Source organism: Ananas comosus, linkage group 17 (assembly GCF_001540865.1).
Source record: "Ananas comosus cultivar F153 linkage group 17, ASM154086v1, whole genome shotgun sequence".
Lineage (NCBI taxonomy): Eukaryota > Viridiplantae > Streptophyta > Magnoliopsida > Poales > Bromeliaceae > Ananas > Ananas comosus.
In genome coordinates this window covers 1,076,773-1,147,187 of record NC_033637.1, presented here as the reverse complement: position 1 = coordinate 1,147,187, position 70,415 = coordinate 1,076,773, and the positions used below count along the sequence as shown (strand labels likewise).

At 37.1% G+C, this 70,415-nt stretch overlaps 9 protein-coding genes and 1 long non-coding RNA gene across 15 annotated transcripts; 4 read left to right on the top strand and 6 right to left on the bottom strand.

The window, feature by feature from the left end:
• On the top strand, positions 4,273–9,036 carry LOC109723015 (auxin transporter-like protein 3). Its single transcript, XM_020251216.1, has 8 exons — positions 4,273–4,591; positions 4,763–4,948; positions 6,639–6,751; positions 6,892–7,075; positions 7,171–7,268; positions 7,791–7,998; positions 8,133–8,390; positions 8,665–9,036. Exons 1-8 carry the CDS (start codon positions 4,439–4,441, stop codon positions 8,854–8,856), a joined length of 1,392 nt encoding a protein of 463 aa, XP_020106805.1. The 5' UTR covers positions 4,273–4,438; the 3' UTR covers positions 8,857–9,036.
• On the bottom strand, positions 17,616–23,334 carry LOC109723016 (glycine-rich protein 2-like). 5 transcript variants are annotated; one of them, XM_020251221.1, is made up of 3 exons: positions 20,682–21,041; positions 17,982–18,601; positions 17,616–17,921 (listed from the first exon to the last, which is right to left on the bottom strand). In XM_020251221.1, exons 2-3 carry the CDS (start codon positions 18,472–18,474, stop codon positions 17,827–17,829), a joined length of 588 nt encoding a protein of 195 aa, XP_020106810.1. In that variant the 5' UTR covers positions 18,475–18,601; positions 20,682–21,041; the 3' UTR covers positions 17,616–17,826. The 5 variants fall into 5 exon arrangements, with proteins under 5 accessions (XP_020106810.1, XP_020106809.1, XP_020106806.1 ...); XM_020251217.1 differs by lacking the exon at positions 17,616–17,921 and adding an exon at positions 21,885–23,334 and having other exon boundaries at positions 18,466–18,601; positions 20,682–21,068; XM_020251218.1 differs by lacking the exon at positions 17,616–17,921 and adding an exon at positions 21,908–23,334 and having other exon boundaries at positions 18,466–18,601; positions 20,682–21,068.
• Positions 26,072–26,979, top strand: LOC109723018 (protein RALF-like 34). Its single transcript, XM_020251222.1, has one exon. The coding sequence runs from the start codon at positions 26,240–26,242 to the stop codon at positions 26,630–26,632; it is 393 nt and encodes a 130-aa protein (XP_020106811.1). The 5' UTR covers positions 26,072–26,239; the 3' UTR covers positions 26,633–26,979.
• Positions 30,506–32,895, bottom strand: LOC109722786. Its single transcript, XM_020250923.1, has 3 exons — positions 32,041–32,895; positions 31,727–31,912; positions 30,506–31,052 (listed from the first exon to the last, which is right to left on the bottom strand). Exons 1-3 carry the CDS (start codon positions 32,614–32,616, stop codon positions 30,735–30,737), a joined length of 1,080 nt encoding a protein of 359 aa, XP_020106512.1. The 5' UTR covers positions 32,617–32,895; the 3' UTR covers positions 30,506–30,734.
• LOC109722867 lies at positions 36,399–37,709 on the bottom strand. Its single transcript, XR_002219564.1, has 2 exons — positions 37,517–37,709; positions 36,399–36,981 (listed from the first exon to the last, which is right to left on the bottom strand). It is a non-coding gene; the product is annotated as an uncharacterized LOC109722867 (long non-coding RNA).
• On the bottom strand, positions 40,781–43,828 carry LOC109723558 (40S ribosomal protein S10-1). Its single transcript, XM_020251983.1, has 5 exons — positions 43,745–43,828; positions 43,611–43,659; positions 43,247–43,529; positions 43,017–43,152; positions 40,781–41,137 (listed from the first exon to the last, which is right to left on the bottom strand). The coding sequence occupies exons 1-5, from the start codon at positions 43,745–43,747 to the stop codon at positions 41,063–41,065; spliced, it is 546 nt and encodes a 181-aa protein (XP_020107572.1). The 5' UTR covers positions 43,748–43,828; the 3' UTR covers positions 40,781–41,062.
• On the top strand, positions 47,346–51,980 carry LOC109723490 (cellulose synthase-like protein H1). Of its 2 annotated transcripts, none has more exons than XM_020251872.1 (9): positions 47,346–47,809; positions 48,170–48,494; positions 48,572–48,697; positions 48,815–48,931; positions 49,155–49,367; positions 49,768–49,894; positions 50,258–50,358; positions 50,708–51,058; positions 51,314–51,980. In XM_020251872.1, exons 1-9 carry the CDS (start codon positions 47,547–47,549, stop codon positions 51,821–51,823), a joined length of 2,133 nt encoding a protein of 710 aa, XP_020107461.1. In that variant the 5' UTR covers positions 47,346–47,546; the 3' UTR covers positions 51,824–51,980. The 2 variants fall into 2 exon arrangements, with proteins under 2 accessions (XP_020107461.1, XP_020107460.1); XM_020251871.1 differs by having other exon boundaries at positions 47,364–47,809; positions 50,195–50,358.
• Positions 52,811–55,966, bottom strand: LOC109722677 (transcription factor bHLH95). Its single transcript, XM_020250787.1, has 3 exons — positions 55,623–55,966; positions 54,454–54,903; positions 52,811–52,919 (listed from the first exon to the last, which is right to left on the bottom strand). Exons 1-3 carry the CDS (start codon positions 55,962–55,964, stop codon positions 52,824–52,826), a joined length of 888 nt encoding a protein of 295 aa, XP_020106376.1. The 5' UTR covers positions 55,965–55,966; the 3' UTR covers positions 52,811–52,823.
• On the bottom strand, positions 60,602–62,147 carry LOC109723311 (probable serine/threonine-protein kinase At1g01540). The gene has a single exon (XM_020251641.1). It carries the CDS (start codon positions 62,145–62,147, stop codon positions 60,915–60,917), a length of 1,233 nt encoding a protein of 410 aa, XP_020107230.1. The 3' UTR covers positions 60,602–60,914.
• On the top strand, positions 62,500–65,260 carry LOC109723565 (RNA polymerase II subunit A C-terminal domain phosphatase SSU72). Its single transcript, XM_020251991.1, has 4 exons — positions 62,500–62,839; positions 62,955–63,100; positions 64,074–64,192; positions 64,924–65,260. The coding sequence occupies exons 1-4, from the start codon at positions 62,622–62,624 to the stop codon at positions 65,023–65,025; spliced, it is 585 nt and encodes a 194-aa protein (XP_020107580.1). The 5' UTR covers positions 62,500–62,621; the 3' UTR covers positions 65,026–65,260.

Below are 70,415 nucleotides of genomic sequence, written 5' to 3'. Positions count from 1 at the left end.
GAATAAATTATTTATTTCAATCAAAATTTGATTTAAACTCAACTCTCTAGTTAGTTCCTATCCCATACGTTGCACATGAACATCACTAAAACTAAGAATTACTTTATGAAGGTCTAAAAAAATAAAAACTAAGTATTTATAGAGACAATAATTTTAAAAAATAAAATAAGTATATTAAATATAGCTATAAATTAATATATTGATTGTATGCTCAAATTTCTTCTTATTTTTATATACTTTTTATATACTTTTTAATAATAATAATATTTGATATAACTATAAGGTGGAGATATACTAATCGCATACCCCAATCTTTCTCCAATTTTTATCTCTTTTCACAATAATTTAATTTTTTTTTAATTATTACAAATAATATTAATTATTATAACTAAGATTGCCATGTCACATTTGGTTATTTTTACTGAATTTTTAGAACTTCTAATTTATTCCGAGGGTATTGGGCAATATTTAAAGATACTAATAAGATGGGCCCGATGTGCTACGAGCCTCAAATTTATCATGGGCTAGATGTTATAAAAGCCCATTAATGCGTGTCCCGACGTTAAGTGTTTATGGGCCATAATTTTTATGGACCTATTTATATTTAGCCCATGAAGCTCGCGCCATGCACGAGACCATCAAAATTTTTTTTTTTCTTAAATTCACATAGGTTTTTTTTTTCTCTTTTCTCTTGTGATTCCTTTTTATTTTATATTTTTTTTTCTGCTTAATAAATCACTTTTTTGGCTATTATTGGAAGAGAACTTAGTTACAGAATTTTTTGAATTAAGCCCGAGTTAAAATGTCAACAAAAACTGGTTCCTATTTGGATTACATGTGGACTATATTTTTTTGGTAAAGATTTTTTCTTTTTAATTTCCCTGAAGATGATGTACCTATTCTTGTGACTACTCATTCACATTTTTTTTTTTTTGAGGAAAAGATAGCATGCTATCTGCTTTATTCATTAAAAATATGAATTAAGCAATACGAGGTGAGATAAAAAAAATCTTGGCAAAAAAGAAAAACAAAAAACGTTGGTTTTTAGATGATAGAATAATCTCCCATTGGATTCTCAATGTCCTGATTTTAGCTACCATCATCATAGAATCTTTATAAGCATTTATAAAAAAGTACTATTCCTTCAATCAAAGAGGACCTACCAGCAAGCTATCAGATTAGTCAATCTTATTCGAATAGGTTGCGAACATATTCCACGTGCATCTCACGTCGTTCTCCAAATTTCTAGACCGAACCTTCTCTAGGGTCATCGCAATCTAATTAGTGGTCAATATTTCCACCTGTCACATAATTAAAACTTGCGGAAGCTAAAGTGAGAATAAGGTGCTATGGCTCTTTCAACAATGGACATGCTAACTCTAATTGTGAAAACTTTTCATCTTTATGAGATCATAAAAATTAGCATCACAAACTTTTCATCTCTATAAGGATCAAATAAAAAAAAAATATATATCACCTAAAAGATGCATGGTCGGAAAGACCTAACCATGCATGCATGGTCCCAAAAGGATGCAAAACCCGCGGAGGCGAAAAAAAAAAAAAAAAAAAAACTGAAGTAAAAGGGGTATACACCAGTTTTATTAATACACCGACCCTATATATATACACNAAAAAAAAAAAAAAAAAAAAAAAAGGGAGAAGAAGAGTGGTCATGATAAAGAGATCGCAACTCCTCTTTTATAGATTAAAAATGATAAAATAATTATTTATATTGGGAGCTTTTTTAATTAAGGTGATGATAGCATCATCCAATATGTCTACTTTAATTCTGTACAACTTATGCTCAATAAATGCTAATACTTGCTTTTATATGTAATATTCGAATTTTGTTTAATATTTTAATGTATTTTTTAACGAGTAAAAATTATATATATATTATTTTGTTTATTAGATTGAAGATGTCACCTAATATAATTACCAAAAGAGGGTATAAATTTGTAGCTTCTAAAGGAAAGGTATATGTCCAGCACATAGTTTAATCTTACTTATTTTTTTCTTATGAGACATGCTTTCTATGAATAATTCATCATGCTACAAATGAACAATTAATTAGCAAAGTATCATAAATTTGATAGGGCCCCTACACTATTTACTGATCACTAAATTTATCCTTACTCTCTCTCTCTCTCTCTCTCTCTCTCTCTCTCTCTCTCTCTCTCTCTCTCTCTGTGTGAGAGAGAGAGAGAGAGAGAGAAAGAGAAGGGGCTCAATTAACTACCATAATCATCATCATCATCAACCTAACCACCCACCAAGTTTTAAGTTTAATTAGGGCCCTTATCCAAATGTAAGGTTACTAATTAATTAATTAAACTCACTCTTTATTCCATGAATACTTTATATAAGTATATAAAGTTGTGCATGTATTCTTATATACATAATATATATATTAAAAAAATGTTATTCTTAAAAAGAAAAACAAAAGAGGATGAGTTAATTGCTTCCTTGTAGACCCTCCCTAATCATAGCTTGACACTGCAAATCAACATGGAGAGAAGCACCCCTTGTTTCCCTCCACAGCTAATTAAATATTAATCTAATGGAAAAAGCCAGTTGTCACACGTGTGCCACAATCATGTGAAGCACCATCCCCCCATCTCCTTTGTAATCATTCACCCCCCATCTCTTTAATTATTTATTGTTTATTCAAAGGCATTCTCTCTCTCTCCCTCTGAATCCCTATAATAAGTTGCAAGGAGAGGAGGAGGGTTAATTATCACACCAGTTATTTAATGATTAAATTCTTGTTTGCTTGATCTCTCTGAATTAAAATTTTCCAAGTTAATTTTCTCAACTTCGAGTGGTCATAATCAATTCTTGTGTCTATAATTTCTTTTTATTATAGCATAATTAGTTTAATCTCTGTTATGTACGTACGCACGTAGCTAGGAAGAGATGTTAAAACTAGCCTGAATTATAACCTATATATATATATATATATATATATATATATATATATATATATATATATATTATCAAATGTTCTCTTTTTCTTTCTGTGGGGATAAAATGACCCACTTTTGATCACGCACCCTTGGCCGATGATCAGATGGTCAGCTATTGGTCACACACACCAGTCAGCAGCATTGTAGATGTGTCATGTAGATGCACACAGGGCACATGACATATAATATAGGTTGAGTTGTAATCAAATCCCATTCATATTTTCTCCTACAATATTGTAGAGAGACATGATGTGTATATTATATATACGTATCTAAAACTAAAAGAGTTCAATCCTATTGGCCCATATATCACTCTAACTATATATAAATAGAGAGAGAGAGAGATAGTCAGGCTATATAGCATTCTCAAAAGCACTAATTACTTGATGTTTAAAAGTTTTTCACTGTTATATCTATTCCTTTGACCAATTCCATCTTTTAGTTTATGTTATACCACTAATCATCTATTCAATTTTAGAAAATCGCTATCATTCTAATCTATAAATACTAATGACTTAATATTTTTAAAAGCATAAGAGCTCAATCATATATATATATAGAGTTGAGCTAGAATACTCTTGGTAGTAAACGAGCCGTTTTACTACCGATTTGTTTTCGATAATAGAGCTTCCAAATTGACGATCGGCTCCGTTAAATATGATCTAAACCATTTAAACTACCTAGAAATCAAATTTCACGCACTTTCGATATTGTTGTTTTATCCATCAAGTGAACAGAAAAATGAATGGCTGAAAATGAATACTCTTTAAAAAATGATGATAGGAGTCTTGTAATCAAGATCAAGAGTATAGATCTTGTTTTAAATAGTTTAAAGAATTTTCTAGACGATCGATAAACGAAAAATGCCTCCTTATACTGACCCTTCGCTAAATTACAAATTTTAAACCCTTTCATCATTAGACAAATTATGTCGAAAAGATTTGAAATTTGATTCAAACACTTCAAGTGGTATAGATCATGTTCAACGAAGCGGATCGTCAATTTGAAAGTTCATCATCGAAAATAAATCAGTAGTAAAATGGCTCGTTTACTACGATATATGTTCTATAAAATTATATATATATAAGTATACATACTACTATATATAACTATAACATATATATATATATATATATATATATATATATATATATATATATATATATATATATATATATGGGCTTCTTTCCGAAAAGCCAATGGTGGGCCAGGCCGCTCGTGTACTGCCTCTCTAATAGGCCTTGGTCCCAACCTCTACTTTCCTAAGAGATAGAGAGAGAGAGAGAGAGAGAGAGCGACTACAAAGAGAGAGAGAGAGAGAGTAGAACAGGAGTAGAAGAGAAGGATACATTGGGCACTGGGTTTCTTTATAACCACCGAAGTCCAAAGCTCTCCTACAAACTTAAGAGCACAACACATAAGATAGAGAGAGAGAGAGAGAGAGAGAGAGAGAGAGAGAGAGGAGGAGAGGGATGGCGTCGGAGAAGGTCGAGACGATCGTCGCGGGGAACTACATAGAGATGGAAAGGGAAGGAGAAGAAACAAGCTCAAAGAGCAAGATATCAAGGTACTTTTGGCATGGTGGCTCAGTTTATGATGCATGGTTCAGCTGTGCTTCTAACCAGGTATAAACATATATATATACACACACACTCACACACTAATTCACGCATTAATTAATAATTAGTGCTCGCTCTCTTCTTTTTTTTTCCCTATCTCTAGAATCATATGTATAGATTCATTGAGGTTTAAATAGTGGTGGTGGTGGTGGTGGTGGCGTGGTTTTGTACATGTAGGTGGCTCAAGTGCTTCTCACACTGCCATACTCATTCTCTCAGCTGGGGATGGTCTCAGGAGTGCTTTTTCAGCTGTTCTATGGGCTGATGGGGAGTTGGACTGCTTATCTTATCAGTGTGCTCTATGTGGAATACAGGACTAGAAAAGAGAGGGAGAAGGTGGATTTCAGAAACCATGTTATTCAGGTACACAAATAATTAAAAGCTTGCTTAGTTTTATATATATATATGATGGTTCTAATTCCTGTAGTTGTGCTGTTGCATTTTTTGCCTACAGTTAGTTACCTTATAATTAATGTTAAGTTTGATTTTACCAAAAGTAGTCTTTTAGTTATATGGTTCAGTTTTCAAAAAAGGCAATATTCTTTTATGGGTAAGAGATTGAAGATATATATATATATATATATATATATATATATATAGAGTTGATCTATGATACTTTTACAAGTATCACCTCCATAGTGCTATCAGGTTTTTAGCCATTGAATTTACTTTTTGATTATTAATGGCCCTTGGATCAAACACTATTCCACCTACCACCACATTCCACCATCATCTCAACCTCACATCTCTCCATCCAAGGGCTAAAAACACACAAGTATTATCCCCATGATACTTTTATAAGTATTCTAGCTCTACTATATATATATATATATATATAGGCTTCTATGTTTTTCAAAGTACGGAGGTCTCTCTACTTATAAATTATTTTTGATGATGGGACATCCGATTCAACGATTTGTTTTGTTAAACTTGATCTACACTATTGGAACTATCTAGAAACCAAATTTCATAATTTTGTTACTTCGTTTGTTTAGTGAACGAGTAGCCTCAAAATGAACGGCTGAAAATAAAAATCTCATAAAAAGTAGTGATAAAGGATTCAAATTTTAAATCGAAAGTATTGAACTTGCTACCGATGTTAAGTAAAATTTTTTATTAATTTTTTATGTAATTTAGATACTTATATGCCGTTGAACTTAAAAATATGCCGTATCGACCATTACAATAATTATTTTTAAGATCTTTTGATCGCTTGATAAATGATATCAAAAAATTATAAAATTTAGTTTCTAGATAGTTTCAATAGGGTAGATTATACTTAACGGAGCCAATGGTCGAATCGGATGTCCTATCATTAAAAATAACTTTTAAGTACGGAGGTCTCCATACTTTCGAAAGTATAGAAGACGTTATATATATATATATATATATATATATATATATATATATATATATATATGTATAGTTCAAGAATAGCAATATATATTCTCATCCATCTTTTGGGAGAAAGCCCCCTCCTCCATGTTCACTGTTTTAAATAATTTATAAGGAAAAGGCAAACGTATGAATAAAGGCAAATTAGGGGGTCAAAGGAAAAGTACCTCTTGGATAAAGGAATCATCATATGTACCATACACCATTAGACATATATAAATACATACATGAAAGTATGAAACCCATATATATATATATATATATATATATATATATATATATAGAGTCCGGCTACTATACTATCGATAGTAGCAAGTTCTTGGTACTATTGAGTTTTCTACCGTTAGATCTACCTTTTAATCATTTCCACCCGTTAGATTATATTATTAAACCAACCACCCACTCAACCCTAGGGGACCACTATCAATTTAACCGGGAACCACTATTATCCTAACCACACATCCTTTCATCCAACGGCCGAAAACTCAATAGTAACAAGGGCTTGGTACTATTGATAGTATAGTAACATAATTCTATATGAGTCCGGCTACTATACTATATATATATATAAATACAACACAATATTTTTCTGTTTCTTTTTAAATTTATACATTTTTCCTTTTTCTTTTTGGGTGACATTTTTTGTGGTCCTTCTCAGTGGTTTGAAGTTCTTGATGGGCTGCTGGGGAAGCACTGGAGGAACATTGGTCTATTCTTCAACTGCACTTTCCTTCTCTTTGGATCAGTAATCCAACTCATTGCATGCGCAAGGTGATCAATAACTAATTACTACAATTAAACTCTGTTCTCTTCACACTCTTTAAACCCTCGTGATCTTTATATATATATTCAATATAAAAATAAAAAAAGGAGCAAAAGAGAAATATTCAACTTGTCCCCTCTCTATGCAGCAATATCTATTACATAAATGATAACCTAGACAAGAGGACATGGACATACATCTTTGGGGCATGTTGTGCCACCACTGTTTTCATCCCCTCCTTCCACAACTACAGGATCTGGTCCTTCCTGGGCCTGTTAATGACTAGCTATACTGCATGGTATCTCACCATTGCAGCCTTACTTAATGGCCAGGTAAATTTTCAATAATAATAGTTTAACCTTAATTAATGAACAAAAAATAGCTTAATTAATTACTAATTAATGTTCTTATTTTTTTATACATGAAGGTGGAAGGTGTTAAGCACTCAGGTCCAGCCAAGATGGTCCTGTACTTCACTGGAGCTACAAACATACTCTACACCTTTGGAGGCCATGCTGTTACAGTGTAAGATACCCTGATATGTTTAATTTAATGATTAAATCAAACAATTATCAGGAAATATTCTGTCCACCTGCAGTGAACATCATGGTCTTGGCCCTCTGCTGCTTTTTGTCTAAACCTTAGCCTCTTTTGGTTTATGCAAGGATCCGACCTACTAGCAATAATAACTCGTTGGATCTTAACTACCAGTTCAAAATATTTAAGTATAGTTATTATACAGATTGTCCAAATTCATATAGATTAGAAATATCCGCGAAGAGGTGGCTCCCACCAAACCTATAGTCTAGCATTTTGTCCCGCATAAAACTTTCGGCTGATATTCGGCTCTGATACTAATTATTATAACGATTTGACCCGCTAGCAACAATAATTCATTGGGCCCAAAACACTGGTCCAAAATGCTTAAGCCTAGTTATTATTATAAGTATCCGAAGTCTGGTATATTCTAATAAGAATTATTTTTTTATCCAATATGAAACTATTGAGGCGTTACAGTCTACATTTCTAAAATTTTGTGGTTTGCAGAGAGATCATGCATGCGATGTGGAAGCCGCAGAAGTTCAAGCTTGTGTACCTCTTTGCAACTTCGTATGTGCTGACACTCACACTACCCTCAGCTGCTTCAATGTACTGGGCTTTTGGAGACATGCTTCTAAATCACTCAAATGCCTTCGCTTTACTCCCAAAATCTGGGTTCAGAGACACTGCAGTTATACTCATGCTCATTCATCAGGTAGTTTTAAGTAGTGCAACTTGCACACGTAACCCTCTTAATTCAAATTGTTATTTTTCCGTGCCGTAGAACTAACTACTTCATCCTGATTAATTCATGTGTGTGAATGTATATACATGTGTGTATGTTTGCAGTTCATAACATTTGGATTTGCGTGCACGCCGCTCTACTTTGTGTGGGAGAAGGTCATCGGCATGCACGAGACGAAGAGCATCGTCAAGAGGGCGATCGCGAGGCTGCCGGTGGTGATCCCGATTTGGTTCCTCGCGATCGTGTTCCCCTTCTTCGGCCCGATCAATTCGACCGTCGGATCGCTGCTTGTGAGCTTCACTGTGTACATAATTCCGTCCCTGGCGCACATGATAACCTTTGCTCCCGCTTCTGCTAGAGAGGTAAAGTATATAGATATATATATACATAAAACTTCTCATGATTTCACATTATTAATTAGTCCACAGTTGATATATACAACACTTAATTTATTGTCACAAAATTGTTGTGCTAAGTGCCCGTTAATACTGCTTGCTCTATATATATATTAAACCGCTTTGAAAGTGAAGTATGATAATTAAGAACATGTCTCATAAAAATATACCGTAATTAACGTTTTAAATATTTGCTTAGTCTTATATACATTCTTGTTTTTTTTAAAAAAAAAAATTGTAGAATGCTGTGGAGAGGCCACCAACATTCTTAGGAGGATGGGCGGGTCTATACTCGGTGAATTGCTTCGTGGTGGTGTGGGTTTTTGTGGTTGGGTTTGGGTTCGGTGGGTGGGCGAGCATGGTCAACTTCATTCGTCAAGTGGACACATTTGGGCTCTTCAACAAGTGTTACCAGTGTCCACCCAAGCACTAGGTTTGCCCCCACCTTTTGAGAGTGAGGGAAAAAAAAGAAAAAGAAAAGAGAGAGAGAGAGAGAGAGAGAGAGAGAGAGAGAGAGAGTTGTGTGTGTGTGAAAGTGCTTGTCTACTAATTAAGATTGTATGTATGTATGTTTTAATGAAATGCTACTTAGAAATCAGAGTACTCTCTCTCTCTCTCTCTCTCTCTCTCTCTCTCTCTCTCTCTCTCTCTCTCTCTCTCTCTCTCTCTCTCTCTCGTGCGCTCATATTTTCTCCTATAAAATTATTTATTTAGGTAAACAGTTTTGAGATCCATCTAAACTTTAGCGCAATAAAATTAAGAAAAGAGATAAAACTATGTTTTTCTTATACACAACCCTTATAGAAGATTCCGACCGTCCCTAGAACAAGTGGCAAAGGGCTTGATGGTTAGTACCCGAGATTCAAGTTCGAATCCTGGTTGATTCATATTTCCAGCTAAGTTTATTTTATTTATAAATAAACGAAGCGGGTAGTATGCTACCTATCTCTCTCTCAAAAAAAAAAAAAAAAAAAAAAACCTTATAGAAGAAGATGATCCTTCATCACTAAATTGTATTATCCAGAAAGTTTTATGTCATTTTCAAACTTCAAACTATGAATTGGAGTTGCTGCATCTAGAATATAACTTTTACTCCTAACATGAGTTTTCCTTCATACTACTGAACTTCAATGATTAAGAAAAGATGGATAAAAGGAGATCAGTAGTGTGTGGTGGTACAATAGGAGGAAAGTCAAGGGGCCATGGCCCATGGGACACCATTAAGTTTACTTTGAATTGCAGGAACGTTGCAACACTTACTTTATGTTTCTAGAAAAGAAAAAGTAGTTTTAATAATTGGATTGTGACCTCCCCATGACTAGTCCTTAAAAAGAGTTGGACCATAAATTTAATAGAAATACATCACATACCGACTGTTCCTAGTGCAAGTGATAAAGAAATTAATAATTGGTATCCAAAGTTCTAAGTGCGAATCCTAATTGATTCATATTTTTAGTTAAGTTTATTTCTAAAAAAAAATAAACGAAGTAAATAGTATGCTAACTTCTCTAAAAAAACAGAAATATATAACATGGCCAAGAAGTTAGAAAAAGGCAAATAATGGCCAAAAGATTAGAAAAAAGCAAACAAGAAAAGCTTACTTGATAAAAACCAAGAGTGAAATTTGAACTCATCGATGGATGACCAGAATCGACCCTTTTTTCGAACCTCAGAAAGATATAAAACAATGGTTGTTTTATCACAATTTTAACATTCGAAAATAATTTTGAATCCAACATAGCGGGGAAGAAGCTTTGTGATTCAAAATCACTATTATTTTATTTTTGGAGAAGAAATGAATAAGGCAAGTAATAAAAAAAAAAAAAAAAAACAAACAAACAAACATTTGTTCAATAATGAAATAACATTCTACAATAAAGAATAAAAATTCTTATAATTAGCATTCACTTGAATGCATGCACTTGAAGTGATAAGTGTATGCATTGTTTGGTGATGCCAAAATTCATTAAAAGTGTGAATGAGTACATGTGCGTCAGCATCTAAAGGACATCATTCAAAAAAAAGGAAAGGCAACATGCATGTTTCATTACATTGGCCTTAAAGGCTCAAACCCAGAAGAAATAAAGCCATGGCATACAACAAGGACATCCATATTTATTCAGGCCTAACACCACCCTTTTCATTCGGCACTTGTCCTGAATATGATATTATTTAGGAACAGTAGATTTGGGGAAAGTAGTAGCAGTACTGTGCACTGGAATAAGATAAACCATGTGGATAAAGTTGCACAAAGTGGAGTATTGTTCCCTTCAGTGGTCATTTGATTTCTCATTGTGTATCCATGGCTCATTCTTGGTGAAGGCACACTACAACAGAATTAGATTATAAGGACACATGTTTGGAACATTTTTGAGTAAGTGTCCCATTTATGCTAAAACTTAAAAACACATCTACTAATGCCTAAATATAAAGCCCAATCCAATCAAAAATAAAAGATTACTCTACTCAACCCACCACACCCAGTCCATTTGGCCTGATTACAAACAGAAAAGAAAAAAAAAAAATCAATTACCATCTTTTCTTCTCTCTTCACTTAATCCACTGAAATTCTAGACGAAGAGCCTTTACTGTCGTCCTCCTCTGCCACCACAGCCAACGAGATAGAGTTTTGGCGGTTGCTAAATGCTTAAATAAGTGTTGGTAAATTAGCAGCACTCTTTTAGATTATAGCGACACTCTTTAACTGTCACTATATACCCAGCGACCCCACATATAGCAACATTTTTTAAAAGTGTCGGTAATTTTAGCTAGCAGCATTTTTTTGACATGTATCTATATTTAAAAGTGTCGCCATAAACCGTTTTTGGTGTAGTGGCACAAGAAAGCATCATTCCTTGTGTATAGACGTATAATTCAGGTGTCACTAACTTTTCTAGAACATACAAATGAATCCATTCCAAAGGGAATATTTTACTATTGCTGCAGCTTTTTATTGATGTTTTCAGAACAGATATTTCTTATCTAGCTAGAATTGAATTTAATAAGACTTGGTCTTTCTTTTTTAAACTTTGACAATGAAAGGCGCATATTTTGATAAGGTGTTAATTCTCATTTTAAAACTAAACAGCTCACAAGTAAAAGAACCTAATATGATGCTCTCATCCACTCACCATTTTGCGCAAACAAATTTACATGCAAGAGTAAAAATTTGCATTTAGAGATAGACAGGAGCGAGGGAAAAAGAAAGCTACGTACCAAACATTTAATAGCATTAGCTTTCACCGCTTTTAGGACTAACGAGGCTATGAATGCTACATGGCATGTGAAATTACAGCACACTCCCTGCGTACCTCACTGTCCTTTCATTGTCGCTATTGAAAAATGGCAGCATTTAAGCTGTTATAATTTTTGAAACTAAATTTTTAATTTAAAATTTAGTAATCAACAATATATATATATATATATATATATATACACACACTGTTAGACTTGATTTAGAGTATTTAAAGTACCTAAAAAATAAATTTTGCGATTTTTCGATATTATTTGCCTAGTGATCGAAGGGGCTCAAAATCAACGGCTGAAAATAAAAATCTCACAAAATGTGATGATATGACATTAAAAATTTAGATCAAAAATATTGATCTTATTTTATATAGTATAAAGAATTTTTTATCAAAATTTCACGTGATTTGGATATTTCTACACCGTTAAACTTACAACCGGCTCATCACGGCTATTAAAATTATTGATTTTGAGCCCCTTTGATCATTAGGCAAATGATATCGAAAAATCGCAAAATTTATTTTCTAGGTACTTCAAATACTCTAGATCAACTCTAACGAAACCGATCGTCGATTCGAAAGTCTGAACATCGAAAACAACTTAGAAGCACGGAGGCCTCCGTGCTTCCATAAGCATACCAGCACAACTCTATATATATATATATATATATAGAGAGAGAGAGAGAGAGAGAGAGAGAGAGAGTTGAACTAGAATACTCTCAAAAGTATCATGAGTGTGGTGCTTTTGAATTTTTAGCCATTTGATGGAGTGATGTGAGGTTGAGATGATGATAGTAAATGGTGGTAAGTGAAATAATATTTGATCAAAGGCTATTAGTAATTAAGGAGTAGATTCAAAGGTTAGAAACTTAGAAGCACCGAGAGTATAATATATTATATACTATTACATAATATATATATCATATAATATATATATATATATACTATATATACTTTATAAGTGGAAAAGAAGCTCCAATAAAATTTTTAACACCAAAAGGGTGTGCAAGAGATTTAATTCAAAGCTTTAAGTGCTGCAATAGCTAAAATAAATATAAAATATATTTCCATGAAAATAATTGTGCTCAATGCTGGTTTAAAACACAATAAGGAAGTTAATAATTTTTTAAAAGAAAATTCTTTAGTTCTCCCCGAATGATATTCTTAAATCACAAAACGTATTAACAAACATACGTGACACTTTTTAGACTCTACGCAGAAATCAATCAAAGACCTCCATACCATATGTCTCGAACACATTAATAATTTCTAAGAACAACATTATGAGAAATCTGCATTTGTACTCTGAAAAATTCCAACGTAGCCAAATAAGTCCTAATTTTTTTAAAATAAATTGTGTCGGATTGATCCGAATTTGTACATGGAGAGGCACCCAAAAATATGAGAAGGATAAGAAAGATAGATTTTTTAAGAAAAAGAAAAAGAAAAAGAAAAAAAAATCTCATCATTCATAAGTAACCATCAACAAGATATAGCCAGAGTATGGACACGTAAAGGAAACACCCAATTGGTGGGTTCCAAATCTCAAACTATTACCCACAGTATCATGTGATGCCAAAGCTAATGGCTGGGCCTCTGGAAATGAAAACTTATCTTCGTGTCCGTAGCCATGGCCACTTCTTTTTAACGGGGACTGGGGACCCTCCATTTATTGGAACGTTGCAAAAGCTCCAGAAAGATTCAAAGCACAAGGAACGAAATAAAGTAACCAAAAAGATCTTTCATGATCTTGCACCTTTCCAATCCTTGTTTCTTGATGCAAACAACATTATTTAGCCACGAAACTAAATATTTTCATGAGAGCATTAGCAAATCAATTCGCAAAACATAATATGAAAGATTGGTCATAGATGGTGAATTGAACTGTAAAAGAGCAATACAAGTATGTGTTGTTGCTATGCGAAAACATCAAAAACTCCACACCCCAAATGCTAGATAGATTCCAGCGCTCGTGTCCTACCCTGAATAACATTTGTCACGGGTATCGTTTTGATGGTTTGTAAATTTCGCCGACCACAAATTATCCACCGAATCGGAACTACAAAAAATTTACTAAAGAAAAATAATCCATGCAGTTCCAAAATATACATGGCCTCTCCTGTCGGGGTTGATGCCCACGAAATTGCGTTGTATCCATGAATACTTTTGTAGCTACATTAATATATAAATTAAATTAACATATACATGCAAACATCTATGGAATCCAGGCACATGCATGAGGAGAGGAAGCCCCTTCCTCTAGTTATTCAAATTAAAGGTCAATCGAGCCACGCCATAATCTCTTTGTTTTCTTGTACCTTGTAGCCATGTTGCCTCTGAGCATCCTACAAATACCATGCTATGTAGATTCGGAACACGACGACTAACCAAGTCTATGGATAAGTTTGTAAAAAACCCTTGTATACATGTGCGATACTAGTTACACGTGAATACCCAATATGTCTTGTAGATCGCATAAATACATAGTAAAGGATGTGGGTAATGTTATGACCTTTTTTTTTTACATAGAAGAGCACTTTGTGATCAATCCATTATGCGGGCCTGACACACCCTTCAAATAAGCTAGTTGGGTGGATTATTCTATTCCCATGCAAGTATATATTAGTAGACAAAGTATTTTACATTAGAGGATAACAATATCCGCAGAACCACATTTACCAATTTACATATCATATATACTGAGAGATTAGGTGAAAAACAGTTAGTGCTGTGCTTATTTTTTATTGTGCAACATAAACTGAATATCAAACTGATTTATTCATGGCCATCCCGAGGTAGCAAGTAGAAACAACTATCCTGCTAGAAATTGTCAGGACTACAGAACTAAAGCACCATTAAAAAGGGATTAGAATGTTAAACAAGATCACAAGAGAAGACGTACAATTTCTGTTGTCTTTGAAAAGTACAGGTTTGTGTTCTCCTGATTAGATCTCTGCACCTGACATTGCCTTGCTTTTCATAAGCAGCTGCTCACTGTAAAGCAAGAGGACAATAATATCAAGTTAAGCATGAAAAGCATATATAGCAGAATCAAACAACTATTACTACAGTAATACAGCTCACAGCATCTATCAATAAACAAAAGAGGAAAAATCTTTCACCTCCCTACTCAAAGCACTGAATAGATGCTCTGAATCACCATAGATGCCCACGCTATGAAGCCCATGGTAGGACCCACAAAGAGAATGGTTCTTCCTGAAGGGTGGAGTCATATACATGCGGTACAAATACTAGATCTCAGCAAAGGGTAACTTCTTTGTTTGATTTCAGTATATCGGGATCATAGAAGGGCATAACACTATCAAGTTGTCGGACCTACCAGGTTGCTCTATGTCATACTTGAAATTTAAAAAGTAAACCAACAACTAGCTATCACATGTATATGCAAACTCATCAGCAACATTTGGAGTATTTTCAAAGGTACAGTATAGCAATACTCCTAGTTTGTTGGTGATTAGAGAATTATTCCTAGTTCAATGAGCTACTGAAGTTCTACATCATACAGATAAATAAGAGATAAGAAGCTATACTGATTATGATGTCCTGTCGATTACTTATCCTGCATGAATAGCTGCATCAAGTATCCATTACCGGTATCCACGGCCATCTTATTCAGCCCACTTTCTCTATCATCAGGCCTTGACATAGTGGGCCTTACTGGGCTTACTCTGAGATCAAAACAATGTGATATCTCCATGTATACAACTCTAAATCTTTCTTTAATGTAACCCTTTTTCATCAGTATCTCTAAGAGGTAGATTGATAACCTCAGTTCTTAATGATAGTGAGTTCTTTTTCATTTATTTACAACAGTGCTATAACAAATCCATTCATTGATTTAAAGCGATTACTGTCAGTATTAAGTAGTTCTATTATGACTTGATGGCATTCCTGATATTTTTGAAAAACAATAAATGAATACGCAAAAGTTTAATTTTTTTTGTCATAAAACTTGTAGGTTGTACCAAAATATCTAAGAAAAACAATGTTCTCAGAAAATATTTGTTCCAAATAGACTATACGAGAGCATATATCAAGTGGAGAACCTAGAGCATCTTTAAGCACTAATTAAAGTAGCTTGATGACTTTTACAATAACGCGTGCAGGCATCATGCAGAATACTACAAAAAAAGAATAACAAACACAAATACACCGGAGTAACACATAAGAAATCATTATTAAGTGTAAAAAATAAATGAAATACCAAAAGCATAAAATTACACACAGTTAGACTACAGTTTGAGAATAATAAAACCACTCAAGAAAATCCTAAAAACCAGTAAGAAAATCAGGAAAGGATTACAATTGTGTCCTACCATCTGCAAAAGGACTAAATGCTACACCTTGGCGCTCCATTGTAACACGTCTACAAGTACCATTGTTACATAATAAGCCCCAACCATGTACTAACTAGCAAAATTGCCATAAAATATATAGCTAACCTGAAAAGAAATACTTAGCAAAGCCCTTACAAGCATTTCCATAATAAACATATATAGGGGACACAGAGGATGCTAGTAATGTTGATAGCCTCGGTCCGAGCGTAGAAGCTGTGCTCAGCGACAAACTATGATGGCATCACCTTCAAAGTTTTAATATAAAGAGGGAAACAAGATGACCAACTAAAAGCACTTCGTTCTACAGGAGCCTTCAATCATGCAGGGGAGTTTCAATCAGGTTATCATATCTAAAATGTAAATTCTTCGTAAACCACCTTATTTCCTCCATAGACGTGGAAGCACGCCTCACAAAAATATTTAAATGAGTGAGATCAAAGATCACTGAGATTCAATTTATGTACTATACTATCAGAAATAACAAGTTTCATTAGAAATAAGCTGCGAAACATTAATGCATAACAAGTTCATGGCCTTTTTACTGTAAAATGCAACCTAGCCGATACTGCATAACAGTTTGGCACTATCGTGAAATTATGGAATAACTTATTACAAGACTACATGATAATGGGACCTTGTTAGCATTACTAGCGAAATGTACTGACCCAGTGGGGTTTTTTTTTTGGTGAAATAGGACTGGGTCAAAAATCATGGCATGAGCTACTATAGTATATAGTAAAGGAGGTTTATCATTCAACAAGCAAGAAAGAATTGAATAGAGGACTGAGCAATGATTAAAAAAAAAGTTTAAATACTAAACTGACGCAAATATAATAAGTCGTACAAAAAATTACGATACAAATAAAAAGAGGTTTTAAGAATCAATGTGGTCATATTGTTGAACGAACCAGGACCAACGAAATGCAGCAATAATGCAATCACAAGGGGCATATACACAAGAAATGCTATCAGTGTTACCAGAGAGGTCTGTCCCGTCTGATCGATAATTACTTGAAGTTTATGAACTAACCAATTCGGTAATGAAACTAATACTATAAAGCTATAAGAAACCACACTTAGTTCCGATTAGCATCAGCTTACAAGTAAAACAAAAGAAAATTAGCAGAAATTATACTAAACAGGGCCCTAAAAAGTATATGTGCAGATTTTATAAGATAAAACAATGCACAAGGAGTACATATGGGTACGTGCTACCAACAATCCATGAATATACCAAGTAATCCGCACCATGACAATCATGGAGATCTTACCAGTGCATGGGCCCTGATCAAAGAGATTTACTATGCAAAATTATAAAGGTTTCCCCATCCCAAGGAAAAACTTCATACTCATGTAATCACTAATCACACCATTGACCAGCTTGAAAATTTTAAGGTTCCTGTTAGAAATCTGCATATTAACCCTCAGAAATAAATTAGGAGTAGCTTTCCCTATCAATTGATGGATGATTACTGAAGCTCTACTGATCCACCTGTTCGTTTGTAATCACAAGCACTTTCTTATGTGCTTTATGAACTAAGGAAACAAGAAAATTTGAAACGCAAAAGGCCGACAAAAGAAACAGTTAATTGAAGTGCCAAAAAGAATTCATTTCATCACTATATCGAAAGATAAACATGTAGTAGAAGCTCATCAGAAACCCAAAATAAGACCATCACCTTGAAAATATAGTATTATCCACCAGATACAAAATAGACAATCACAAGGGTTAAAAAAGGAAGAGAAAGAGATGAATATCACAAAACTATATCATTTAGAAGAGGCACGATACTATTATTCTTAGTTCCCGTTAGGGCAGTCCCTTGCAAAATGCCCAACCTCTCCACAGTTGTAACATCCCCTGCCGCCGCCGCCGCCGCCGCCGCCGCCGCCGCTTGAATACCCACCGCCGCCGCCGTAACCACCGTACCTCCCTCCCCCACCAACACCGCCACCGCCGCCGCCTCCCTGGTAGCAATCCCTCGCCAAATGCCCGCTGCGGCCGCAGTTGTAACACAGGCCACCGGCACCGCCACCGGCACCGGCACCGCCACCCGTCCTCCCACCCCTCCCTCCACCCCTCGAAACCTTTCCATACCCTCCCCCACCATATCCCCCTCCACCATACCCCCCACCGCCGTAGCCCCCAGATCTACCCCTCGAGAAACCCCTCCCACCACCACCACCACCAACTCCGCCACCGCCGCCGGAGGTGATGGGGGAGCCGTCGGGGCCGGTGACGTCGACGGCCTTCGTCCGGCCGTCGTCGCCGCGCTCGACGGCGAACTCGACGGCGTCGCCCTCGGAGAGTGCCCGGAACCCGTCGGCGCGGATCGAGGTCTGGTGGACGAAGAGATCGTCGCCGCCTCCATCCGGGGTGATGAATCCGAACCCTTTGGAGCCGTTGAACCACTTCACCGTCCCCGTTTGCCTCCTCCCCTGCGCCATCGCCGTCCCCCAAGACGCTAACCCTAACAGCCCTAACCGAAACCCTAGACCTTAGGGCTTCGGGAGGGTGTCGATCGCTCCCGCTCCCCCGCTCACTTCGCTCGATGCTCGCTTCCCCTTCTTCCTCCTGGAGGTTTTATCGAGAGATATTTATTATTTAAAAATTTTATTTATTTATTCGCGGAATTTTAGAATTTTATTTAATTCTTATTGGATAAGAAAAGGATCTGAACAAATGGGCGGCTGGGATAAGTCGTAAAGGTGAAGGAAGGAATCGAGGGGGTGTTATCTTTAGCTGGGTGAGATATTTTGTGTGAAATGACTATTTCGCCCCTCATTTCCCGATCTGAACAGTTATAACTGTCGAATTCCTCGGTCGGGTTGAACTTGAAGCGCGTAATTACTAATTAATTAGTCGCTGTTGTTTAAATTATAAATTTTAATGAACAATTTGACAAATTGCAAAATCAAAGCAGGTAAACTGTGAAAGCTGAGATTAGAGATTAGATAGAAAAGAAAAAAGAAAAAAAATCAGAAACCTACACCTCTATGACATATAGTTCTATTGCAAAGCAGTTTTGAATTTTTTTTTTCCAACAAGCTTCCCCAACAACCTCTTAAAACCATCAATTAAGGGCCATTTGGCTGGAACTATAACAATTACAATGTAATTAGACATATATTGTAGCTGAAACTATAACAACTACAACTACAGATACCTTATTTGGTTGAATTCAATAATAAAACACTGCAACTATAAAAAAAAACCTGCTTAGTTTCAAGTAGTTAAAAAGTGTATTTGCAATATGCAGTAATGAGATTACCTCCGATACAAGGAAAAAAATTTTATTTAGGAATATAAACTTATCTTTTGTTTAAAATTACTCTTTTCAACTGCTGAGGATAGAATTACAGCCAATTTGAATGTAATTTCAACTGCAACAACAGTTGAATTCAAACATATCAAATCAAATACCAAGTTTGAATTTATATGTAAGTACAACTGTAATACAGTTACAATTACAATTACATACATCTAAATAGCCCCTTTAATGGAATAAGCATTATAAGAATATGTAACTTGTCCGTTCTCGTAAAATTTTCTGGTGAGTAATATGGCAACAAAAGTGACATCCTCAAGACCATCTCTCAATCAGAAACCACAAGAAAATAGGAATTGTCATATTTGGCAACAACCAATTTTTGTCGCCACAAAAAAAACTATTGATTTCATGATCATTTGAATACAGATGGAACGGATAAGGAGATTTAGATGGAGAAGATATAGATGGAGAAGCCAATGCTGCAATAGAAGAAGTGGCTATTGTTTAGGTCCTACTTTGGACGATCCCCATCCGTTTCATCACCAAATATTCTTTGTAAAAGTCCAAAAGATATCATCTTTTCTCTAGAATCGGCTAATATATAAAATGCTGGAGAATATGTGCTGCATTTCTGTATGCTAAATAATCATACGAATGAATCAACTACTTCTAAACATTAATCTACACAAAGAAGATGAAAAAAACAAGACAATGCAGTTAAAAAAACTGGATCAGCATGTAAACATAAAGGCAACAGAGAAAGTTAGTGATTGAAAGAAATACTTGCCAAGGACAAAGTCAAGAAGGATCAACATAATCATCAACATCATTATCAGCATACAACAGTCATAATTTCTGTCTCCCATACACAGAAGAAATATGAAATCCCTTACACAATGATTAGTTTGGCCCCAACGGCATCAAATATATCAAGGTGCATTTTAATGTTTCAGGAAATTTATTCAGCAACTAGTGCAAGAGCACAATGGTCTTTGAGATATGAAGTTCAAGTTAAAAAGCATCAAGAAGAACATTAAGGCCTTGTTTGGCATAGGTTTCATTTTTCTATTTTCATTTTGCATCACATTCTATGTGATTCGAGGTGCTCAGGATGGGCTTAATATTGCTATTGTGGGTCACATCTAAGAACTACCACGAGTGTTTTTTTGGTGACAAAAGAGGAAAATTTTGTTTAGATGACTTAGCAAAAAGACCTACAGTAACAAGCATAGAAAAATCCGTACCGATGAACCTTGATAGAAGTTAAGAAAAACAGACACAAAACGTAAACATGCCATAAGCATGACATTATCTAATTACAGAGTGAGCAAAAAAAAAAAAAAAAAAGACAACGTACCCCTCTTCAATAATATATTTTCTGACCTTTAAAGATGCCGACTGATATATCTTCCTAAATATGATCCACAACATATATGCTTTGAAAACATGGAGCTTAAAATCAGCAAGAAGGCCCTCTAGCAGATTCCCTTAAATAGAAAATTCAACAGATGCCTTTTGAGTGGTAGACACCACAGAGACATTCTGTTCATACTTCTTCGGCCTTTGGGGATTCACAGCTGTCAAAGGGCCAGAGGACATTACAAAGTGAGAATAAAACAAGCTAATTGATTCCAATATGTCATGCCATACTTTATGCCTCAAGGAACCAAAAAAAATGTGATTGTGCAGATGCCTTGATATGTAATATAGCACGGAGACTCCAGCAATGCAGAAGGTCGAGTCCTAATCCTGTATTTGTGAACTGAGGTCCTGCAGAATAGCAAAGATGTTTTAACTTGAAGAGGGCAGCAAAATTGAACAAATTGATAAGTTTGGTATCTCATAAAGTGCATTCAGAAGAAGTGGGTTGACTTTTAAGTGTAAAGACAGAATGTTTCCAAGACGATAAATAGTATACATGTGGTGTTCAGTGAAGATCATGTTGACTGATTAAACTTATGATACAACATAGCTTGAAAAAACAGGACCTTGATGTGCAAAAAGCTGTAAAGAAAGCTTCAATGAGTGGCATGCTAAGTAAAAGCAAGTGTTGGTTTGGTTTCTAAGTTTGTTCGGTCCAGTTTGGTTGCGAAAATTTGGTTTGGTTCACTAAATTGGTGAAAACGGCCAAACCGACTGATTGCTCACCTCTACCTCCTGGTAGGTCCAGCTAGCTGATTCCCACTATTCACCTTCCTATCCTCTCTTATTCCCTTCATTTACTGACTTTCAATTTATCCTCTTATTTATTCGTCAAGAAAGTTCCCTTGCAAAAGCAAGTGTTGCCATTGGAATAACAGAAAAATTCTTCATGTTGCAATACCCCTATGATAAAAAGAACCTCTTAAAGAATTCAGGTTCTCTATTCTTTCAAATACAACCCTCTGGCAACTTCCAATCTTGACCCATCAAACTGAATGATCTTGCTGCCTAAACTGTAAAACAGTACAATGATTCGATTGAACTATCTTAGGCTCATAGTAAGCCCCAAATTATTCGCTTGTTAAAGTTAACACCATTACCATAATCAACATAACTTGACAAATTAAGATTCAAATATTTGTGCGCAAGTAGAAAAGGTAGAACCTTGTAGAGAATGTTGAACATACAGCATGAGTTAGCCAGCATTAGCATTTGTAGCTATGAACACATCAAATCTCTCGGCTTTCTCCTTCAATATTGATATAATCTCCTCAGATATATCATTTATAACCTGCGGCAAGAACTTCTCCATCCTCTCAAACCATTCCCCTAATGTCATATTATCCATATTATCTCCTCCCTCGTCCAAACTCTTATCTTCCCCTTCCCTTTCCCTTTGCCTTTCCCCATCATTCTGTTCTTCACTATCATCATTACCTTCCATTAGCAAGTTCCCATCCTCACATGCCTCTGCAACCTCCGAATTAGGCGGAAGGATGGAACTCTCAGTCTCCTTCTCGACTTCCTTCGAAAACCTAGCAGAAGTAGCTCTAGTATTAGGCCTTCTTGTTCCCAACCTTTGCTTCTCCTCTTTTGCCTCTTGATCAGCCAGATCAGGAACAGTAACCGAAACCTGACGCTCCTCCTTCTCCGCCTCCTTTGAAGCCCTAATAGAACTACCTCTCGTTGCAGGCCTTCTTCCCCTCGTCCGCTCCTTCACTTCTGGAACACTCTCCTCCACTGCCACAGCATCCACGATCTCATCCTTAATTGAAACCCCAGCAGAAGCAGCTGCGGCTTTCCTCAGTCTCCCTCTCCCCCTCCCCTTCCCCCTGCCATTCGCCACCGACGCCTCGGACACTTCCTCCACGGCCGAATCCAAGGGCATCTCAACCTCAGATCTGACCGGAGGAAGAGGAGGAGCTCCCGCTCTCCTCCGGCCACGGCGACCCACTGCCGCCTCGTCCTCCGCCGCCGTCCGGGGCCTACCTCCGGCGATCTTGACTGAGATGTACGTCGTCTCTCCGATCTTGATGGCGTCGCCGTCGGAGAGGGGGACGGGGACGGAGGGGGCTATCTGGGAGCCGTTGAGGACGGTGCCATTGGAGGTGTCGAGGTCGGTGACAACCCATCGCGAGGCCTCTCGAAGGAACTCGAAGGAGAGGTGCTTCTGGGAGACTCCGGGGTCGCGGAGGGCGAAGGTGTTGCCCCTGACGACTCGGCCGAGACGAAGCGCGGCGCCGGGCTTGCACTCCACGGACTCGCCCTTCCTGCGGCCCTTCTCGACGAGCAATTGGAGGATGGGCTCGTCCATGGCGCAAGGACAAGAAGGAACGCTAACCCTAGATCGGGGACGGGGAGGGAGAAACAAAGGGAGAGGGCAAGGATGAGAGAGAGGTGAAGCGGGAGAACAGGGTAACTCCCTGAGGTTTTGAATTTTAGGAATTGGGTTAGATCAGGGTTCGGACCCGATAAGATATAGTCGCATCGGTTCAAATTAGCACGGATCCGAATCCCGACCCGATAAGATACCACCGACAATAATAACTTCCTATCATTATTGCAAAATATCCAATTTACCTCGACCCGTTTGAAATTATCCGATTTACCCCCACTTTTTTTTATTTATAAAATACCCTTTATATGTTCCACTGTTATTGCAAAATATCTCCGCAGTTATCTTCTGTTAAGTTAACTTAGGTTAAGAGCATGTTTGGTTGCCTGTAAATGAAACAATAAAAATGGTATTTTGCCTGTTAAGTTAACTTGGGTGAAGGGCATGTTGTGCTTCCATATTGTTTTCGATGTTCAGAGTTTCGAATCGATAATCGGCTCCATTAGAGTTTATCTAGAGTATTTGAAGTATCTAGAAAATAAATTTTGTGATTTTTTCGATATCATTTGCCTAGTAATTGAATGGGCTCAAAATTAATAATTTTAATGGTCGGGGTGAGCCGTTTGCAAGTTAAACGGTGTAGAAATATCCAAATCACATTAAATTTTGAAAGAAAATTCTTTATACCATATAAAACAAGATCAATAATTTTGATCTAAAACTTTAATGTCATATCACCATATTTTGTAAGATTTTTATTTTCAGCCGTTGATTTTGAGCCACTTCGATCACTAGGCAAATGACATCGAAAAATTGCAAAATTTATTTTCTAGATACTTCAACTACTCTAGATTAAGTATAACGGAGCCGATCGTCAATTCGAAAGTCCGAACATCGAAAACATCCGTGCTTCCAGAAGCATACCAGACGCACTATATATATATATATATATATATATATATATATATATATATATATATAGAACTAGGTTAGAATACTATCAATATCACAAAGTCATTGGTGCTATTAGTTTTTTAGCCCTTTGATTGAAAAATGTCTAGTTAGGATGATGTGGACCCTCAAGGGTTGAATGAGTGGTTAGTTAAATAGTATAATCTAACGGATAAAAATAATTAAAGAGTTAAATCTAACAATAGAAAACTTGATAGCACCAAATTTTTGGTGCTATTGATAGTGTCTCAGCCGAACTCTCTCTCTCTCTCTCTCTCTCTCTCTCTCTCTCTCTATATATATATATATATATATATAGTAGCTGGTATGCTTATGGAAGCACGAAGCCCTCCTGCTTCAAGTTGTTTTCGATGTTCGGACTTTCGAATCGACAATCGGCTTCGTTAGAGTTGATCTAGAAGTATTGAAGTACCTAGAAAATAATTTTGTGATTTTTTGATATCATTTGCTAGTGATTCGAAGGGCCTCAAAATCAATAATTTTAATGGCCGTAGTGAGCGCCGTGCAAGTTTAACGTGTAGAAATATCCAAATCACATGAAATTTGATAGAAAATTTTTATACATATAAACAAGATCAATAACTTTGATCTAAAATTTTAATGTTATTCATCATATTTTGTAAGTTTTTATTTTCAGTCGTTGATTTTGAGCCACTTCGATCACTAGGCAAATGATATCGAAATATCGCCAAATTTATTTTCTAGATACTTCAAATACTCTAGATCAAGTCTAACGGAGCCGATCGCGTCGATCGAAAGTCGAACATCGAAAATAAAGTAGATACGGAGCCCATATTTCATAAGCATCCTAGCCGCACTATATATTATATTATAATATAGAGTGAGGCTACTATGCTACGGAAGCACGAGCCTTCCGTGCTTCCACCTCGTTTCGATGTTGCGACTTCGAATCGCTCGATCGCGCTCGTAAAATTGATCTAGAGTATTTGAAGTACATATAAATAAATTTTATATCATTTTACGATATCATGCCTAGTGAACGAAGGGGCTCAAAATCAACGGCTGAAAATAAAAATCTTACAAAATGTAATAATATGACATTAAAATTTTAAATCAAAGATATTGATCTTGTTTTATATAGTATAAAAAATTTTCTATCAAAATTTCACGTGATTTGGATATTTCTATACCGTTAAACTTGCAAACGGCTCACTACGGTCATTGAAATCTGTTGATTTTGAGCCCATTCGATCACTAGGCAAATGATATCGAAAAATAATAAAATTTATTTTCTAGGTACTCCAAATATTCTAGATCAATTTTAACGGAGCCGATCGACGATTCGAAAGTCGCAACATCGAAAACGAGGTGGAAGCACGGAAGGCTCCGTGCTTCCGATAGCACAGTAGCCTCACTCTATATATATATATAAAAGCAATAAATCAATTGAGAGTGGTGGAGGTGGTGGGGGGTGCCAGGACCAATCAATTACTCGGTAGCATTTACTGCCCGTGATGCAGGGAGAACCACACTGTATCCAACAAAAAGTACATTCATTAGGATCAGCTGTGCTGTATAAAACAGCAAACTTTAATGCATGATTATTATTATTTTTTTTTTAGGCCTTATATACCCTCAATTAATTAAAATTTTTACAATTGTTAAACTATTTATAATATACAAACACAAATATTTTACAAAGCTTCTTTTTAATTTTTCAGTTTATGTGGAGAAGCAAATATTGCCATCAGTAATTGTGTGCTTAGCATACAAGGCTAAGTATAAATAATTTTTTTTTTCTTTTCGTGGGAATTATGTGAATTACATTGGTTTAAGACCAGAATAATAAGATTTATTTTAAAAATAAATTATGTTACTATATGTCGATAGTGTCAAACGTTTAATACTATCGAATTTTCGACCGTTAGCTAAAAAGATGTGCGATTAAGATAATAGTGATGCTCTAAAATTAAGTAGATAATTAATTGAATAATATAATCTAATAAATAAAAATAATTAATAAATAAATTTAAAGATAAAAAAACTCAATAGTATACTAGCAGATCTCCTTAGACTATAAATAGCAGAGTATTATCTTGTCATTTTGGTAAATGGAGTAAAATTTGGGGAGTGGGTACATACAATGATGCGCATGTGAGCTGTAACAGTGTGTGAGCCTCTGACGATCTCATACTACTACCTCCTGATCTTCCTCCTCACTCTTTACCTCCATTAACCCTCTCCTCCACCAATGGCTCCTCTCCTCCTCTTCCTCCTCTTCCTCTGCCTCCCCCACAACCCGCTCCCTTTCTCCCACGCCCAACCCTCCAACCCCACCTTCAGCACGGATCCATTCCCCGAGCCCTCGATCTACGCCTACCCATTTGGGTTGGACCCCGAGTACGAGCTCGCCCACCAGGTGCTCGACGAAACGCCCCAAAGGAAGGAGGACAACAGGAGAGCCCTGTTTTGGCACGGCGCCCACCACCACTACTACATCTCCTACGCCGCGCTCTCCGCGAACCGGGTCCCCTGCCCGCCCCGGTCGGGCCGGTCCTACTACACCCACAACTGCTACCGCTCCAGGGGCCCGGTTCACCCTTACTCCAGGGGTTGCTCCGAGATCACTCGCTGTAGGAGGTGATCTCATGATCCTCATCCCCTTTGTTCTCTGGGTTTTCGTTGAACTTTTTAGCTCGTTGGTTTTTGTGGGCTAAGGGGACTGGGGAGAGCTTATGATGATGGTGTTGGGTGTGTATCGTTCATGCATGCTTTTTTGTTTCTCCTTTTTTATATTATATTATATAAAATCGGATGTTTTAGTAAGAGAAATGAGGTGGGTTTGCTGATTTATGGTTGTGTATTTGAGGCTAATGCTGCTTGGTCTGGAGACCTTAGATGGGTCAGGGGGGAATTTTTTTTTTTTAATTGAGACCTTTTTTAAATAATGTAGTGTTGGGTGTCTTTTAAATGTGGCTCATTTTTTGTCAATTCCTTGCTTTTTTTCTGCTAAAATGTTGCATTCGGAAGGTGCCCGAATTTTGAGTAGAGGTGACTAGTGTGTGTGTGTGTGTGTGTGTGTGTGTGTGTGTGTGTGTGTGTATAGCATTTGGTATTTATAAGTTTTTCATGTTAGACATATCAATTTGACCGATTTTATTTTTTAGATTATGTTATTTTCACCAACTACTCACTCAATATTTGGGAATCGCTATTATTCTAACTTTACAAATCTTTATCCACGAACTAAAAACCTAAGTACTAATGATTTGGTGGTTTTAAAAAGTATAGAAGTTCACTTTTATATATATAATAATATATAGGGTTTATTGCATGCAGGTCCCAACAAATAGAGTAAATTATAAATATATCTTTGCAAAATTCAACGTTTATATATTGTTTCTATAAAAATTTTAATATTTTCAAATATATTCCTCTGTTTTGTTATCATTAGAGCACTATTTATTTTTTAACAGCAAATAAATAAAATGATTTTTTTTGCCATCACTAATATATTACCATCATAAATATATTTTTCTAAAAACTCCAACTGTTAAACTTTTTGCATAAATGTCCTCTCAAAACTCCCAACAGTTATCTTATTCCTTTATAAGTGAAATGTCAATTTTGCCATCATAAATATGTTTTTCTACAAAAGCCCAAACTGGTATAATTGTGCAGAAATTTTCTCTCAAAATGATCGTAACGATCATCTTCTTCTTCCATAAAATTCATCCTAATTCACCATTATTGCAACATATCTTCTCTATCTCTTCTCTTACTTTTTTTTCTCTTTTATCTATCTAACACTTTGCCTTTTCACTTATTTTCATTTATTAAACCCTAGCGTTTTCACTTTTCAATCTTTTTTCTCTCCTTCGGATACTGCAATTTATATCAGATAATTTTCTCTTGGCTGTTTCAAAGAGACAGTGCTTATATAGTAAGATATGTGGGATTGAACATGGGGCCGAAACCAAAGCCCAGTTGTAGCCCAAACCCTTTAGCATCATACGCAACTGTAAATTCCTTTTTAAATATATTTTTTGGGTCGTGTTTGGATACTGAAGTAACGAAATCAACTACTATCGCCGCTGCAGATGCGGGACTTGAGTTCAAATCTTGCTAGGCTCAATTCAAGGATCAATTATAAGCTCCCGCCATTTCGCCAGATTGTGGGTTTGAATTCCACCACCGATAGATTAAATTCTAGTGTCATCGCCACCTGCCGCATTTAATGGATGCGGTAAATTCTAGTGCTTTAAATCTCCATAATAATAATATATTAGCACCATATGATGATTGATGAACTTGAAATATGGGCGGGGCCCAACGAGTTGCCAACATGGTAAAGCTTCTGGGCCTCACTTAATTAGGCCCGGCCTGGCATGCATTAGGCCCACCACCCCGTGACTTGTTGTACAATGAACATTGCTACATTTATGAGTATAAATTTTTTTGTACTCATAAGTTTTCTGCCGTTTGATTAAGAGATATGCGGTTAGGATAATAGTGGTTTCTTTTAGGATTGAGTGGGTTGTTGGTTGAATAGTATTATTTAACAAGTGAAAATGATCAAAAAAATAGATCTAACGGTTGAAAGCTTATGAGTACAAAAAGATCTATACTCATAAAAGTATAGTAACATAGACTTTACATTTTATACCTACCAATCAGTTTTTACTAGAATTTTGTGAATTCTAGAATGAATCCTACTTTGCAGGGAGTCATTTATTTTAGAATCATCCTCTGGAATTATTTTTTTTCTTCTTTTTTTTTTGCAGTAATGATCCAATTTCCCTTTTTGGTAGTGGAGACCACATTTTTTCCTTTTTTTTTAAATTTTCCTTTTCCCTGATCTTAATGTTTGCATGCACCTTGTTTTTTATTTACAGCAGGGGCACAGCTATGTATAGACTGAGGGGGCCCATTGTCTTCTAGACTTCTCATAATTTGCATAATAATCTCTTACATATAAAAAATTTAAATAATATATTTTTTATCTAATCTCAAAAATATATCTACTTATCTACTTTTTAAAAAAGTTCTTAGCGCTAATATAGTACTCTTTTAACTCTAAATTTATTTTTTAGTACCTTCATAACTTTTTAGATAATATTTTTATTTAATTAAATTAAAAATTATATTAAATTTGATAGCCCTGTGAACTAATAGTCATCAATTGTCATAATTGTTTTTACTAAAAATTAAAAAATTAGATCATTAACTAAATTACTATTAGATTTAATAAATTTTAAAGTTATTCGAGTAAAATAATATAAATAAAATAATTAAAAGTTAAGTAAGTATAAATAAAAAAAGATAATATTTTTTACACTAATTACTTAGTCAATATATTTTTTCATTAAAAATTTGATTAGGTAAATCTTATTTATTTGCAAAGTTTTGATTCGCATATATTTTGGCCCCCTTACAATCTATCCCTAGCTTCTTCTCAGGTTTGCGATAAAATTAGAATTTAAAACATTATTACCACATAATTTTGATCATTATCAGCTAATCTGTGCATGCGAATTGTCGTGGTGAGCGTCTTAAAAATGTTCAAAGTTATGACAAAGACCTGGTAAACGATATTAATAACAACAATTTAATAACACCACTCAGTGCATTTAGATCTCTACAGAAGTATACTCAACTATCTATCTATTTTATAATAAATAAATCGAAACTTGCTCTGAATGCGTGATTCCCAAAGGCCTAATTAATTCACCAAACCAATTTAAAAAATAAAAAGTCAAAAATTGCGTATGTAAAAATAAAATTAAAATTGAAATTAAAATGAATAGGACTACTTTATTACCACAACCATCTCATTCAAGGCAATCCACTTGGCCTCTGTTCCAAAAAAAAAAGTCTCCTCCCATTCCAGCCTGGCCACCTCTCTCACACAGCTGTCTCCCTCCCCTTGACCTTCAAAAACTAGTACAGAATTCTCTCGGTTCGGAGGCCCTAGCTGCTTTCAGATGATATGCTAAATTTATTTTGCTTAATGAATAAAGCAGATAGCTTGATACTTATTTCTAAAAAAAAAAAATACAGAATTTTAAATTATTTATTTAATTTTTTAAAATCTTTAATTTTATTATTTTATCTTTCAATATATTTAATTTAAATTAGTTAGCGATACTTTATTTTAAAATTTTAAAATAATTAGTTACTTTAATAAAATTACAGTTACAAGAATTATACGAAGCATACTAATTATAATTGTAAAAATAAATGATACATTTAAATTTTAAAATCAAAAATACTGTTGATTGACTCAAATTAAATAATTTAAAAGATTATATTGTAAATCAAAATTTTAAAAAATCATATGGCAATTCAACTTGGTCTATAGTTTATATATGTTCTATATATTTTTACCGAAATAAATAAGGATGTGCAATTACCGCCTCTACTGTAGTTATAACTGCGGCTGATATATAACGTATTTAAAATATAGTTGGTAAATAAATATTTTTCACATATGATAATTGTCTTATTACTGTGCTTGTTACATGTAAGATGTCATATATTGTTTGTCGAACCAATATGAAAACTACACCTCTTTAAGGCCGTTAAAATTTTTCTTAGAAACTATAAATGGACTCATCAACTATATATTCAAACAACTTACAAATTTACTCTTTGGCGAGCACTAACAAACAAACAAACAAACAAATAAACAAAAACAAAAAAAATGAAAACTACACCCATCTCTCTCTCTCTCTCTGTAGAGCATTTTAGCTGTTGTATTGGCAGGTGTTCTTGAGAGAGACAGGGGTGTTGAGCTTGGACTGGTCGAGCAGGACCGAGCACTGCACGTCGGTGTAGAACTTGGGCTTCACCAATTCCCCTAACACGTACGCCCTCGCCCTCGTTCTCAAGCTCAGTGTCAACGGAATAGGCGGGCTGGCGGCAGCCGCCTTCCCCGATGCAGCCGCCGCCGCTGCTGGCGAGCTGCTGAGCCCTGCGCCGCCGCCGTAGAGCGGGACCTTGTTCCCCAGCACCACCACACTCACGCTCCTTTGGCTCTTCCGAGACTGATAGAACTCGTTCATCTGCCAATTAAACGAAATAGCAGTTAAGTTAAATTTAAATACATCAAATCAAACAACAAAGCAGTCTCATAGACTAGTATATGTGCCAGAGACAAAATTATATATTCTTTTACAGTTAATTGTTGATTGAGTATTATTTTCAACTCTTTAGTTGTAATACATTCAAGTCAGGTGGCAGCAGAAAATAAGTTTTATATATACATATATATATATACTATCAAACAAATTAAGTTATTTTGAAATTGCGGAAAAATTGCATTACGTACGATGAGAAACTACGATAAAAAGATATTCTATTTATTTTCGTACGTAATATTACGTTCCGTATATCGCGATAAATTGATTACAATATATTTTTTGCGATTCATCAAAAAACATAAAAATATATTTTTATATATTTATATCTTAATTATATTTTATCTAATAACGTGATGAACCCCAACTAAGCCTAAGTAAAATCCCTTCACCTGTATGCTTATATTTATATTTATATTTCTTTTCACAGAAAAAGAAAAAGAAAAAACAACAAGGACGACAACAACAATAACAACAATAGTAGCACAGTAAATTAAATTAAATTTGTGTTAATTCGTTGAGCGTGATCGCTATTCGGGATTTTATTGGAAAAGAAAAAAGAAAAAAAAAAAAAAGAGGAAAGAAAGCGTTTACGTAACGTATCCGGAGGCCATTTTGATCTGGGAGTAGTAGATGTCGAGGGGAGTGGAGGAGACGTGGACGCCGAAGAAGCGGCCGGTGTTGCGGAACGTCAGCTTCACCGTCGTGTTCAGCGTCGACAGCTCCGTCGGAACCAGCGACGCGTCCGTCCCCGCTTGGATTATGAAGTTCTCAAACCTTATGCTCTGCCATGCGTTAAAACAAAAAAAAAAAACTAAAATTTATGAAATCTTTTTTTTTTCTGTTTTTTTTATCAGATGCAATGCAATGCGTTTGGATCTGAAACAAAACAAGCAATTATTATTAGACTCACGGTCATGGTGACGATGGGCTTCTGATTGTGGCTGGCGCCCCAGAGGATGAGGGCGAAGAAGAAGAAGAGCACGAGGAAGGCCGTCACGAACCCTAGCACGTAGCAGCGCCGCGGGATCCCCCGCCGCTCCCCCTCCTCGTCGAGCAGCCCCTCCTCCTCGATCAACCCGCCGTCCTTCCACCGATCGGCACCGGCGGCGGCGGCGGCGGCGGCGGAGGCGTCGTTGGGGGAGACGCGCCGCGACCCGGCGGCGGCGGCGGCGGCGGAGGCGGGGCCGTGGGGCTTGAGGGAGCCGGAGAAGCGGCTGGTGGAGGAGGACTCGCGGGAGTGGCGGCCGACGCTGGAGTGGGCGTAGTGCGGCGGCGACGCGGCCGGGGTGGAGTGGAGCGACGTCGCCGTTTTCTCCCCGTCGTGCGAGTCCCGCGACGGGCTCTGCACGTAGTACACGGCGCGCGCCGGCGCCGGCGCCGGGGGCGGCGGGATCGTCCCCGCCGCCGCTCCGCCGCGCCGCGGCGGAGAGCGCGCGGGCGACGACGGGGCCGCGCTCGTCACCTCCGAGTCCGTTTTCGCGTGCATCGTCCTCGATCGCTCGAACTGCTTTGCTTTGCTTTGGTTCTGCGAAGCGGAGCTCCGGTTTTTATTTGCGGCTTTTTTATTTTTATTTTTCCCCTGGTGCTTCTATCTTCTTCTTCTTCTTCTTCTTCTTTTTTTTGTTTTTAGAGGGCAAAAATGTATGTGTAATGGTGGTCCCTCGGCTATCACCATACCGTAATTTTCTCCTCCAGTTTTTTACTTTAAACATTAATTAATGTGTGCTTTTACTTTTGAAATACATATTACAACACCATTTTCATTTAGTATAATTTTTTTTATAAAATAACCCCTATTCCATTATAAGTAAACAAAAAAAAACAGAGTAGATAAGCTGAAAATTTATGAGAAATTTTTTTTGTAATATCACTATAACACCAATGTCGCACGTCAGGAACAAAAAAAATAAAGAAATGGTAAAATTTTTTAGCTGAATTTCAGTTGGCAAACTTCGGAATCCACACATATGAGCCAAGCTCTATATTTTCAAACAAAACACTAATAGGTTTAAATAAAATCACAATGTAAAACGGCGAGATTAAAATTTTTTTAAAGTAAAAAATTTCAAAGACTAAATTGCAATATAATGATAGTTCAGGCACAAACCCGTATATACATTTTGCCCCTAGATTTTTAAATTTCGCTTTATTTTTCGCGTGAAATAATGGGAAGTTTCGTGCTTCCCCACACCTGTGTCACGTTTCCTCCACCGTCTTATTTGATGATGCGGATAATAATAATAGCAGTACCCGGAATATCTGGTGAAGGTGCGTGGAAGAGCCTTTATAAACAATTTTTTTATGATTAATTAGAGTTATTATTATATTATTTTAAAGCTGTTTTCATGTTAGTAGTTATGATCCAGCTCTAATCCAGAAAGAGGGGGTGTTAATGGGTCGGATTGATACCCGAATCCAATAAGCTAATTGCAAGAAGATACCAATATTGGAAAGCCCAAAAGCAAGATCTAGAATTGATTTTCTAGATGAGAAAGTGTGAAATCTTAAGAACATCTTTTATTTTTTCAAGTAACATTATATTCGCTTATATATAAATTTTTTTTAAAAAAAAAACAAAAATTGATGGTTAATAAAAGACATGAATTGAATGGTGTAGATGAAGAACAACAACAAATTCCTTTTTTTTTTTTTGTGTAAATTTCAACCTCATTGGAAATTTTAGATCCCAAATTCTAATTTCAAGCAAATAAACATAACAAAGCAATCTAATAAAAAGTGGCTTGTATAGATTTCACTTTTAGGAAAACAGAAACTTCAAATATAGATTTCATCTAATTAAGTGGTTTAAACTTTAAATATATGTTCAATTTTTTGCTAAAAAAATAATTTGAACCGGGTTTGGATTACAATATTCCTTTATTATTGTTCATTAATTGAAATTGAGAGGACAATATATTTTTGGACCTTACATCTAGAGGTATGGAATCGTAATCCACGTGCATTGTGACCAAGTTTACAATTTATTTATTAGAAATGATATATATATATAATATATATAGTATATATAATTATATATATATATACTACGAGTAGAGCCCTTGTGCTTTTAAAAGCACAGGACTCTTGTGCTTGGCATTTTTTCACCGTGATCGGCTTCGCCTCTGAGATCCTGCGCACTAGGGTGAACTAACGACAGCCAAATAACGCCGTTCCTCTCTCTCCTCTCCTCTACACTGAAGCCCCTCTCTTTTTCCCTCTCAACCCACCCTCCTCTCTCTCTCTTCTTTTCTCCTCTCTCTCTCTCTCATCTCTCTCTCTCTCTTCCTGGTCCCCGACAGATCCAATTTTTTTTTTTTTTTTTTTTTTACTTTCTCCTTCCATCTCTCTTCCTCTTTCCCTTCATCCGGACGCCCCCTCCGCGCCGACGCCTTCCGGCCCGCGCTACAGGACTGCTCGCGGGCGCGCCCCTTCGCGTCGACGCCTTCTGCCTGCGCGCTACAGGATTGCTCCCGACGCGCCCGCTCCCTCGGCCCTGTGAGCTACTCGGATCGATCCCGGGCAACGATCTGAATATTTAAGTTCTCCAACTGCGGCCGGTTCACCGCACTTTGATCCCAGACGCGCCGTTCCTCGGAAGATCTCGAGGTAACGTCTCGGTTATTAGTAACTTCTGATTTTGTGTTTACTGCATATGTCCTGTCAAACCAAAATTTGATTCTTTATTAATTGACTCCAGCACCTGTGATTTTGTAAATATTTATCTCCTTTAAGCTTATGAAAATTGTATTTCGCATTTGATTAGTAATGCTTGAAGTAAGAGTGTTTGGTTCATAACAGCTCATAATTGATCTGGGGTATCATTGGTATATGCATTGGATTAGGTATCTTTGAAATAGAGTTTTGTGTCTGACAAAGCTCATAATTGATCTGGGTATTCTTAAAAAAATCTTCATCAAAATAGGATCATTGGGCATCCATTCTAAATAATGTGCATTGTTGTTGTTTAATCTTTATGCTTTTTAAGCGATCTCATCCTAGTATCTTTTGATTGAATCTTGTCACAAATTTATCTTTGAAGATGGTCAAATTCTTTATTATAATTTTATCTGCTGACTTTTATGTAATGTCTCATTGATTTATTTATTTTCACAGCTTTGAGTAGTTCCAAAACCTGCATTGTATGCAAAAAATGCCCAATATACTTGCCAATGCTTGGGGGAAGTCACTACCAGGTGTATTGTACAATGCAGGCGAACGCCAAGTACCATAGAAAGTTAATGTCTCCTGGTATTTAGCAGAGTTAATGGAATCTATGTACATTTACTACATATGAGCTGAACATTATTGTGCTTATTGTTTTGGATATGTATAACAATTCTAGATCACCGTTTTCTTTGCTTTCATTTTGTTATTTCGAGGTCTATTTTTTGTTCTGAATCATTGAAGCTCATCTCCTCGACTTTTGCTTGTAGATAGTCCTTGTCTGTGGACTAAGAAACTGAAACTACTCGTATGGGAGCACTTTCACTTTTTGTGTTCTTCATGCAAAATCTTTCTTTTCCTTCTGTATTCTTTGCTAGCTCCTTTGTTTCGTTATATCATCTCTTTTTGCTGTTTCATGCTTCCTTGTTCAGTGTTTTTGTTTGATAAAAATAGATGATATCATCTCTTTTTGCTGTTAATAGAGAAGTCTGAAGCTTTTTCTTTGGCAAGAAGCTGAATGAAGATATTGTTGGGGGATTTAAATGTGATATATTAACCGAGCATTTTTTAGCATAGACTTCATTGAACACGACCTCTTCGGACATTGTGGAAGCATAAATGAATCAATGTGTGAAAGTTTGAAATTGGGAATGAACTGGACAACCTTTTGCAAGCTATCGATGGTTGGGTTAGATCTGATAGACTTAAGCTGGTTCTTCGTCCCCCAATTGGATAAATTTGATCCAATACCTACTTGCGGGGTCAAATTCACCTCTGATAGACATTTCTTGAAGAGATGCTTCATTTGTTACTCCCTTAGAAGTGCGACCTTAAAATCTTCTTTAACTGAAATTATCATCTATATAGTAAATCAGCCCCCAAAAAAGATGCAGCCCATTTCCTTGGTTGAGTTTGATTGTAATATAATTGTAATTAACATTAAGCTAAAATTGGAAAATGCTAAATCATGAAGGCTGATTGGCATGCAGGCCAACTGTCGTAGACTAGCTAACTGATCGGTCATCTTATTGCGGACAAGTTGATCAGCCAAGTATTGAGAGATGCAGTTTAATGTAAGCATACACAATTTTGAAGTACACATTATAAACACAGATGAATCAGCGGATTCATTGAGACGAAGCTGCACCACATCATCGAGTGATCACATGAAATTGTTAAAGTTGGTTCAGAAATTAGAAGTGAGGCAAGTATCCTACATACACCTCAAATGAACACAGTGGATCATATTACATTTAGACGAATAGAAGTTTAATACATATAATTACTAAAATGAATACAATAAAGCTATCTTGTTGTGAAGTTCTTATTAAAGCTATCTTGTTATATTTGCACCAAACTGTTCTATCTTCAAGAAAATTTGTAGAAGATGCCATCAATCACCTGCGCAAAATATTAAAATTAACATGTGTAAGGCATTCTCTTTGTAAATAAATGAGAATATTTCTTTCAATAAATGAAGCAACGAAATCAGAAATTGCTCCAAAATATAAAGCGGTTCAGTTACAACAAAATCGATGAATCAGAAATTGCTCCAAAATAGCATTTGAATGTAGAAAGTCCAAGCAGGTTCTCACTGTAGCACAGGGACTTGGAGCTCTCTACACCTCAATTGGTTGGACTGGTAATCATCGACGAACAGAGCAGTTTCTACTCCCATTTCATAATTCTAGATATTAAAATTCTGCATTAAATAAGTTGATGTAATTTAAGTAGTGAAGTAAAAAACATATCGAGGCTCAGTAATTATCAGCTTTATCAATCATGAATTATCAGAAGCAGAACTGGCATTTGAAGCTGTTTAATTTTCCTCAGACCCGTCCTTTGGAAGTCTCATAAAAATCATCTTATCTCATAAAAATCATCTCGAATGCCATCTAAATTTCACGCAATCTACATCTAAATCTGCTTCATCCACATCTTACTATCACCAAATACATTTCCAATTGCATCCTCCATTGACACACATGAGCAAAAAGATCCCCGAACCACACATTTACAGGATCTTACCTAAAACCCTAGAACTCCAAAATCCACACTATTCGAAATGCACCAAATCACACGTTCCGAGATCTAAACTAGTCCACAAATTGGTTAACAACAAGAAGCAATCCATTGCCACAAAGAACCAAGAATTTGATGTCAAACGAATCGACAAGGATGACGAAAACGACAACAAGAACAAGCAGATCCGAGATGCTTACCTTCGAGATCTTCCCGAGAACGGCGTCACGGATCGGAGGTGCGGGAACCGCCACAGTTGGAGAACTAAATCCTCAGATCGTTGCCCGGGATCGATCCGAGTAGCTCACGGGGCCGAGGGAGCGCGCCTCGTCCGGGAGCGATCTTGTAGCGCGCAGCCCGGAAGGCGTCGACGCGGAGGGGTGCGTCCGGGATCGAAACNATATATATATATATATATATATATATAGTTAAGCTAGAATACTTCCAAAAGCACCAAGTTGTTGGCGTTTTTGAGTTTTTAGCCTTTGGATTGAGAGATGTAGGGTTAGGATGATTGTGGTAAGTGGTGGTAGGTGGTGGTAGGTGGAATAGTGTTTGATCCTAGGGTTATTAGTAATCTAGGAATAGATCTGAGGGCTAAAAACTTAGAAACACCAAGGGGTTGGTGCTTCTAAAAGTATTCTAGCTCAATTATATATATATATATATATATATATATAAACTTTGTCCAGGGAATTGGAATTGGAATTTCTAATAATAAGTGAACGTATAAGGAGTGGGTGAGGAGCTTTCTCGCAGCATCAACCCCCTAATTATATTTTGTACCACAAAATACCATCGAATCTTAATTAGTCATGTTACAACTTGTTTTTTTTATATTTTACTTTTTGTACATAACAATTTGACAAGTCTTGAAATACAAAATTTCTCATATGCACATTTAAAAGATAAAAATTAAGAAAATGATAAGAAAATTCTCATATGGTATGTTCTCAAATGAAGGGATATTTTTCAGAGATTTGTTTATATAAATTTTAAATTTATATATTCTATTACTTATATTCTGTGTGTTTCCTATCGAACTTCAATTGGATTTGCATGAAAAAAATATTGAGAGTTAACTCTGCTAGAAAATAAGTTTCAAATGTAATCTATATTCATACCTATACATTATATTATTTCCAAATTTGTCGTATCGCAACATTCACTTTATTATTGGGTGTGGGCTCTATCTCGAACTGGCTCAAGTTGTGCATATATTTTTTATTTTTTTTGTCTGAACCAAACCGATTTTTTTTTTATTTGAATCAAACCAATCATTGTTGAGTATGGGATCCTTCGAACCGGCTGAAGTTTTCCGCATATTTTTTTTTTTTCTTTGTTGGAATCAAATCAGATTTTTTATTTTTTTTTTTTGCTTGAACTTAATCGGATCACATCTTTACATCAAAGCAAACTATTCCGCTAATCCTCTTTCACTTTTTTTCGACTGTTAGCTTATTTCACTGGTAAAATAAATCTCATCTCTTATCGTCGCTTATTTCATTACTATATATTTTTTTATCTCCATTTTTTTTATTTTTTTTAATTATTTATCCGTCGTATTGACGAATTATTTCACTAGTATGCCATTAAAGCACAACTCTCTGTAGATAACATAGCTCTAAATTGGAAATTCCTTAATATTGGGCTCGGAAACTTATTTTAGTATTTTTTTTGGTACTATTACATAACATTTGATTTCGCAAAAATTTCTGGGACGGTACTTTTCCAACAACTCCTTGATTTGAAGTAGGCCAAAGAGGCCTTGTGGCTTTAACAAGCTGTCACCACACTTGCAAGCTTAGCTGGTTTCCCAACCCCTCGTGGCAAAATTTGTAGACCCAACATTTCGAGCCCAAACCGCGTGGGCCCACAGATCTGGCGCGTTGCGGTGGAACAGCACGAAGCTAATTACGTGTAGACCAACCGCACATGGCGTACAAAATAGACCTTCCAAGGAGAGCTTATTTTAGTAGGAAATGAACTTTGTTTTTGCAGTAATGTGAGGGATTATTATGTAAAGGATCACGAGAGCGAGTTTTCTTATAATCCGAAATGCAGAATATTTCGAGGCATCTAGAACAATTTCACGATCAGTTTGAAGTGGAATCGAGGTGCGACTGAACCACCATTTGACCGCTCCGCTTGCTTCCTTCCTATATACATAAAATTCACGCACCTTGACTCGAGCAGTTTCTATGTCTCAAATTCATGAACAGAGTTCGTAATTTTATGTTAGTGATGTAATGTTTGTAACGAGTGCAAAGTATCTTCTTAATTTTAGTTATTTCCGCCGCTGTATTGAATATTATTACAGTAATTACTACTACAAAACGACTATCCCAATCCCAATTGAGGGAAAAAGCAAAGCAAACATTTTGAATGAGAAGAGTTTGGAGTTTGAGAATTGGTAGGGGTGCGCCAGGCCCAAGCAGTAGTGCAACGCAAGGGCGACGCGAGGGCCCCGATAGCAAGCTACCGTGGATGGACCCTCCCCCACATAAAAATTAATTTAATATCGAGGTGGGCACATGGCCCACGTATCAGATATTAAACTGATAAGAACAGATACTACACTTGATCTTAGCCAAAAGGCCGAGAAAGGTATGAGTTTTGTCACCGGGCCGAGGCCTCATTTTATAGCCTCCTTACCTCTTACAGTATCCTGCCGCGCCGATGTGGGATTAAACAGCCGTACCTAAGAGCAGCTGGAATTCGTTGCGTCGGCCTGGTCCACCAGTTCAGCGGTGGACCGCCCAAAACGACGATCCATGTTTCATCGCGTCTCAGGAAAATTGAGATTTCCATACTGAATTGCTGGTAGGTTTGCTGGGAAAAAATGGCGGGATAGGCGTACGGTCACCATCTTCTGTTATGATTTCTATTCTCTGCACCGATATATACAGCTCGGTGGAAAATATCATAACAAGAATTTATGCACTCTTCCTCCAATCACTACTTGCAATCTTACCATCAAATTAATTTTTAAATTTAAATTTTAAATGATATTTAAAACATATTGTTAGTCAAACGTACAAGTTAAAATTTGAAAGCACCTGAAGGGCAGTTTAATTACTCTATATCCATCTTCTATAGAAGAACCACTTTTCATAAACTACAAGTTTTCAGACCAGCGTTGTCTTTTTTCTTTTTCTTTTTCTTTTTCTTTTTCCTTTCCCCTCTTTGAACGAACTGTGATGCGTATAGAAATACCAAACAGGGTCATTCAAGCATTAAAAAAATATATTTGTGCTAGAGCATCACTACCGCGTTTTCAATCTACTCTGAAAACCAGTTCAATGGGATCACAGTTTAATTTAACTGTGATTTGATGTTTTCATAAACTGTGTGGCTTCACCAAAACCTACAGATCCACTTTGCCTTATTCACATCATAAAAGCAAAAAACCGTTTCACACCTCAACACTCATCCAATATATGGTGAAGAATGAATATACCTAATTTCTACAAATTGCATCTCTGCGTTGGGCAAAATCACCAGCCACAATCAGACATTGTCAACACAAAACCAAAACTATTTGCGAAGTGAAAAGGCTAAAATAAAGTACTTTCTCGCCAGAGCAAACAAATATTCAGATCTATCTGCCAGATGACTCGCCGTCTTTAACACGTACACCATGTCACAAAATTAACTAGCACTTGATAACAGAATCAAGCCAAATAAATATAGAAAGAACTTGGACTGCTACATAATTTCTGATAGTTTATGCGGCGAAATGAATTTTACTCCATTGAGGATGTCGGACCTGCTCCAAAGCCACCACTACCACGCCCAAAGCCAGGCCTAGAGCCAGAACCCTGCATGATTTTAACGATGATAAGCCTATCAGAATTATTACCCAAAAAGGTTATGCCTTATATCATAATATGTAGAACAATAAAAGTCTACTACTATCAAGTAAAGATACAACTGCAGCACAGCCAATCATTAGGAAATGAATTAAAAAATGGAAGGATATCTTTACCGAAGAGGCTTAAGAAAAGAAAGAATTACAAATATACCCCCCGTCAACCTATAATATAAGGCATACACGACGAAAGTTCCAGAGTATCAAACCTTCCTTCCATATAATCATAACAATATCATTGTCACCATCCAAGAGACATTGCTCACCAACGAGAATTGCGTAATTTAAAAATAACTTTAATGAAGGTTGGGCAGAAGAGAAAGAAAAGGAGGTTCAAGTACTACTTGTTACATGCTCAGGGTGAAATTGTGGAATGCGTAACATAGGGAATAAATAGGTCGGTGCAGAGTAAAAGAGAACTCAAATCAACTTATTTCAGAAGCAAAAACATATGGCTATAAGCCTATAATATAAATTAAGCACACAGTAAGAGATATAAAGGGAAAAAGGAAAAAACAGAGTCTACAAATTTATGCACATGTAACAATTTAACAGAGAAAAGAAAAAGTCAGCAAAGCCAACATAACAAAGTGTCAACCCTTTTTTGTTGGTTTGGGGGGTAGGATTCAATGGAGGATATTACAATCGAATGGATTCTTCATGCAAATTCTTAGCGGACATTACTGCTTCGTCCAAAATTTTCTAGCATTCAAAGCTCAAGGAAAAGTTTGAACATATTTCTCTTGGGTGAAATAGGACCCAATTGGCCAGAAAGATGATGTAGTGTGTCCATGGTCTAATATAAGACTCAAAGGTAAACTTAACTAACTACAGATGCAAGCCATTAAGTGCTAAAGTTAACTTCACAAAGTTCAAAAGAAACAACATTGCTTATGCGCCTATGATTCCATTGTAAAATGGGAAAGGCCTTCACGCCCATAAATTGCACTACTAACTCACACTGAACAGGACATTCAACAAATCTCAATGAATCTCAAACATGGAAAGATATTACCAAATACGTAAAAACTGGTGTTTACAAGGTCACATTTTAAGATGAAATTGTCGAGAAAATGAAATGCATCATAATGACCTAAGTTATACAAGGTGTAAACACAAAATGTATAGAAATATAAGGGAAGACAAAGGAAGTCGAACCTAACATGGATAGTACCCCCTTTTTGCTCATGTTTATAATAAATTGTTCAAAAAATAATATATGTATCACAAAGAAGAACACACATGGAAACATATACTGCTTAGGCATTCGTATATGAGCATTTCGAGCCAATATATTTGTTTCACTTTGAGCTGCTCCCACATATTTTTAGTAGTGTTATAATTCTCAAATTCTTTGATCAAGTCATCATGCATACAGCTCAACATTGTATAGCGTGCACTTCGATCTTTCTCAACTCTCAAGCCACTCGTGCAATAAATTGAGATAGGTCGTTGGCGGATTAACGAATTCGTAAAACAAGTCGAGATTTGATTCTGGTAATCGTAATACATTCCGCAGAACAAGAGGTATGTAAAAATTTATGTGATTTTTGCGAATTGGTTTTTGGATATTTAATTATTTTTATCCAACAATATTAATTACAGAAAAGGAAACTACATTCTAATGCTTGTGTATTAATACATATCACAAAGAGACCAAATAGCCATAATTATTTAATGAAAACAAAAATGGGGTTTTTAATGATAACATAAATGCTGCAATACCATCAATGTCGTACCACTTATACTGAATTACTGATTGCACAATTCTGCCGTAGCCCAACTTGTGATAAACACAGTAATCAACTAGTAAAAGGGAGAGATCTTACCCTAAATGATGGCTGAAACTCAGGCGGAGCACCACTCTTGTCACCGCCAAAATCACCAGGAGCCCCTCGAGGACCTCCGCGGTACCCATCTCTGTCCCCAAACCTCGGCCTATCTCCTTCGAAGCGCGGTGGACCCCTACCCACAGTAACATTCCCCATAAACCAAAAATTCCTCAACAACATCTCATAAAAGAGAACAAATCAATCCATATAATCCCAGAACACGATACCTAGGGCGATCGCCGGGAGGGCCAGATCCGAAGGGCCGAGAGGGCGGCTTCGCGGACTTTTTAAGAGTGGCGGGGACGATCTCGGAGGGAAGGTTGAGGTAGGTTCGGAGGTGCTCGATCCCGTCGTTGGTGAGGTACCAGTAATAGTGTTGCCACGCGAAGGTCTCCCTCACGTACTCCTTCGATTTGAAGCTCTGCATCAGCTTAATCACGTGGAGGTTCGGCACGTCGACCAGCGGGTGCTTCGCCAGGTTGTAGTCCTTCTTCGCGTAGAGCACCCCCTCTGCCATTGGAAGCTACTATCATGCAATCCAAAACCCTAACCCTAGAAGAGTTTACTAAGTGTCGGGAGAAGGGGACAAACCTTGGAAGAGGTACTTGCAGATCTCATGGCGATTCTTCTTCGGGATAATCTGGGGGAAAAAAGAAGAGATCGAATTAGAGAGAGATGATATTGGAGGGGATGAAGAAGGAGAAGAGAAACCCTAGATCGCTTACCATTGCGATGGATCGTGGGGGAGCGGAGGAGGAGGATGGAGAGAGCCGCTCGAGAGTTCGTAGAGAGAGAGGACGACGATAGAGGAAAACCCTAGTAATTGAGCGGGTGGGGTTTATATAGCAGTCCAAAGCGGACGCGTGAGTGCGTACCATCCACCGTCCGAGAAAACGTAGAGTTAATCTCATCCGCCCAAAATGAACGAAGAGGATTAATTATGTTGGTTATCGGACGGTGGATTCGACGTGTCCACGTTTCCCGAGAATTGGGCCACAAGCGGACGTGAAAGTGACACGTAGACCAAGTAGATTCGGCCTGTTAGGCTGAGTTATGTGGTTTGGGCTTAGGCTTATATTGGGCCTGCCGAGGGCTTGGGCTGTAGGTGGGTGGAGTCAGTTATTCAGAGATATTTTAGGCTTTTTTTTTTTTTTTCAATTTCACAAAAAATAATTATTATAAAATAATTCAAATAACTTTTTTCTGCAATAGAATTAAGAGCATTATATCAGAGTTTCTAATTTTAAGATTTAGATCTTTTTTCTTTTTCTTTTTCTTTTTCTTTTTTTTTTTTGGCGCGATATGCTCTTTTGTTTTTTTTTTTTGATAAATATTTTTGTAATACAGCTAAATAGCCTCTGTATTAGCATTGGCATCTGAGCCAGAGATGTTCTGTTACTTTTGGATCAAAAGCGAAGAAAGAAGTGCTTTTTAAGAAGTGAGAAGCAGTCTACATTTTCATCCATAGCACAAATGCTACCTAACAAGCCACAATTTTTTGCTGTTTGTGATTTACTCTGGAGCTCGTTGCCTTTTGAACTTTTCTCTTTTCTGTTTCTCTTACTGTCTTATCTTTTATTATCTTTGGATGCTCTAGTTCTCTCATTATGGAGCTTAAGTTGTACATTTTTAATGAATGAATCGGGTGGCATACTATTTCTTTTCACTAAAAAAAAAAAAAAAAAATCTCACTGTGATGACATTCCAAATCTCCTTATCCCCTATTTCTGGTGATCTCTGATCTATGATTCCTTATGGCCAAAGGCTACTCAAATCTCGTTTTCATCCTCTTGATTCTTCTAGAAATCTTCTTCTTCCACATGAACAAAATCCATCCATAAATTTTTCATTCAACAAGAGAGGGCCCAAAAAAAAAGGGAAAAAGGACACTACTTGTGATTGCCGTCGGAATCTGTTCCACTAGTAATAAAACAAATCACAACTAGCCAACTAGGAAGGATGAGGATGACACGTTCAACAAATCATAGCAGGCATAGAAATTCTATGACTGACTCTTTTAGAATGCACCGTTTCTAGTAATATCGTATTTGATGAGAAATAATTTTTGTAAAAAATAATAATTTTTAAGTTTGATGAAGAACTATTTAGCCTTAGTTGAAAATAAATAAAAACACATAGAATTTATCTGAACTATGGATTATTTTGAATCAACTACATAATCTTTCAAATTTTTTATTTTAATATCTAGACTTTTAATTCATTTGACTTAAATCAGTTAACGATACTTTGATTTTAAAATTTAAGCTAATCGTTCACCTTAACAAACTAATAGTTACGAGAATTATATGAAATAAACTAGTTTTTTTTTTTTTTGAGAGAGAGAGAGAAAGGTAGCAAGCTACCTTCTTCATTCATTAAGGAAAATGAATTTAGCGTACAAAATGAAGGCAGCTAGGGCCTTCTGAACGGGCGAGGAACCAGGAAAGAAAACAAACAAAACAAAGGACAGAAAAGAAGAAAAACGAAAAATCACACCGACTGGAATGTACCGAAGAGTAACCCAAAAAGGCAAGGTAAAAAGTGACTATTCCTACTACTCCTAAAGTCGATATCTCAGAGGATTGCGCGTTCACGGGTCAAGCGCTTCAGTCCAGTCTTTCCTCAATGAATCGACCCGTTCCACAAGTCGGCCAGCGTTCGTAGTCATATCCCGGAATATATTGTTGTTGCGCTCTGTCCAGAGAACCCACCAGATTGCCGTCAGACGTGTGAGATTTATCATTCTCGACCGGGCAATGGGGAAATTAGCTGTCCGCGACCACAGGCTCCTGACATCACATATGTCAGGCTCCCAAGTAATCGAACTCCCCGCCAACAGAAGGAGGTATCTGACGAAGACACAATCCCGAAAAAGATAGTCACAGTCCTCCAATGCGACCGCACAGAAAATGCAGTACGGATTCACCGGGCACCCTCGGCGGATCAATCTATCGGCCGTAAGTAATCTCTTACGAAGTAGGATCCAGATGAAGACTTTTATTTTGGTAGGGATTTTTAATTTCCAAATATGTTCGCAGCTTCGGTCTCATTGTCCTGTGTCGGTAATGAAATCATACATAGATTTAACTGTAAACTTTCGGTCGTCGGTCCATCGCCACTCCACGATATCCGTACTGTCCGTAAGAGAATAGTTGGAAAGTAGGTTTTTTAGCAAGCCGAACTGTTGACGTCTGGCACCGTCTGTAGCAATTGCGAGACCCCTTCCGATGAAACGCCATCTCCACCCTTTATCATTCCAACATTGCGCTACCATGGCCTCGTTGTTCACAATTCTGGAGAATATCCTGAAAACCGGGTACTCAGAGGGGTTTCTTCAATCCAAATGTCTGACCACATCCACACATTTTTTTCGTCCCCCAGCCTGTACGATACCCCACACTTGAAGGCATCCCGACATTTCATCACACTTCTCCATCACTGTGAATAAAGTCTGAATGCTCTACCCTCATATAGTGGCCTTCGTCTGGTGTAGTATAATGCTTTAATCAGCCTTCCCCAAAGTAACTGCGGCTCCTTGAAGAGGCACCACCACCATTTGGATAAGAGTGCCAAATTCATAGCTTCCATGTCTTTAATCCCCAATCCCCCTTCTTTCTTACTTTTGCAGACCGACCCCCAGCCAATAAGACATGAACCCCCTGAAATTTTGGAGCACCCTCTCCAAAAGAAGGATCTTCTCAATGCTTCAATGCGTTTCAGTACCCATTGTGGGGCTTTAAAGATTGCAAAAAAGAATAAAGGTAAATTTGAGAGCACTGAGTTTACCAAGGTTAGCCGTCACCCATAAGAGAGAAGTTTAGCCTTCCAACCTTTGATGCGCGCCTCAATTTGGCTAACAATCGGACCCCAATCTTCCTTTTGAAGGGATTTGATATGAAGCGGCAACCCCAAGTAGCGAAATGGTAGGTTGCCTACCGTACATCCTAAGATATCTGCGAGTCTATTGGCTCTGCTTGTATCGGGGCCCAGATAATAGAGTTCCCCTAAACCCTAAACTAGTTAAAATTGTAAAAACAAACATTCCATTCAAATTTTGAGGTCGAAGTTTCTTCAACCGACTAAAATTAAACAAATTAAAAAGTTGGATAGTAAAATTTAAATTTTCAAAGATTGAGTTGTCGACTAAAAATAATCTGTAACTCTAAGTAAGTTCTGTACATTTGTCTTATAAGACAAAAGATGAAATATGAGTTATTGAGCCACTCTGTTGTTCTACAGAGCATGTCCCCCTAATCCTTTCTCGGCTCCTTGTGAGATCTTTTAAAAGAAGTTTTGTTTGTACGTTCTAGGCAAAGATCCAAAAGAAAAGCCTTCTCCATCTTTAATACTTCTCCACAAGACTCCAGAGCGTGAATGTATGGCTACAAAAAGATGTTCCACTTGAGCCCGTAACCATTCAATCTGTATTATATGTTCACAACATAAATTTGTTGCCCATATGTATGTCGTCAAATTAAGGCTAGAATATTAAGGGCCTTACCATCTTGCCTTGTATCTTTTCTATTGATGGCCAGAAACACTCTTCATCCTCCTCTCCAAGAGAGAGTCCCCCAGAACAACAACACACTTCACAGGCTAGTAGAATGTGTGATACTCTTCCTTCTCTTCTGCTTACTCCTTTGCCGCCTCGTCTTGCTGCCCCACGGCGGCACCGTTTGGCTCGTCGCGTCCCTCTGCGAGTCATGGTTTACCTTTGTATGGTTTTTGTTCATGAATGCGAAATGGACCCCCGCGGTGTACAAAACGTATCCCGACCGCCTTACGAAGAGGTATTCATGTCTTCGAATTCATATTGTCGTATATTTAACCGATGAAATAAAGTGTTAGCAGTCGCTAGACTTGACTTCTGAAATAGCTTTCAATTTTAGATATCGTGCATATAACTTTGTAAAGCGTCGGAGAGGAAAATCAATATACTGCTTATGTAGCTTATCCTTTAGACCTTTTTGAAGAAGGTTCCGTTACTAACACGCCGTACATATATCTTTTCATTGTGGGAAGTTGAGTATGACTCTTACATATGCTGCGACCGTGTCAAATAATTCCTTGAACAATTCAGTAAATGTAACTTCGCGGAGCCAATTTTGATAGCAATTTATCCCTTTTTTTACTTCTCATTTCTTGCTTAGATTTGATGATCTTCCCGCGGTCGATATGTTCGTCACGACGGCTGACCCTAAGCTCGAACCGCCCATAGTTACAGTAAACACAGTGCTCTCAATGCTTGCCGTAGACTACCCGGCTGAGAAACTAGCTTGTTACGTCTCCGACGACGGATGCTCGCCGATAACTTTCTACTCGCTTGTCGAGGCTTCAAAATTTGCAAAACTGTGGGTTCCCTTCTGCAAGAAGTACAATGTAGAAGTCAGAGCACCTTTTGTGTACTTCTCTTCTGAGCCCAGATATAGCTCCGCATCTGCCTCGGACTTCGCAATTGATTGGGCAAAAATGAAGGTAAAGTTTCGGTTATAATGTTAAATCCTTTATGTTGAATTTCTTTTTAATATAATCTTTTAACATGTATGTTTCAGAATGAGTATGAGGAGCTAAGTAGCCGCATAGAGAATGCCGAGAAAAGTTACATTCCCCATCACATGAATGATGAGTTTGCTGAGTTCTTGAACACTGGAAGGAAGAATCATCCTACCATAATTAAGGTAAATTCATTATCTTTATTATACTTATGTGACAAAATGTGATCTAAGGGAGCTTATTTACGGGCCGTAGTTGTACTTATTTTATTCTAATTTTGTTACTTGCTCTTGTTTTGTTAGGTTATATGGGAGAACAAAGGTGATTTGGGAGAGAGTATCCCACATCTCATCTATGTGTCCAGAGAGAAGAGGCCAAAGCATCCCCATCACTTTAAAGCAGGGGCTATGAATGTCCTGGTAATGTGTGATGTCCCTCAAGAGATAAAACAAAGATCATAATATTGAAGTATTAAATTACAATGTTTCTAACTAGTTTAGGGTTATCGCCTTTCGAACGGGCATTTTACCATTCCGAATGATGCAGTAATTGCACTAAAAGAAAAAATTGATATTGACGAAAACTTTTATCTGACATCCAAACAGTCATTCATCAGAACTAACTTTTTTGTTAATGAATTAGACAAGGGTATCAGGTGTGATGACAAATGCGCCCTTCATGCTAAACGTGGATTGCGACATGTTCGTAAACAATCCCAAAGTTATTCTCCATGGAATGTGCCTTCTCCTTGGATTTGAGAAAGATGTTCATAGCGCATTTGTTCAAACCCCGCAACAATTCTACGGTGCTCTCAAGGATGATCCTTTTGGAAACCAATTGGTTGTCCTACAGAAGGTTTATGTTACTCTTCTTTTTTTTTTTACTGACTTTTTCACCCTGTTTTTAAATTAGCCAATACTACATTCTCAGGAGCATAAATTAAATATTGAGAAACAAATTGTCACACCCTTTGCTGTGAGAAAAGTCTCATTGTGAAACTCCACTGTTCATTTTTTTTTTTTTGGACTAGTATATATCATGGTTCTGTAACTGCTTCTTCTGAGCCAGGCCAAATAGGCAATAGTGATATGCGCTTCCAAAGGATGATGCTGTTAACAAATAACAAGATTAATTTTACTGTATGAAAAATCAAATTCATTGAATCTATTCAAATTATAATATCACTAATAGAAAAGTATACTGGTCTCTTTTTTTTTTTTAAGGTAAAGTTATAACTAATTTCACTTGATTTCAGAAAGTTGGAGTCGGAATGACAGGAATCCAAGGCCCTTTTTATGGAGGGACAGGATGCTTTCATCGGAGAAAGATAATTTACAGTTCTTCTCAGGATGCCGGAGAGAAGAACAAGCACACTAGAAATGGTAAAACGGTTATATCAACAAGCTTTCAAAATTTCTCTAAATGAATGAAGCAGGCAGCGTGCTACCTTTTTCTCAAAAAAAAAAAAAAAACAAGCTTTCAAAATTTCAACAGGAGAAATAATTTTCTTCTATAAATAGTAAAATGGAAATGTCTTTTGCAATCTCTTACATTCAATATCGCAAATTACTAAAGGTTTATCTTCAGATAATGCGATGATAAAATTAATAAGAATCGTGCATGTTAAACTTATTCTCTCAATAGTAATGTAATTTTTCTCCAATTTCGTCTCTCGCATGTAGAACTTGAGAGGCTATACGGAAATTCCACGGAATTAATTGATTCAGCAACTCAGGTTACTTCAGGCACTAGCAAAGTAGTAGTATTTGATATCTCGAGTCGCATAGACGCAGCCAAAAATGTTGCTTCTTGCACGTACGAGCTCAACACAAGCTGGGGTGAGGAGGTGAGTCTTTTTCTTCTTCTTTCTATGTGTTTTTTTCTTTTTCTCGCTACTTTACTAAGTGCTTATTGGACTAGCCGTGTTCTAATTTTTAAACAATTGTACTACGATCCGCAAAAATTATAATGGATTAGCAATAGATTAATTGTAATGATGGATCATCTCATACTGCAAAAAGTAGGCCTCAAACAAGTCAATTTTACGTGACAAATCACAACACGTGCATCAAAAAGGTCATGATAAAAGACCTAAAAATATATCAAGTCATTCTATCATCAATGTAGAATCAATGCAATAGTTTTTTATGTTCTTTTATTAAATTTTTTTTTTTTTTTTATTTGTTCTGATGCAGATTGGGTGGGTCTACGGGTCGATGACCGAGGACATCCAAACGGGCTTACGGATCCACTCGATGGGCTTGAAATCGAAATACATGGTACTGGATCCGCCCGCATTCTTGGGCAGTGCGCCGGTCGGGGGCCCATCGAGCCTGACCCAATACAAGAGGTGGGCCACGGGCCTTCTCGAGGTGCTATTGGGTCGGCAGGGCCCATTAGTGGCCTTGTTCAAGAAACGGCTCACGGTTCGACAGTGCCTAGCTTATTTGCTCATCAACGTGTGGGCGCTGCGCTCTCTCTTCGAGCTGTGCTATGCTTTGATCCCTGCTTACTGCCTCCTCGCAAACGCCTCTTTCGTGCCAAAGGTTTGACCCTAAAATACCTTTTCTTTCTCTTTTCTTTTTTTTTCCCCTCCCTATTACTTTGTACGGAAAATTTCTATAAGTAAAAATTTAATTGATAATTGAATGCTAGGGATACATGCTAGCAAGGCCTAAAAAGCCCATACTCTAGAACCCAAGTAGGCCCAATAGGCCCATTCTATTCAATTGCGCGCATGCACCTGATGCTCCTATATATCTAGTATGCTACGTACTATTATATATTATATATTGTTTCAGGTTTCGGATCGCTTCTTCTTTCTCCCTTCATCCATCTTCATACTGTACAACGCGTACACTCTCGCAGAGTACCTGGAATGCGGTCTCTCCTTCCGCGCATGGTGGAACAACCAGCGGATGCTCCGGATCACGTCGACCACCGCGTGGCTCTTCGGCCTCCTCAGCGTGATCCTCAAAACCCTCGGCCTCTCCGAGAACGTCTTCGAGGTCACCCGCAAGGACCGGCAAGATGACGCAGCCGCCGAGACCGACCCCAGTCGGTTCACGTTCGACGAGTCCCCCATGTTCGTCCCCGGGGCGGCCCTCGTGCTCATTCACTTGTCGGCGCTCGCCGTAGGGCTCGGGAGGCGAACCGCGGGGTTGGGGGAGCTTTTGGGTAGCTTGTGGGTGGTGCTTAGCTTCTGGCCCTTCGGGGGGTTTAGTAGGAAGGGAGAGTTACGGGATCCCGTGGACTGTGTTGTGGAAAGCTACTATACTCGTTTGCTTGTTCCTGCACTTTGCTTTACGTAGTTAAGTTTAGTTGTTCTTATTGTTATTCCAAATGCATGCAAACTAATGTATATATGTTGGAATCGTTAAAGCAAGATGGTGTATATGAAATGAAGCTTGAATTATTAAGTAATTGTGCTGTTTCATCAGCGGGTCAATAATATTGTCAAGTTTAAATGCTTCTCAAGTGATAAACCACACTTAGTTACGAATTAAGATCGTCGCGACATAAATATTTTCCCCTTAATTGGGTTTGAGTTATGAGAAAATTGGCTTCAGATAAGATGATTGATTAGAATGAAACTGCTAGTAGTATTTCGATGCTACCTTTAAGCTTTTGTGTTAAATGTGTAATCTAAAAAATCGTTTTGCTACGAAAATGCACCTGCATGATGAAAATCAGGAGAATAAAAGAAAGAAAATTAACCCATTACATCAGGAGATTTAATTAATTTCATAAAAACTAGAGCTTAAAACTAGCTATGATATCATGCGATCATGGCAAGACAAAGGAGCTTTTCTTTGGTAGTTTTTTTTTTAAAGAAAAAATCCATGCGGAATTCTATTAATTCCAGATGTATATGTATGATACATAAAAATGTGATATAAGTTAAGCAATTTATTGGAAAATATGTAGATATTGAACATGGAAATGGGAAACATAAAAGGGACCTCACACGATAGAGCATTTCAGGATATGCGATAAAACAAAAACATATATTTCTTGTAAAGAACTACTTTGTCTTCTCTCATCTCATCCATTACACTAACATATTAAACATTCTAAGCTCAAATGGAAACATAATAAAAGTTGCAAGGTAACCACTAGCACCCTCTATATGCTACACCAATTGCAAATACTAAAAGTTTGGAATAACAAACACCAACCAAATTAAGCACTAAATTAACGGTCCTAAGAATATTAAGGGTTTCCAACCTATAATACAGGAGAAAGCCCCGAACATACTTTGACATAATAAGGAGAACTCCTTTTTCCATCCTTAGCATTAATTCTCATGGATCATGTAGAAATCCAAAGGATCATCTCGCCTACCGCTAGTTTATATATCTCTTCGATCATTAGCGTCTCTGGGAACTGATCAGAAACTCGGGTTGCCTGTTCATTGCAAACAAGAAGAAGAAGAAGAATTATTAAGAAGAAGATGAAGAGAGAGAGGATTGATTAATAAAGTGAATTATATAAGCATAAAAAATAGCATTATAATATGATCCTTAGTACGAATAAATAAAAAGGAATAATATATGCTTCGAACTGTTGACAAGTACTTGACAGTTTACGTCCCATGAGAATAACCAACGGTTTTCAGAAAAATGAGATTTAAAAGCAATGACTCGTTACTTATAAAGCATCAGCTAATTTTACCATGATAATTTTTATTTACATATAGTAAGTATCACTGTATAAAACAACTGTTGTAGTAAATATCATTCTAAATAGAACCGTTTTTGGGCTAAAGAATGTGGGGATAAAGGTTAGCCAAACAATAAGAAAGAACTCTAAATTAAATTATGTATCTCTCTATGCTAATAAATGTTAGACAAGTATTAATTTAATAGCCTATTTTTTATTTTTCTCTCAATGAACTTAATTAGTAGCCTCTCGATCGATCACATAAAATAATTTGTGTATATAATATATGCAACAATCAGCATTTCGATAATCTTAATAACCAACCATCTTTTAATTACCTTAATACTCCATATCATTCTAAACATAAATATTTGACTAAACTTAGGACAATGAGAAAACCAAACCTTTCGATGTTCTTATTAAAAAAAATCATTCTTATTAGCAACATAATGATGTTTTTTCTTTTGTGATAAACTACAATTAATTATGTCCATAGCCAATGGCAAGAATGAATGGGGTATATAGTTGTCTCTTTGCATTCTCGGCTGATAAAAATATATATATGGGAGTTTTGCTAGAATACTATCGGTAGTAAACGACTCGGTTTACTATCAATTTATTTTCGATGATAGAGCCTCCAAATTGATGATCGGCACAGTTAAACATAATCTAAACTATTTAAATTATCTAAAAATCAAATTTCATACATTGTCGATATTGTTCTCTTGTCCATCAAGTGAACAGAAAAATGAGTGGCTGAAAATGAATATCCTTCAAAAAGCTTTTACTATTAATGATCTAATTATCTGAATATTAATGATCTAATTTTGAAAGAATTAATTATTTGATATTCAAAAGCTTTTAGCTTTACTATTTTATTTTTTTAATTAATTTGATTTAAGTTATTTGATGGCAATTTTTATCAAAAAATTTTGGATGCACTGCTTATTTCCAACACACTTGATAAGAGTGTTTCACATATATATAGCTTCCTTTAAACTGAATAGTGCATCCAAATTTTATAATAGAAAAGTTATCAACTTGTTCAAATTAAATAAATTAAAATATTTTGTGCTTAAATTAAAACCTTTTAAGGTTGATTAGTCATTCTAAAACGGACCTTAATTTAGATAAAATTCATACATTTTTACCTTCTTTAATTGCACCAGGTTTTCTAAAGAAAAATTTGGAGGACAATAAGAAAAAATAAGTAATCAACTTCTTTTTTGAAGGAAAAAGGACATGAAAAAAGGAATACTTGCTTTGGTTATATACTTACACGGGCATGGATCATGTACATGCTCCTGAAGTAATCCGAGGAGACCTGCGCCGACACCACCTCGAGTTTATGCTTCTCCATAACATGCAGTGCGGCGGTGAAAAGCCCCGGCTTCTTGGGGCAGCAGATGCTTATGTGTGCATCATCTCCTGCCACGCTCAACACTACGTTGGGCGTCGACCAAGTTTGGAAGCAGAAGGGGAAATGCGGGATCGAAAGCGCGGTGGGAGAGCTCATCGCCGCCCACTTCTTTCCCTGCTCGGCCATGAACCCCTCCCTCGTCGGGTCAGCGATGTTGGCGGTGTTGAATCCGACGATGGAGGACGAGGACGGGTCCGACAGAACTACTCCGCGGAGCCGGTCCAGCTTCTTCTTCCGGAGCTTTTGGAGGGACTGTTGCAGGGTCTTGATGTAGTTCACGGCTTCGTCTACAATGGTGGATTTGTCGGCCTATGCATGGATATATATATATATATATATATATATATATATATATATAAAATAAGAAACTACTTAATCAGATAATCATAAATTTGTTGATTTAGGGTGAAACTTTTCAATATTAATCATTAGAAATGGGGTTTATTCATAATAAGAATGATATATAACCTTGAAAATTTTGCTAAGAAGATCCTATTAAGCATTATAATTAACAATAAATTCCCAGTGAATTTTAAAAAAGAAACTTTGACCGGACCTGGTCGTCTCTCTCTCTGTTATGAGGAGAATAATTATGAGAAGAATAGGTTACTTACAGGCAAGTGCACATCCTATATATATATATATTATATATTATATATATATATATATATATATATATATATATATATGTCTTTTTGAGGAAGTGAAACAGCCATAAATGCACTGAAAAATTAGCCCAACGGATACTCACTTCCAACTCACTAAATAACCAAGAAGTTCAAAATAAGAATCAACTTTTTAAGTTGCATGCATAATCGATCTATATATGTATATATATATATATATATAGAGAGAGAGAGAGAGAGAGAGAGAGAGAGAGAGAGAGAGAGAGAAAATTGTACATAAACATTGATCTAGAACGAGAGCAAGACCTTGTCCAAGAACAAATCCTAACTAGAAGCGAAAAAAGAAAAAAGTAACATAAAAACCTTTGACTAAGCCAATGTGCATGGTTCGGACATTTATACCTTAGGAGGCAACTGAGGAAGGAGGGCATGGAGGTTAGAAAACATGTTCCTCATCTTCTTCCTCCTTTCCCTCTCGGTCCATATATGTAATTCATGGTCCGAATCCCCTACACCGCCAACTCCTTTGGAGGAGGAGCTCTTCGACGGCCCCGGACGGTTGCGCTTCCGCTCGCCCGGATCTTTCTGGTTCGTCGGGCTATTTGTGGTCGACTCGACAGGCCGGGTACCAGTTTTTGGATCATTTCTTCCGCTGCCGGAGTTATCCGAATTTGAAAAGGCCCATTGTGGATTTTCCCATGGGAATCCACCTTGCCCTCCTCCTCCATCTCCTTCCTGAGACATGAGATGGTCTCTAGAGTAAGAAAATGCCACAAGAGAGAGGGAGAGAAGAGAATGGGAATGAGAATGAGAATAAGGTAGCGCAGAGATAAGGAAATGCCCAAAATATAATCATACGTAAGAGAACGCAGTTGTTTGGTGACTGACAAAAACGCGTAACGACATGTGTGTTACAAAGATTTGCCAAGCGGCGGGACCCACACCGAAAGTTATTCTTCTACCCAGTATACCCTTCGTTGTTCGTTACAATTACGCTAATGTTTCAGTAGATCATATAAATTTTACTGTTGGAACTGAAACTTTAGGCTCATGCATGCCTGGATGACACATAGAGATGAACACAATCTTTGACGCTTGGAGGGCTTCAACTGGAATGGAGAGGACCTGCTCTACGGTTTCAGTTTTTCGCCGCTTTTACCGTGTTCTAAAGTTGTAGTAAAACCGTAAAAGGACGCTTAATTCGATGAGTGTTTAATTAATTAGTAGAGTAAGTTTTGCGAAGCGAGACGTGTCATGTTATATAGCAAATACAACAACACAAGCTATGATTTGGCCGTTATTTCTCTTGAATTGTGGCTTCTGAAACTACGGCAGGGTGTTTTCCTTTTTCTTTCTACTATATTCTTTCTTTTCAAGCATCACCTATATAGTACACACGTTACTAATCACACATGGTCCCAGGTGTATATTTTTGGCTAATTTGAGCTTTTGCAAAGTATTGCTTCAATACATTATTGTATAAGAAAATCCGATGAAATTTCGGTCCAGCTTCTTATATAAAATAAAAATATAGAATTTAAGTTGATGTGTTTCGAATTTTCTTAGACTTAGAAGTTTATATATTTTAGATTTCTACTATAATTTATTTTTTATTTTGAGAGAGAAAAATCGCATACTACTTGCTTCTCTTGTTTATTTTAGAAATAACTTGACTGGAAATGTGAAATAATTAAACTTCAATTTGGGGCTTTGGATACCAACCGTTAAATTCTTTGCCACTTACGTTAGGGACGGTAATTCAAATATTTGAGTTTTCTGTTTGCAAAACTATTTAACTCTCGCTCTTCAAAACTATTAAACCCTACATAGGCATATATAATTTACGCTTATTACCATCCACAATAACTTACATCTCCTATAGTGTATTCACCCAGAGCTACATGCTGATTCATGTGAGGATAAAATAGAAATTCCTATTTTAGCCTCTAAAAACATTTTCATGTAACTTCCCACTAAAGCAAGTTTAAGGTACTTACCATAACACAAACCCTGCAGGTTATCATTATTTTGGCCAAGTGTCTGCTTTATTTGGCAGGTTTCTGAAGTTAGTTTGTAAGTAATCATTTTCTCTTCAAAGAAGTGACTTTTTGGCTTTATGGACCTTCTGGGGTGCATATCCCTTCTTCATATTCTCTCTTACGTTAAGAGAGAAGGTTTTTTTGTTGCTATCTATTATGATGGCATCATAAAAGGATGCACTACTGCATTTCTCCTGCCTCTGCCACCACCAAACACTCCAATTCCTTCTTAGGTTTCTGCCCCTGTATGCACACTTGTAGTTCCTGGGGGCTTGGTAGATGTTTTCTTCTGGATTTTGCTAAAATTACTATTAACCGCAAACATTCTAATCTAGTGACTTTTTTGATCAGTTGCAAATACTGAGTATGGCGCTACGTACATAAAAAGATCAATTTGATTTTTCTCAATAAATGATAATTAAATCAGGTGCTACCACATACGACATAAAATTTGCAGCAAGAGGAAGAAGTTGAGAGAATATATATATATATATATATATATATATATATATATATACACAACAAATGTCCTAGCAAGAATGTAAGAAATTAAAGAACGTAAGCGATGAAAATACTAGTTACTTCATCCTTATTTTTAACAATATTAATGGAAAATATTTTGATTGGTTGATGATTAGTTTTTTTGGATATATATATATATATATATATATATACACCAAAATTTTTGAATTTTATTCAAGCTTTTGCTCCATTTCTAAATTTGACTATGTTCACATTTTCTTACTTCCCGCTTACGCTTAACTCTGCTGCAATGCCTGGCCCAAACTCTAATTTCCAAATTATGCTAGCTGCTGTCTTTGTTGCAGTAATGTCTAGAAAAATGAGTAATGAGTTTTGGCTGTTCTAATTTCCAGGCAACCAACTCTTGGTATTCATTGTTCCCTCTGATTTTTCTGGCTGCTGTCTTTGAGGCTTTGGTGATTAAAAAAATGAGGAATGAGTTTTGGATGGTCTAATTTAGCGACAACCAACTCTTCCTATTCATTGGATCCTTCTCAGCCTATATCTTAAGGGTGGGTGTAATCTCCAATTGTGCTTGCTGTTGTCCCTTGAGGCAGTGATGATAGAATAAATGAGAAAGGAGTTTTGGATGGTCTAATTTATAGGCAACCAACCCTTCCTGTTCCCTGTTTTCTTTCTCATCCTTTTGTTTCCCGTTACTTACCTACACTTAAGAGGATGGGTTTTAGACTTTCCGTGCAAATTGCAGGGCACTTATATGTTCCTCAGCTAAGTCTGTCAGCACTCTTTATGAAATTGCTTATCCCTTGCACAATCTAAATTTCACAATGACGAAATTTGGAATAGAGTTCTTCACTCCTGTTCTGCTAGCTGCTGCCTTTAAGGCAGAATGCAGGTTGCAGGGCACGTATATGTTGCTTGACTAAGTCTGTCGGCACTCTTTATGAAATTGCTGATCCCTTGCACAAACTTAATTACACAGTGATGAAATTTGGAACAAATTGCTTCACTCCAATTCTGCTAGCTGCTGTCTTTGACGCGGTAATGATAGAAAAAATGAGGTTTGAGTTTTGGATGGTGTGATTTAGAGACAACCAACTCTTGGTATACATTGTTTCCTTCTCAGTCTATATCTTAAGCAAATTAGGTTGCATCTATACTTATATATGTGTGTGTGTGTGTGTGTGTGTGTGTGTGTGTGTGTGGTGTGTGTATACATATATATAAATATATGATCATGAAAGTAACTAATTAGATTCTGAAATATATATGTGTGTGTGTGCGCGCGCGCGTGGTGTGTGTATATACATATATATATATATACATATACATATATATACATATACATACATATACATATACATACATATACATATATATATATATATATATATATATATATATATATATATATATATATATATATATATATATATATATATATATATATAGTTGAGCTAGAATATTATCGATAGCAAACGGGCTCCATTGCCTCCCATTTGTTTTCGATGATGGAGCCTACAAGTCGACGATCGGCACTGTTGAACATGATCTATACCACTTGAAGTGTTTAGAAATCAAATTTCATACATTTTCGATATTGTTCTCTTATCCATCGAGTGGACACAAAAATGAACGGCTAAAAAATGAATATTCTTTAAAAAATGATGATAGGAGTCTTGTAATCAATATCAAGAGTATAGATCTTGTTTTAAATAGTTTAAAGAATTTTCTAATAAAAATTTAATTGATTTGGATATCTTTACGCCGTTAAACGAAAAAACGCCTCATATCAACCATTAAAATTACAATTTTTCAAACACTTTGATCATTAGGCAAATGATGTCGAAAAGATTTAAAAATTGATTTCTAAACACTTCAAGTGGTATAGATCATATTCAACGGTACCGATCGTCGATTTAGAGGCTCTATCATCGAAAACAAATGGACGGCAACGGAGCCCGTTTGCTATCGATAGTATTCTAGCTCAACTCTATATATATATATATATATATAGAGAGAGAGAGAGAGAGAGAGAGAGAGAGAGAGAGAGAGAGGAAAAATGTGTCCCTGAATTATGGTAGAAGCACTTCTAGCAGAAGTCAACGTGAAGCCTCGATCATAAGATAGTTTTACATATAAACGGCGTGCATCAAATTTTTTTTTTTTTAGAGAAAAATAACATGCTACCCACTTTCTTTTTTTCTCTTTAGAAATAAATTTAGCTGAAAATGTCAATTAATTAGGATTCGAATTTGAGATTTTGAGTATCAATTATCAAGTATTTTGTCACTTGCATTAGAGACAATCTGTATGGCATGCATCAAGTTCGGATCGGATTGTCCTATGTCTGAGCTTGGCACAGGCATATATTTACAAGGTTTGGGCGCCAGCCTGAAGCTGTGAATTAGTACAGTCCAGCCCAAAATTCGGTCTGTAGCCCCAAAGACGAACCGACCCAGCAGGTCATGTTTAGGCCCAGAGAACATTCCACCCTTGTGTCGTCAACACTTGATATCAGTTCCACCAATTTCACAAACTTACATTCACCTTTAATTCAGCAATTACGGACATTTTACAATTTATGCATGAGTTAAAGAATTTGCATGGTTGCTCATATCAAAGTGTTTTTATTTTTTTTTGGTTTTTGTTTTGACAATATATAAATAAATCGCGAGAGATTTGTACGGGGTCATTGGTCATGAAGCTGCAGGATTGGGCTTTCCCATTTGATTCCGGTTGATGCAATCAGGAATTAAACCAAAGTGGGCTTTTCTAAGGGCTATGGCATAATAATTCGTAAATTGGATTTTACATAAGAGTTATATATATAACAACCACAAATTACAAAAAGCAAAATTTCTTGAAACCTCAATCCTTCGAGCTCTTACCGCTTGTTTCCTGTTGGAATTTGATTTAAATTTTGTTACACAACATTAACCCGTATAACTATTGGTGTTTCTTTTCTTTGCCGCTCCTTTGGAGTAGTAATACAATATAATAATTAAATACCGAAAAATATACGACATTGTGATAAAAAAATATACCGAAAAATAATTACGGGATTATTCCACGTATATCTTGACCCGTTATAGGTCCACAGATGGACGTGGTATAGCCGGTGCAAGGGACCAATTTGTTCCCTCCCTCTAATAATTATTATTATTATTATCTAATTTAATTTATTGGAGTTGATCTGGTCGAGGATGGCGACCGCCTCCCCCATGGACGGCCTCTTCGGGGCGCACTCCTCCGTGCACCGGTAGGCCAGGTCCAGGAAGGCCTTCACCTCGTCCTCCTGGTCGAAAATCTCGCCTGGGATCGCCATCCGAGGGTCGAGGATGTCCTTCCACCTCCCCTGCTCGACCCTGGTCCGGGCCCAGCGCGCCATGCTGACCTCGGTCCACCCCTCCGCCGCGTCCTCCCTGACGGGCCAGCTCGGCCTCCGCCCCGTCGCGGCCTCGAACACGAGCATGCCGAAGCTGTAGACGTCGCCCCGCGGCGTGGCCCTCACCGCGCCCTCCCTGTACTCGGGCGCCATGTACCCCATCGTCCCCGCGGCCTGGGTCGACACGTGCGAGTGCGACTCGTCCGCGAGGCGCGCCAGCCCGAAGTCGGCGATCCGCGCCCCGAAGTCGGCGTCGAGGAGCACGTTGCTCGCCTTGATGTCGCGGTGGATGATCGGGGGCTCGCACCCCTCGTGGAGGAACGCCAGCCCCGCCGCCACGCCGCGCACGGCGCGCGCCCGGGCCGACCACGGCAGCGGCGCCGCGCGGCCAGGGTCGGCGTCGGCGTCGGGGTAGTGGAGCCACGAGTCGAGGCTCCCGCGCTCGAGGAACTCGTAGATGAGGAGGCGGTCGCGGCCCGAGGCGCAGAAGCCGAGGATGCGGGCGAGGTTCGGGTGGCGGATCCGGCCCAGGGTTTCCATCTCGGCGCGGAACTCGCGGAAGCCCTGGGAGGCGGCGGCGTCCGCGGAGAGGCGCTTCACGGCGACGGCGGTGCCGGAGGGGAGGACGGCCTTGTAGACGAACCCGAAGCTCCCGTCGCCGATTATGGCGTCGGATGAGAAGCCCCCGGTGGCGGCGGCGAGTTCGGGGAGCGAGATCCGGTCGAGGGAGGGGTCGAAGGAGGCGCTCTCGTCGCGATCGGCGAAGAAGGAGGGGTTGCGGCGGGGAAAAGGCGAGGAGATGAGGACGAAGGAGACGGCGGCGGCGATCAGGGCCTGGAGCGGGGCCTCCATGGGCGACGGTGTCGGATCGTACAGGGGATAAGGAGATCNGGAGGGGTCGAAGGAGGCGCTCTCGTCGCGATCGGCGCTGAAGAAGAGGAGGAGGAGGGCGAAGAGCAGGGAGATGAGGACGAAGGAGACGGCGGCGGCGATCAGGGCCTGGAGCGGGGCCTCCATGGGCGACGGTGTCGGATCGTACAGGGGATAAGGAGATCGAATTGGTGGCGAGAAAGGGAATAGGGGTGTTAGGGTTCGGTGGATGGGGATTGCGTGAGAGAGAAGTGGAGACAAAGCGGAATGTTGACTGGGGAGAAGAAGAAAAAGGCGCCATGGACGGAAACGTCGCCGGTCGTCTGTGGAGTCAACCGCTTTGGCTTCTTCGTTACTTTAGCTGGCGGGTCCTACGACAGCGGCAATTTTGACCCGACCCACCAATAACACATACCCGACCCGTTAAATCAGATAACGAAGCCCAACTCGGCCCGCTCCATGGTGACAAACAAGTAGAAGCCCAACGAAGCCCAGAGCGTCTTCTCCATCATTCCTAGACCACTCGGCCCTCGACCTCGTTCGAACGCGATCGCGGGGACGACGACGACGACGACGACGACGACGAGGAGAGAGGACGAGGAGCAGGAAAAGGAGAAGAGGATGACGAAGCTGCGGCACGCGATGGTGTGCTCGTCGAACCAGAACCGGAGCATGGAGGCGCACTCGCTGCTGAAGCGGCACGGGCTCGACGTGAGCTCGTACGGGACGGGCGCCCACGTGAAGCTCCCCGGCCCCTCCCTCCGCGAGCCCAACGTCTACGACTTCGGCACCCCCTACAAGTTCATGTACGACGACCTCCGCCGCAAAGACCCCGACCTGTGCGTATGCTTTGCCCTGCCCTAATAACCCCTTTCCTCCCCATCTTCCCCTTTCGATCCCTTTCCTTTGTTTTTTTTGCCCCCATAGTTGTGATCTTCGGAACCATGTTTCTAGGTACAAGCGCAACGGGATCTTGCCCATGCTGAAGAGGAACTCCAGCGTGAAAACGGCGCCGCAGCGGTGGCAGGAGAATGCGGCCGATGGGTGCTTCGATGTCGTCTTCACCTTCGAGGAGAAGGTCTTCGACATGGTCATCGAAGGTTTGTTCTAGGGTTTTACGAAAGCTATATCTGTTTCGAGGTTTTAAATGTGAGTGCTTTGTGTTCGTATCATGATTTCAAATTTTGGTCTGATTGTTTAATCACTCTTCTTTACCACTCTGTTAATCATTCGGAGTAATGAAAATACTTCTGACGTGGGCAAATGATTAAATTTTTTTTTTTCCCTCTTCCAGACAAGTGAGAATTCTTATCTGCTTATTGAAGTGTAGTTAGTAACAAGTGCTCATCCATTTGGTTTACTGAGATCGATTTAAGCAAAAAGAAACAATGATAACATAGGCGAAATTAAAGTTACTTGTATAGAGAATCAACCTGAGTTGGCCTTTCATCTTGTTCTTGTTGTGTGATTGGGGGCTATTTGTGCAGGATCTTACTCTAACCCACACTAATCATTCCGCCTGTATCCAGTTTTCTTTGTATTTGAACAAGCTAGCTAGCTGCATGTGTGAATTATGATAAAATCTCACGAAGAATATTTTGTAAGATTTCTATAATCCGGTATCCAAACACTACCGTATGTTTTGGACACCTCTGTCTCTTTGAAATGTCCACTATTAACTGCATACCAGTAAGCTTTCGAGCTTCAGCCTATCTGGCCATAAGTTCATGGCTTGAATATGGTTTCATTAGTTGCAACTGTCGTGTAGGCATTGTTGATTCTGAATATTTTGACCTTCGGGATGTGCTTTGGATGCTGACTCTGTTATTAATTACCAAGTTACTCATGCTATTAAAGCCAAAATATTTCCACAGTACATTGGTTGTATGGTCCCATGAAGGAAGTTCTCTAAAACTTTGCCCTTCTCTTATTTATCTTTTATATAATGTGCAAACTTCATAGACTTACGGAATACTTTGATGTGAATTTGCATTTTCTTTCCTCTTTATTTTGCCCTCTACTAGTTGCATAGCGGAAGAGCTTTGTTGCGAATCCCATGCTAATTTTGTGCAGATCTAAATAACCGTGAGCAAACATTGATGAAAAGTGTGTTGATAATTAATTTGGATGTCAAAGATAACCATGAAGAAGCTGCTGTCGGAGCTAAGCTTGCTTTGGACTTATGCCAGGAGGTATATTTTTGTTTGTCTCTGTTACTATTCTCCATCCTTTATTTTTTTCCTCTTTCTTCAACTTGTTAATATATATGCTACCGTCAATGTCTATCCTTGATAGTAAATTGAAATATGAGATTTCTCCTAAATAACTACCATGCCTTAAATCTTTGAATCCTCGTGGCTGAGGGCATTCTTACTTGAACGTTCCACTACAACTTGTGAGAATAATCAGAACTCTGAGATGAGATAATCCGGAATTTGGATTTTGTCCGGTAACTAATAGTGCTACAGGTTACACCACATTATTAGTCACCCCTACGATTAGAATGATTTCTTTTAGTAGAATTTTGAAACTATACCATCCTCCACAATGGTATGACATTGAGAAATTGTTGGATGTGTTAAAACACAAGTCTATTATGTCTCTCATCTTAGTTTCTTTCTCCACTGCTATCTGTGTATCACTCTATGTCGACATAGTTTATGAAACTTCTAACAAGGAAAGAAATATCCTAATGTAACAAGGAAATTAGCTGTGGATCTGGATAGGGCATGTGCCTGGGTCCAGTCCACGGCAATCATAACATCGTCACTATATGGAGGCATACGATTTCTGTTGCTGGCTCCAAATGAATAGCTGTTGAAAAATTTATGATAGAGAACTGAAGAAAAAAAAAACCATAGCAGATGATTTATCAGTATATATATGCTGTATCTGATTCACTAAATTCACTTTTCTACTGCAGCTCGAAGCAGTGGATTGCTGGGAGGATGCTATTGACGACATAGTTGCAGCATTTGAGAAGCAACACAAGCGGAAGCTCTTATACAGCATTTCCTTCTATTAAATTCTCATGTGCCATTGAATTTGATTCTTGTTAGCTTAACGCCACTATTGTTGACACAGACCCTGTAGCATATACTGATGATTTTGACTCAAACCCTGTATCATATTCTGGCGATTTGTATCCGTGTCGCATACTGCAATTTTATGATGAGTTTTGTAATATGTTTTGAGCAATGCTACCTATGCACGAATGCTATAGGTGTAAATCTTACCCTCTACTCTCTTCATGGTTAGGATGATTTTATTTGTCTCATTTACTAAAAGCTTTTTAGAAATTTGTAAAGCCTTTAAATTTCAAAGGTGTAAGATATGCCATCCCTATAGAGAGCGCGTGGGCAGCACTTTCTTTGTTTATATATATATATATATATATATATATATAGAGTGAGGCTACTATGCTATCGGAAGCACGGAGCTTTTCGTGCTTCCAGCTCGTTTTTAATGTTGCGACTTTCGAATCGTCGATCGGCTCCGTTAAATTTGATCTAGAGTATTTGGAGTACCTAGAAAATAAATTTTATTATTTTTCGATATTATTTGCCTAGTGATCGAATGGGCTCAAAATCAACAAATTTCAATGGCCGTAGTGAGCCGTTTGCAAGTTTAACGGTGTAGAAATATCCAAATCACGTGAAATTTTGATAGAAAATTCTTTATACTATATAAAACAAGATCAATATCTTTGATTTAAAATTTTAATGTCATATTATTACATTTTGTAAGATTTTTATTTTTACGCGTTAATTTTGAGCTCCTTCGTCCTAGGCAATGAAATCGTAAAATCTCATAAAATTATTTCTAGGTTATACAATACTCTAAGAATCAATTTTTTTTTTTTTTTTTTTTATAACGGAGCCGGGTCGTACGATTGAAAGTTCGCAACATCGAAAACGAGTGGAAGCACGAAAGGCTGTGTTCCGATAGTTATGGTAGCCTCACTCTATAATCTATATATATATATATTATTATAATATATATGAGTTGAGCTAGAATACTCTCTGATATCAAACGGGGTATTTAACTATCGATTGTTTTTCGATGATAGAGCTTCCAAATTGACGATCGGCTCCGTTGAACATGATCTATACCACTTAAAGTGTTTAGAAATCAAATTTCAAATCTTTTCGACATCATTTGCCTAATGATCAAAGGGTTTCAAAATTTGTAATTTTAATGGTGGATAAGAGACGTTTTCTCGTTTAACGGTGTAAAGATATCCAAATCAATTGAATTTTTGTTAGAAAATTCTTTAAACTATTTAAAACAAGATCTATACTCTTGATCTTGATTACAAGACTCCTATCGTCATTTTTGAAAGAATATTCATTTTCAACCATTCATTTTTTGTTCACTAGATGAATAAAAGAACAATATCGAAAGTGCGTGAAATTTGATTTCTAGATAGTTTAAATAGTTTAGATCATATTTAACAGAGCCGATCGTCAATTTGGAAGCTCTCTCATCGAAAACAACTCGATAGTAAAATGCTCTGTTTACTATCGAGAGTATTCTAGCTCAACTCTATATATATATATATAGAGTCCGGCTACTATACTATCGGTAGCACGAAGGCTTCCGTGCTACCAAGTTGTTTTCAATGATGCGACTTTCAAATCGACGATCGGCTCCGTTAGACTTGATCTATACTATTGAAAGTATTTGGAAACTATATTTCAGAATTTTTCGACATCATTTGGCTAGTGATCAAAAGGCCTCAGAATTGACAATTTTAATGGTAGATGTGATGCATTTGTAAATTTAACGGTGTAAAACAATCCAAATCAGATGAAATTTTTATAGAAATTTTTTTTACTATTCAAAGTAAGAACAGTACCTCTGATCTTAAATTCAAGTCTTCTATCATCATTTTTTTTGAGATTTTTATTTTCAGCCGTTCATTTTTAGACTACTAGTTTGATGGGTAAATGATATCGAAAAATTATGAAATTTATTTTTCAAATACTTTCAATAGTGTAAATGAAGTCTAACGGAGCCGATCGTCGATTTGAAAGCCGCATCATTGAAAACAACTTGGTAGCACGGAGGCTTCCGTGCTACTGATAGTATACCAGCCTAGCTCTATATAGATATATCCATAGCATATATATATAGATATATCCAAAGGCTAAAAATTTGCAAGCACTAATGCTTTGGAACTTTTAAAAGCATAGAAGCTCAATTTTATATATATATATATATATATATATATATATATATATTCTTATAAGTATAAATCTCTTTATATTCGTACATTTTCAACTATTAGGGCATGTTTGGTTCATACATTTTGGATCCGGAATGGGAATCGGTTTGACCAAATCCTGTTAATTTTGTTTGGTTCACAGGAATCGGTTTGGAACTTCCATTCCGGATCGGAATAGGATTGGTCCATTAGCTTACAAATTGATTCTGGTCTCCAAGCTCAGATTGAAGTTTCAATCCCAAGCCCACACTCTCCTCATCCATAGACCCAGCCCAACGCTTCTCCATCTTATCCATTTTTTCTCTCCGTATACCAATCTTTTTCCTCTTTTGTCATCATTTAAAAAATGTGATATATCAATTTTTATTACAATTTTATTCAAACAATTTATGCATATTTTTGTAATTTTTTGCATAAAAATTTTTAAAATAAATTCCTTTTTTTTGGCGTAGCTCTAACTTGAGAATAGTATTAATTTTTTTTTATCAATTTTAAATAGTTTTATAAAATTATATTTAAAAGTAAAATTAGTATTATGTTATTCTATTATTTTTTTACTTTGTATAAACCAAACAGTAAAATAGGAATAATTCATTCCGATTTTCAATCCAGAAATAAACCAAACGTCTTGGGGGAGTAAGGCAATCAAATTGCCATTCCAATTTATTCACATTCCATTATCCATTCCAATTCCACTCTTGAACCAAACAAGCCCTTAGATTTACCCTTTTCACCATTTTCATCCGTTAAATCATACTATTCAACCAACCACCCACTCAATCCTAAAAGATCACTATCATGCTAATCAGGAATAACTATTATTCTAACACTTTATCCCACGGTCGAAAATTTATGAATATAAAAGGATTTATAATTATAAAAGTATAGTAACTTTCCTATATATATATATATAGTTGAGCTGGAATGCTATCGATAGCAAACTAGTTCCATTGTCACCCATTTGTTTTCGATGATGGAGCCTTTAAATTGACAATCGGTACTGTTGAACATGATTTATACCACTTGAAATATCTAAAAATCAAATTTCAAATCATTTCGACATCATTGACCTAATGATCAAAAGTTTCAAAATTTATAATTTTAATGGTAGATATGAGACGTGTTCTCGTTTAACGGTGTAAAGTTATCCAAATCAATTGAATTTTAGTTATAAAATTCTTTAAACTATTTAGAATAAGATCTCTACTCATGATCTTGATTACAAAATTTTTATCATCATTTTTTAGAGGATATTCATTTCCAGCCGCTCATTTTACGCCCACTTGATGGACAAAAGAACAAAATCGGAAAACATGAAATTTGATTTTGAGATACTTCAAGTCGTATAGATCATATTCAACGGTACCGATCATCGATTTAGTGGCTCCATCATCGAAAACAAATATGTGGCAACGGAGCCCGTTTGCTACCGATAGTATTCCAGCTCAACTCTCTCTCTCTCTCTCTCTATCTCTCATCTTCTCTCCATCTCCTCTCTCTTATATATAATATATTATATATATAGAAAGGAGAGAGGGAGAGAGAAGAGAGAGAGAGAGAGAGAGGAAAAAGAGAGTATATATATATATATATAGAGAGAGAGAGAGAGAGAGAGAGAGTTGAGCTAGAATACTATCGGTAGTAAACGAGCTGTTTTACTACCGATTTGTTTTCGATGATGAAACTTCCAATATGACGATCGGCTCCGTTGAACATGATCTATACACTTGAAGTGTTTAGAAATCAAAATTTCAAATCTTTTCGACATCATTGCCTAATGATTTGTTTCAAAATTTGTAATTTTAATAGTCGATAAGAGCGTTTTCTCGTTTAACGGGCGTAATGATATCCAAATCAATTGAATTTTTGTTAGAAAATTCTTTAAACTATTTAAAACAAAAATCTATACTCTTTGATCTTAATTACAAGACTCCTATATATCATCATTTTTTAAAGAGTATTATATAAGCCCATTCATTTCCTGTTTACTTGATGGATAAAAAGAACAATATCGAAATGCGTGAATTTGATTCTCTAGGTAGTTTAAATGGTTTAGATCATATTTAACAAGCCGATCGTCAATTGGAAGTTCTATCATCAAAAAAAATCGGTAGTAAAACGGACTCGTTTACTACCGATAGTATTCTAGCTCAACTATATTCATATATATATAATATATATATATATAATATAAAGTATATATATATATATATATATATATATATATATATAATATATATATAGTCTGGCTGGGATACTATCGATAGCACCAAGGATTTGGTGATATCGAGTTTTCCACCGTTAGATTTAACTTTTTGATTATTTTTACCCGTTAGATTATACTATTCAACCAACCACTCACTCAACCCTAGGGGCTCCGTATCATCCTAATCATCCATTTCTTAATCCAATGACTAAAATATCAATAGCACCAATAGCTTGGTGCTATTGATAGTATTCCGGCCTAGTTATATATATATATATATATATATATATATATATATATAATTAGGCTAGAATTATTAATAATAAAACGCTCTTTTTGCTATCAAGTTTTTAATCTTTGGATGAAAAATTGTAGAGTCAGGATAATATTAGTTAGTTAGAGTTGACTGGTCCCCCTAGGGTTGAGTGGTCCCCACTGGCTTATAGTATGTAATCCAATGGTTAGAAATAATAAAAAGAGTTAATCCAAAGGCTAAAAAATTGATAGCAATAATGAGATTTTGCTATTAATAATAGCCCAGTCCAACTCTTTATTTTTTGTTACTTGTAGCAGGTATCTGTCTCTAAAATGAAATCCTTAGACCAAATGCCACTTGCGTGACATGTGCATCATCTCTAACTTAACCTTTGTTTTAACTCGTTCAGTTGCAGTCTATTTAAAAGTTTAAAAATTAGTCTTTTTACTGCCAGTTTAAAAGGTGGCAGTACATCACCAGACGATCAATGACTAACGCAATGGACTGAGTCCACGCGGTAATTGCTACAGCTCAAAGTCCATCACTATTTTCTCTGTACCTCAAACGTGTAGAAAATTCATGCACATTCATTTATTATTACATTAAATGATCTATCTCCATCACTAGTTTCTCCCCACCCAGTCGTTTTGGCTTAGAATATTATAAATTCTCTGGTTGTGGATAAAATAAAATAGTGGTAATGAAAAGAACTCCAATAACATTTGA

Coding starts and splice junctions, on each gene's coding strand:
- LOC109723015 (XM_020251216.1), top strand. CDS start 4,439: ATGGCGTCGGAGAAGGTCGAGACGATCGTCGCGGGGAACTACATAGAG. Junction 4,949..6,638: donor TCAGAAACCATGTTATTCAG/GTACACAAATAA, acceptor GGTCCTTCTCAG/TGGTTTGAAGTTCTTGATGG. Junction 7,076..7,170: donor CAGCCTTACTTAATGGCCAG/GTAAATTTTCAA, acceptor TTATACATGAAG/GTGGAAGGTGTTAAGCACTC.
- LOC109722677 (XM_020250787.1), bottom strand. CDS start 55,964: ATGTCTCAGGAAGGAGATGGAGGAGGAGGGCAAGGTGGATTCCCATGG. Junction 54,904..55,622: donor TTCCTCAGTTGCCTCCTAAG/GTATAAATGTCC, acceptor ATCCATGCATAG/GCCGACAAATCCACCATTGT. Junction 52,920..54,453: donor TGTACATGATCCATGCCCGT/GTAAGTATATAA, acceptor TGCAATGAACAG/GCAACCCGAGTTTCTGATCA.
- LOC109723490 (XM_020251871.1), top strand. CDS start 47,547: ATGGCCAGAAACACTCTTCATCCTCCTCTCCAAGAGAGAGTCCCCCAG. Junction 48,495..48,571: donor TTGATTGGGCAAAAATGAAG/GTAAAGTTTCGG, acceptor TGTATGTTTCAG/AATGAGTATGAGGAGCTAAG. Junction 48,932..49,154: donor CAGGGGCTATGAATGTCCTG/GTAATGTGTGAT, acceptor TTAATGAATTAG/ACAAGGGTATCAGGTGTGAT.
- LOC109722786 (XM_020250923.1), bottom strand. CDS start 32,616: ATGCACGCGAAAACGGACTCGGAGGTGACGAGCGCGGCCCCGTCGTCG. Junction 31,913..32,040: donor AGCCCATCGTCACCATGACC/GTGAGTCTAATA, acceptor AACGCATGGCAG/AGCATAAGGTTTGAGAACTT. Junction 31,053..31,726: donor TCAAAATGGCCTCCGGATAC/GTTACGTAAACG, acceptor TTTAATTGGCAG/ATGAACGAGTTCTATCAGTC.
- LOC109723016 (XM_020251217.1), bottom strand. CDS start 23,034: ATGGACGAGCCCATCCTCCAATTGCTCGTCGAGAAGGGCCGCAGGAAG.
- LOC109723565 (XM_020251991.1), top strand. CDS start 62,622: ATGACGAAGCTGCGGCACGCGATGGTGTGCTCGTCGAACCAGAACCGG. Junction 62,840..62,954: donor CGCCGCAAAGACCCCGACCT/GTGCGTATGCTT, acceptor CCATGTTTCTAG/GTACAAGCGCAACGGGATCT. Junction 64,193..64,923: donor CTTTGGACTTATGCCAGGAG/GTATATTTTTGT, acceptor TTTCTACTGCAG/CTCGAAGCAGTGGATTGCTG.
- LOC109723558 (XM_020251983.1), bottom strand. Junction 43,153..43,246: donor CCTCCCGGCGATCGCCCTAG/GTATCGTGTTCT, acceptor TACTGTGGGTAG/GGGTCCACCGCGCTTCGAAG. Junction 41,138..43,016: donor AGTTTCAGCCATCATTTAGG/GTAAGATCTCTC, acceptor AAAATCATGCAG/GGTTCTGGCTCTAGGCCTGG.
- LOC109723018 (XM_020251222.1), top strand. CDS start 26,240: ATGGCTCCTCTCCTCCTCTTCCTCCTCTTCCTCTGCCTCCCCCACAAC.